The sequence below is a fragment of the Taudactylus pleione genome, unplaced genomic scaffold, assembly GCF_031769625.1.
Source record: "Taudactylus pleione unplaced genomic scaffold, aTauple2 ptg000496l, whole genome shotgun sequence".
NCBI classification, from domain to species: Eukaryota; Metazoa; Chordata; class Amphibia; order Anura; family Myobatrachidae; genus Taudactylus; species Taudactylus pleione.
In genome coordinates this window covers 1,688,588-1,760,676 of record NW_028284898.1, presented here as the reverse complement: position 1 = coordinate 1,760,676, position 72,089 = coordinate 1,688,588, and the positions used below count along the sequence as shown (strand labels likewise).

At 43.3% G+C, this 72,089-nt stretch overlaps 1 protein-coding gene across 1 annotated transcript; it reads right to left on the bottom strand.

The window, feature by feature from the left end:
- Positions 1-34,647: 34,647 nt before the first annotated feature.
- On the bottom strand, positions 34,648-55,664 carry LOC148502470 (uncharacterized). The gene is made up of 4 exons (XM_088449810.1): positions 55,576-55,664; positions 46,048-48,789; positions 45,893-45,967; positions 34,648-38,612 (listed from the first exon to the last, which is right to left on the bottom strand). Exons 1-4 carry the CDS (start codon positions 55,607-55,609, stop codon positions 38,578-38,580), a joined length of 2,886 nt encoding a protein of 961 aa, XP_088305936.1. The 5' UTR covers positions 55,610-55,664; the 3' UTR covers positions 34,648-38,577.
- Positions 55,665-72,089: the final 16,425 nt, after the last annotated feature.

Here is a 72,089-nt window from a genome sequence, read left to right as displayed (position 1 = left end):
ATTCTCATTTATCTAGCACCTTCTAGAAGATAATATCTGGAATCTGATTGGTTGCTATGAGCAACATCACTTCTTAATAGAACTCCCATCTTAGTAAATTTACCCCTAAGAGTGTGGTGTGTGTGTAAAATCATAGAGTGTGACTAAATTTACCCCTTACTGTCTAACTGTACTTTTACTGCATCACCACCCACTCTGCAAGACTCAGTCTCAGCCCCTAATCACACGCAATCTTAAGTCATGTTTAAGACTGAAAACAAAGATGCAGATTGCAAAAATTCATGTATGCGCAATGTGAAAAATCGCTATTTGAGACTGGTGTGAAGGAAGAATTACTCAAGCTGGTTGACACACTGGGTCTCATTCAGACCCGGTCGCAAGCGCCGATGCGCTCGCAACCTGGTGGATGGTCCTCACAGAGCATGCGCACGATGGAGCCAGCTCCGTCGTGTTTATGCGCGAGACCCGGCTAGCGACGGGAGCTCCGTTGCTAGGTGTCTCGTAGCAGACGGGGCGAGCTGTCGATGTTGAGTGACAGCTCGCCCCGTTTGCTGGGCGGGCCGGGGGCGTGCCTGGCCAAACGAAGGCATTCCATTCGGAATGCTTGCCGTTTGGGGTTGGCCCCACTGACATCATTGATGACCATCGCGACCATCACCCTGGTAGGTCGCTAGAGCTGTGGGTGGTAACCCATGGCCTAGCGATCGACCAGAAGGCGGCACTTAAAAAAGTAAGTGGCCGCCCTCATTCAGAGCGATCGCTTGCAGCAAGCGATCGACTCTGAATGAAGCCCACTGTCCCCAGTGGAGTAGAGTGAATGGACTAGACTATTTAGGCCCTCATTCAGAGCCGTACGCTCTGAGCAGAGCGCACGCTCTGAATGAGGGCCGGGCTCCATTTTCATGGAGCGTCCTCCTGGACGCTCGTATAGCTGTGGGTCACCACCCACAGGCTATACGAGCGTGCTTTTTGATGGCCGCGATGGTCGAGACCATCGCGACCATCGAAATTGCGAGCCGGAGCCTGCGGTTGAGGTTTTCAACCGCAAGCTCCGGAGTGATTTTGGCTCTATCAGAGCCAAAATCACTCCCACTGACATCACTAGTGATGTCAGTGGGCCGGCTTCTCCCCCGTCAGGGAGGCACGCCCCCGGCACGCCCACCAAAGGGGGCGTGCTGTCAATCAACATTGACAGCACGCCCCCTTTGATCGGACACAACGAGCGAAGGACTTTCCTTCGCTCATCGCGTCTGGCGCATGCGCACGACGGAGCTCCCTCCGTCGTGCGCATGCTCAGTGCATAACATCGACCCACTTGCGAGCGGACAGCCGCTCGCGAGTGGGTCTGAATCAGGCCCTTAGTTTTAAACAAAAGGTCAGATGGGATTTACTGTATTCAAATTTGTGAAAATTTCAAGGTAATGAAAAATCCAGTATTACAAATGGTGCAATATTGACTGTCAGGGATAGAAGACATCTTTGAGGTTTTTGCAGGAGGAGACAATTTCACAAAGTAGACTTGGCACAGGCATAAGTAGAGGAAGTCCCCAATAAATATCTCACCATAAATACACCTTAGCACTCTTGCCCAGTTCATATTGTACCTCAATGAAATGGAAAACTCCATAAAGTCTAACTGGGACTGTATCGGTGATCTATTTTCATGTGCCACCAATAAGCAAACAAGCACAGGCTAAATGTTAATGAAGAGGTTAAACTGAATGAAGTTATCAATAACAGATTTTTGTATTATGAATATCGGTGATTATCAGATAAAACAACTGAACGTTTTGATTGGATATCTCTGTTGAAAGTGGAGTGCGCTTCTGCAAAGACTCCATGTTCTTCCAGGTAGCCTTCATTCCCTGTTACGAGATAGCCACCGACCTAAATACTGCGCATGACCCTCGCCATCTTGTCACTGTGTTAGAGTGCCGCCCTGGGAAAAAGTAGTCTTCCGTTTAGCTCTGGTGAGACCTTTGATTACCTGTATCCAAAGCGTTTAAAGCTTCCTGCACCACTATCCGCAAGCTGCATACAGGCACCAGATGGTGAGCTAAATGACATCCTTCTCTGCTCCATGACCAGAGTGTGTATGACAGTGAGTACGTCTGTACATTTTGTAACATCAATAAACCTCTCCATTGGTTAAGTAACGGGGCTGTTAGTTGTAAGGCATTCTCTGGTGTGTACAGAATCTGCTATATTCTCAAGCCTGTACGCATATTTCCAACCGGTTATGGGCCATGGCACACAAGCTACAAGTACACAAACCCCAAGCTACTTGAACACCCAGAGCAGCACACAGATGCCCTCTTAGGCACATGCACAGCACACAGAGGGCCTAATTCAGACCCGCTCGTGAGTGCTGAGTGCTCGCAAGCGGGTCGATGTTGGCCAAGTGCGCATGCGCACGACGGAGGTGGCTCTGTCGTGCGCATGCATGAGACCCGAATAATGACGGCCAAGCCGTCGTTATGGGTCTCGCACCAAAGGGGGCATGCTGTCGATGGTGAGTGACAGCACGCCCCCTTTGGTGGGTGTGCCGGAGGCATGGCTGCCCAGACGGAGGCGTTCCCATGGAGGCGTTCCCATGGGAACACCTACCGTCTGTGGTCGGCCCCACTGACATCACAAGTGATGTCAGTGGGAGTGCTTTTGGCTCTGATAGAGCCAAAAGCACTCCAGGGCTTGCGGCAACAAGACCCTACTGCAAGGGTCTCGTCGCAAGCCCGATAATCGTGATGGTCTTGACCATCATTTTGGCCGCTCGATATAGCTGTGGGTGGGCACCCACAGCTATGCGAGCGGCCAAGAGGGATGGCCCTTATTCAGAGCGAGCGCTCTGTCAGAGCATCTGGCTCTGAATCAGGGCCAGAGTGAGTACAGGACAGAGTGTTTCCAGTGCAGCGTAGCAGCATAGAAGCTTATTAGAGTACAGTCGGCTCCGTCGTGCGCATGCGCGAGACCCGGAAAGCGACGGGCACTCCTTCGCTCCGGGTTTCGCAACAAAGGGGGCGAGCTGTCGATGTTGAGTGACAGCTCGCCTCCTTTGGTGGGTGGACCAGGGGGTTGGCTGCCCAAACAGAGGCGTTCAAATGAGAACGCCTGTCGTTTGGGGGCAGCCCCACTGATATCACGAGTGATGTCAGTGGAGAGATTCCGGCTCTGTTAGAGCCAAAATCTCTCTGAGGCTTGTGGCCACGAGACCCTACCACACAGCTATGCGAGCGGAAAGGAGGCCATTCTAAAAAAAAAAAGCCCGGCCCTGATTCAGAGCGAGCGCTCTGTCAGAGCGACTGGGTCTGAATCAGGGCCACAGTTCCAAGAATGCATGCTCTGAGTGTCAAGTGCCGAGAGTTCTGCATTGCATACAAAAAGTGAAAAACTCAGAAAGTTTAAATTCCAGTGCTACGATTGTAACAAGATAGGCCAGTGGTTCCCAAACTTTTTCAAATCACGGCACCCTAGAGAATCAGCATTTGTTCCATGGTACCCCTGAGCCAAAAGTTTCTTATTGAGAAATTCAGCAAAAATTAAATTAGGTCAATTGTGCTTATACTTCACCCTTAGGTTCAGTTTAGTAAATAATATTTACTAAAGTAAGAGTTTTCAGAAGTGGAGATGTTGCATATAGCAACCAATCAGATTCTACGTAACATTTAACTATACATCGCTTGGAGTCCATTCCAGCATCTCAGCATATGAATTGTTATTACCTGATTAGTCACTGCAGGAGAGATTAAATCAGATACCACTTTTTTTCCTGAAATTCATAACCTGATGGGTCCAGCAGACCTCAGTATATTGCAGCTATATCATCAGCCAGCATGTAGTTGCATACCTGCAAATAACACCTATGGCTCCCCAGGGCCGGCTCCAGTTGTAGTAGCACCCTGTGCAAGATTTTTTGGAGTGCCCCTCCAATCATTTAGCACCAGAATATATATATATATATATATATAAATAATTTGTCAGTTTTACTTACCACATGGTTGCTTCTGGTTCCAGCTGCACAACAGGAGGAAGGGGGGGGGGGGAGGGTGCTGTTCTGGCTGCAGGGGGGAAGGGGGCTTGTTGTGACTACAAAGGGGAGGTGGGTTTTGGTCTGCAAGGGGGAAGGGAAGGGGGGCTCTTCTGGCTGCAGGGGGCTTAGAAGGGCTGTGGGGATAGAGGGAGAGAGCAGGTCACGGTGGCTGTGAGGCAGGTGGAGGCGGGCAGGTATTTCAAACCAGCACTGGCCCTGCAGCAAGGTGCTGGTTCCTAAATTACAGGGGAACCCTACTCGTTTTGTTCCCCGTAACTTTATGAACCAGGTCTGGCTGAGCATTCCGGGGCTGGTTATGCTTTTGTGGGGGGGAGGGGGGACCCTAAATCTTTTTTTTTAATATAAATACACTTTAAATTAGGTACACATGCAGAAACATACACAAATCACACTGATCTGTGTATGTTTCTGCAAAACTCGCAGGAGGTGGAGTGTTTGAAACTTCAACTTCTCTGTGAGTTTGCTTCAATCTCACACCAGATTGAAATCTCGATTCTCTGTAAATTCCCGAGTTTTTCATCTTTTACATGAAAAGTACTTCCGAGTTTGCCCGATGGTGAATTGTTTCGAGTTTGCGATCTCACCCGAGTTTTACGAGTGAGAAGAGAGAAATCTCTCCAAAACTCACCAGAGTTTGTCTTTAGTAAATTTGCCTGAATTGTGTTTTTGTGGATGTGGTCACCATTCCACAATCCAAGTCCCCTGCTCTGCGGAGCATTGGAGGAAGCCTGGGAGTCTAGGGGAATGGAATGAAAATTATAGATCTATAGGAATAGGCTGTAGGGGATAGAACCTTAAAGATTGACCTTCTGTATCAAATGTATTTACAGTACAGTGTCTCAAATACATAAGTGGCCAGAAAAAGGTTAGACATCCCATAATAAATATACTTGCATAATCTAACCAGTAAAATACAGAACTGAGAATTCTAAACACACATTCTCCCACCTCATGTTTAGACGCCTGTCTCTTCTTGCTGGCAGCTGCTCTCTGGTCTCTCTGGTTGGGTGTGCTGATTGAGCGCTTAGATCTACACACACAGCAGACTTGGTAGGAGAAGCTGCAGCCATTGTGCATGTGCAGCTGCTCCATTCCATCCCTTATACTGCATGTTGTGGCGGGGGGTTTCCAGGCACCTGGAAGTCACTCCTATGTGTACCTTAGGGTATTGTTTGTTCTTATATGGTGTTGAACATAATGCAATCTGATTATTTCTAGGGTTTAATTTCTTTATCATTATCACGGTAAGTGGCAAAATGAAGCTGGAAAAGTATTAGATTGTTTGGGCAGCACAGTTGGTGCAGTGGTTAGCATCACATGTCACATGTTGAGCGATTATTTTAGTACTACGCATCCGAATCAAACTGCACATGCTCCTAATTTCATAAGCGATGGCAGTCACAGTGAGAACTTGGATGCCCAGTTGATTGGCATTAAGGGAGCATTTGTGGGATTTTCAACTGAAAAGCAGGTGTGTTTCGGGGTGTGTCTGTGCCTGCAAATTCTTATGCAGTGATTTAGCCTCTGGCACCTTACTTTTGAAATTCTGACTGATCCGATGGTTGCTGAGAACATTGATGCTGTGACAGTTGTGCGACTGATGGTGTGACTGTGTACCTAAGTGGCAGGCTTGAGACTTCGATGGTGGGTATCTCAATAGAAAATCCTATTTGCATTTTTTCGCACAACCGCTGTACACGGGATAGCAACCCTGACGGGATTTGCATCCACATTTAATTCAGGCCCATAGGTTGCAAGCTCTGCTGGGAGAGAGACTGATGTGAATGACTGAAATAACCTCTGTAAAGTGCAGTGTAATATGTGTGCACTATATAATCAACTTCATAAATAAAAATAATAATTGTTGAATGTCTATTGCTGATTGCACAAGTGAAGGGTGAAATTGGCACACGCTGTACACTACATAAGAGTCAGGGCTGAACATGATCTTATAAACTTAGGCCAGTGAGGCCCCCTGGTGGGCAATAGGGGTTTTATCTGCAGTATAAATCTGGGATTCTTCCTCGCTGTTAGAGTGGACTGAGTTTCAGAAGAATGTACAATAATAATTAAATGGTTTAACTCAGTGGTTCCCAAACTGTGCGCTGCAGCTTCCTGGGGCAGGGCCTCCATCAGGAGGGGGGCTGCCAGGACCATAGTCGTGGGCCCGGAGACAGAGGGGGGTCCAGGTTGCATGTGGTTGAGTGTCAACTGACCATTGCCTATACTCCTAAGCAAAATGGTGTCAGTGAACGAGCAACATGATCTTCAATAATAGGTTTAATTATCAAAAGATGGAGTTTTGAAGGAGTTTTAACAAAGATATGAATATTTAAAGCAAGAAATCATATTTTTTTGGTAGGAATGATAATGATTTCTTTTTTTTTAAAAAGAGAGTAAGAAATCCATATACTGTAAATTCTTCTACCAGCATCTGTGAGGGGGGTTAGGGTTAGGCTGTGGTTAGGCTATGTAGTTAGGCTGTGGAGCAGGGAAGTTAGGGTTAGTTTGCAAGGGGCAGGTAGGGTTAGGCTGCAGGAAGGGGGCATTATGGTTAGGCTGCGGGGGAAGCTAGGGTTAGGCTGTGAGAGGGGTTGGGGTTAGGCTGCGGGGGGAGGTTATGGTTAGGCTGCAGGAAGGGGGGATTATGATTAGGCTGCGGGGGATCTTGGGTTAGGCTGCAAGGGGGGTTGGGGTTAGGCTGCAAGAAGGTTGGTTAGGCTGCAAGTGGAGTTTAGGGTTGGGCATTAGAGGAAGGGTTTAAAGTTAGGGATAGGGGATAAATACTCATCTGAATGCTGGAGGATCGGAGGTCTGACCTTGAAGTCACAGTCACATGACTGCCAGGACACGGAAGACGTCGCTGCAGCCTCTGCGGGTAAGTCACCACTGGGCTATCGGGAACGATATGTCAACATTATAACCTGTCATCACTATCTACTATCAACGTCAACATACTTATGTCTCCATACATACAAATATACCTATTGTAGGCAATGTGCTACCAGGAGAAAACCTTCATTGCCTCTTCTCACTACACAAATCTCAGTAACCTTCAGATTTTGTTAAGTATTCTAATTTATTTTATGACCATATTATTAATACATTATAATAAGTTTCTTATGGGGACAAAAACAAGCAGAAGCATAAGGTTATTCGCCCCAAAATTCCTCATATTGCCCAATTTAAATGTAACTTCCCTGTGACACCAAAGTACAGGTAATTAGTGACTGAAACATTCCTTTCTCTTTTCATACAGTATATAAATAGAGTTTGGTGCTTTGAAGACGTGATAATCTCATTAAGTCAAACATACTGTAATAGTCTTACAGAATTGTATTTCCTGCACTACTTAATACGCAAGGTTTGCTTCATGTCCAAGTTATCATGAGTGCCAGATAAGTACACCTAAATACAGAGAGGTGAGTAATATATTGTTTGATAAAGAAAGGCTGAACACAATCTGTAATTACATTCAGATATTAACTATGTAAGGGGTGGCTGAGGACACTTCACTCAGTGATTTCAGGACAGTATTAATGGGTGACATCAGTTACTAACCATCTCACTTGTCATGGTCCCATCTTAGGAGATGCCACTTGCTACTTGTTCATACTGCTTTGACTTCACCTGTAACAACTATGGCCCTCATTCAGATCCGGACGCAAGTGGCCGTTCATACGTTCGGCGTACGTAAAAAAATATGTAAATACAAGCACTCGCTCGTATTTTCGAACGCAGCCAAACATCCTCCCCAAACTCATCCGACCCCTCCTCTAACTAACGAGCGTGCCAAATAGCGAGCGTACATCCCCGAAATGGCTTGAAGGGAACGCACGCACAAGTACAACCCGGAAGTGGGACTGTCAGATTTCGATTAACTGCTCGTTTATCCTGCCTACCTCCCTCAATCGTATCATGCCAATCAATATATCAATTAGCTTAATTGTTTTTTTTTTTTTTTTTTAACACAATGCAAAAAACTTTAATCTTGTCCGTGTTTGTGTTTACCCGCAGAATACGTACGGCTTAAACATTCGCTTTTATTTGTCAAAATACATGTTAGCCCCAATTAAACAATTGTTCTATTTGTTTTTCTCCCCGCATAATTACCAGGGTTCATTTCTTTATTTAAATTTGCTTACGCATGTCACTGCATCAAGCCTATCATAACTCTCAAGAGATTTCTGGCCCTGTCGAACACATGACTCATACACTAACCAATAGAATTGGTCCTGTTAATTACCCAAATACATTAGCCAATCAAAATTATTTTTGGCTCTTTATTAAAAATGATTTTTAACAAATACACCATTACCATCATGAGAGCCTCTGCATTCACCAGGCGCAAGCTGCTGGTGCTAACGGAGGTGATGGATAGGCGGATCACCAGCCAGCCTCCACCCATCACCAATCGCGAAAAGCGTTCCGCATATGCGGAGGTACGGGGCCGCCTGCGCTCCTTCGGCTCACGCCGCCAGATCGGGCAGCTGGAGCGCAGGTGGTCGGACCTGCAACGGCGGACGCCCCGCTTGCTGGCATGCTTTCGCATGCAGATCGCTGAGAGTAAGTTTTAGGGACTGTGGTTTTCATGTTTATCTTTGTGGCCCTAACTGCGTGTGCATGTTTTCATGTATGTCATATTTATTCATTGTACTCATATCTGCATGGCCATGTTTTCATGTATGTCATATTTATTCATTGTACTCATATCTGCATGGCCATGTTTTCATGTATGTCATATTTATTCATTGTACTCATTTCTGCATGGCCATGTTTTCATGTATGTCATATTTATTCATTGTACTCATATCTGCATGGCCATGTTTTCATGTATGTCATATTTATTCATTGTACTCATATCTGCATGGCCATGTTTTCATGTATGTCATATTTATTCATTATACTCATATCTGCATGGCCATGTTTTCATGTATGTCATATTTATTCATTGTACTCATATCTGCATGCCCATGTTTTCATGTATGTCATATTTATTCATTGTACTCATATCTGCATGGCCATGTTTTCATGTATGTCAGTTTTATTCATTGTACTCATATCTGCATGGCCATGTTTTTCGTTTTTTGGTGTCATAAAACAGTGTTTTTCTCGGATTTGGGTTGAAACTAACCACAATTTGTTTCACATCTTTTAGGGGCACAGCGAAGACTACGGCGTCATCGTCATCCCAGATGGCGCTCACGCCCACTCTCCCCAACCCCCAGCCAACCCTCCACAACCCCAAATTCCCCTATTTCCCACTCCTCCCCAGCCTGCCAAGACCCTGTGGCGGATATTTCGGGGCTCCTTCCCCTCCGTCCCAATTCCCCCTCTCCTCCAACCACCCCTCTTCGAACTACCCCCTCCCCGGATTCTGAAATTACCCCGCCCAGATCGTTGGGGAATGGAGGCACCTCCGAGGAGGACGAGGGAGTGCCTTCTGGAGCTGCCGTTTTTTCTAACGGTATGTTTTTCATTTTGTTTATTTTTCGCCACAAACTGTTTGTATGTAATCATGTGTCGTTCCCTTTTTTTGTGTTTTTTGGTAGACTTTTGGTGAATTTGCGGGTTGCCTTTACCTGTTACTGCTGAGTTCACCATACACATATCACACCTGTCGGAATTTGTTTATTGGACTTGTATTTTTGGGCTACACCATTTTGGGGGGCTGGGTTTTAATGGTGTAATTATGCTTTGTTTCAAAATATTGTTATTTTTGGTTTGTTTGTTTTGGCTTGTTTTTTAATGTGGTTTCATTATTGTTGTATTAATCCCCACACTTTTCTAACCCACAGATGAACAGAGGCGTAGGACTGAATTAGCCGGTTGTGTGTCCCGTATGCGGGAAAATATAATCGGTCTGCTGGTGGTCCTTGACCATATGTCGGTCCTCCTTAGGGACTAGTTTTTTTTGTTTTTTTGCTAAATGTAAATAAATTAATATTTTCAAATTAACGTTCTGTCTCATTCGTTGTTTCAAAATCAGAGATTGTTTACACTGACATAAGTAGACTCTTCCTGCAAGGATTTGCAATTTTTGTCACTAAGATTGTGTGTTGTATTTTTAAGGAAAACAGGCACAAGAAACACCTAACAGTAACAATCTCATTTCCCTTTTTTGGTGTAGTCAAAATTAGATATTACTACATTTTACAGGTTCCTATTTGGGGTGCAAGCTGCTTAGGCCGATATTACGAAGCCAACTGATTGTACAGGATTCCTTTGGGTGTTGGTTTGGACCCTGAAAACATATTACATTTTAGCTCAACTTGCGTCATTACTGGATTACCCCTTAGGCAAATGTAAAGTGTGTGAACCTGGTTACACTTGCTTGTAACGTTCAAAAAAAGGTACAAAATTACACTCTCAAGACATTTATTCACAACATAACTCCAAAATCAAAGTGGTCACTCACAAACAAAACACACAGTGATAATCATAAATACAACACATACCAAAAAATAAAAAAAAAACACAACAAATCAAGAACTGGTTGACGAAGGACCATGCCAACATGATTCCACAAATATGGCGTTGCAATATGGGTTCCATAATATATCCCCAAAATTTCCACATACAGGTTTTTTAAGGGTAGCAGGAAGTAGTCATCGTTGGAGTGCCAAAGATTATGGAAAAAAACAGAAGATGGAGAAAAAAAAATTAAAAATTAGATGTTCTCAAACAAACCGTACCACATTGGGTATAAACACTGTTGTTTTGACAATGATTACCTAAAATATCTGGCCACCACATCATCGCGTATGGCCCCCCCCACATACTGACCTCCGACCAACCTCGGGGGGGCCATCCTCAGGTAAGGCATCCTCTGGCTGCATTGGGACACCACTCCTTATGGCGATGTTGTGAAATATCCCACACAGGACCACAATTTTCGAAACCATATCCGGCAAATACATGAGCTCGCCACCAGACCGGTGGAGGCATCTGAATCGGCCTTTTAAAAGGCCGATACAGCGCTCCACCACTTGCCTGGTGGCTGTAAGTGCGGCATTAAACTCACTTTGTGGCCCTGGTGTGGGAGCCAAAAAAGGAGTGAGCAGCCAGGGCGTGCAACGGTAGCCACTGTCTCCTGTGAAAAAGAATAGACAACATCAGGATCACTCTGTATGAAGCTTAACATTGTTATGTACTAAAGGTCTCCACTTACCCAGATTCCACGCATCACAAGCTTGTAGGTTGGTTAATTTGTGCCATATCCCTGATTGCCGGATGACGAAGGAGTCATGTGCACTTCCTGGTAATTTTGCATTCAGGGACAGGATCTGGAGGGAGGCATCACATACCACCATTACATTCAGGGAGTGATAGTGTTTCCAGTTTCGAAATATGGCCTCCAGCCATGCTGGAGGCTGAAGTGGTATGTGAGTACCATCCACAACCCCTATGATGTGTGGGAAGCCAGCTATTTGGTAAAAATTCGCCTTGGCCACACTAAGGACACCCATATCCAAAGGCATTTGAATAAAATGATGGAGGTGCTTGAAAAGTGCCTCCATCACTGCCCTCAGGATCCGGGAAAAGGAGGATTGGGAGATGCCCGCCACTATTCCCACCGTTGTTTGAAATGATCCTGAGGCACAGAAATGTAACACCACCATAAATTGCGTAAGTGGTGGTATTGCTGTAAGACTGTCAATTTGCCGCTCAAGATCACTCTCTATTAATGATAGAGTGTCTATGATGATTTTGGGAGGAAGACGGTAGCGTCTTAAAACCTCATCATCGGGCATTCCAAAAAGGGTGACACGTGTTCGAAATATCTGGGGCCTTGCACGCCTACGATGCCTACACCTGGGACGAGATTGAGGTTGGTCGGCTTCCGGGAGCATGGCCAGAACAATCAGACCCAGATCAACCTGAAATGGCAAGATTTGAATGTAAGGCTTTTTAACCCCCCCAAAAAAATAAATATAACTTAGCTTGATGATACCATCCATTGATGCCTACATGCCGGGGTATTGTCATGATACGTGCAAACTGGAAATAATCACAACATAAATATACATCATTTTATGCTGGGCGTTTCTGTTTCAAAATTTTGTGCAAGACAAAACATAAAAGGGGAGAAACACACATTTGCCCGAAGAGCAAAATGACATTGCACACACTACGTCAAATTGGGGCCAAATGTAAGCAACAAATGCTAAAGGGAAAACACAAACAATTTAACGGGATGAATAAGCATTTCAAAATGCGCTAATTAGTTCAAAAATACAAGTCACAATAGAAACTGATAAAAATGCGCTAATTAGTTCGCAAATACAAGTCACAATAGAAACTGAAAAAAATGCGCTAATTAGTTCGCAAATACAAGTCACAATAGAAACTGATAAAAATGCGCTAATTAGTTCGCAAATACAAGTCACAATAGAAACTGATAAAAATGCGCTAATTAGTTCGCAAATACAAGTCACAATAGAAACTGATAAAAATGCGCTAATTAGTTCGCAAATACAAGTTAAAAAATACGCAGCTACAAAAAAAAACATTTTTAAAACATTTCTGAGTAAGAAAAACAAAGGTTACAAGTGTAAGGCCACACAAAGTTGCGTAAAGACAAACATGAACATTTACAAAACAATTAAACAAATTAACTTAGCAAGAGATAATATATAAGATTCCGGATCAAAAGGTCTTTGGGGCAGAGCCAAAAAAAAACCTAAGAGAGATGAAATGACGCCAAAAAAACGTTAGAAAATTCAGAAACAGAAGGAGACACAAATTGAACCAAAGTTAGTCTTCCAAAAACTTACCAAAACAAGAAACGCCAAAAAGAAATCCAACAGAAAAAATGCGAACGGAAAAAAAAAATGCAAATATATAAAAAAAAAACTACTTCCACCAACGCAAACTCCAAAACCCGCCAACAATCAACTCCGACCAACGTAACCTCCAACAATCCAAAAACGCCACCTCGACTCGAGACGCCCCAAGCCATAAATAGTGTTTAGTTTCCCGCACAAATTAAGGAGGGATCATAGGAACGCACAATCAATGATGCGGCCGAAAAATAAGGACGCATGTATAAATACGTCACGAGCCAAACCAAACATTCTGGTGTATTTCTTGTTTTGAGCTCAGACATGGCTACAGACCAGGGAAACAATGGACAACAGTCTGGCGGTAAGTATTTCAGGCATTTTGACTGAATGATTAATTAGAAACATAATATTGTGCAAGTTGTGAAGTTGACAATTCTCCAAATTTACACAAATAGGTGAGGAGGATGACATGGAAGAGGCTGCCGGGCCCAGTATTCCGGGCAAAGCTGGCAAAAAGAAAAGGCAGCCACAATTCACAAGAAAGGTGATGGAGGTTTTGATTCAGAAGTGTGTGGACATCCTGCCACAGGCAGACAGGAATATGAGTGCAAGCCAGAAGTGGAGAATGTGGAGGTAGCCGTTGCTGTCAATAGGGTGGGTGATTATGTCCGTCTAGCCCGGGATGTCAAACGGCGGTAAGTAAACACTTGACCCCCCCTAAAACCAAAACCCATTTTAAACAAAAGGATAATGGTTCCAATTTCACCCACAGATGGGCCGACTTCAAATATCGCCTGAAGCAAAAACTGGCGGACAGGGCTAGGCATGCAAGGGGGACAGGTGGGGGTCCCACCCCTGTGTCATTGGAGTTGAATGATTTAGAAGAGCTGGCACAGGGGTGTGTGCAGCCTGTGGAGGTGTTTGGCGTGTCCAACATGGATACGGACATGCCAGACTTTGCGTCTCCTCATGTTGTCCCAGGTAAATATTGTGATGTCACCAACTCAGAAATGTTATTGTGCCAATATGTAGATTCTAATGTGAGTCTTTTCTCATTTTTCAAACAGAGACACAGGCGGATGAGTCTGCTCCAGAGGGGAGCCTTGGCCGCAGAATTTCTGCTGGCTCTGCAGGGGAGGAACCAGTACATCCGGCTGAGGACCCTGCAGAAGCCAGTCCAGGGCAATCCCCCTCGCAGGCAGTGTCCCTCCTCACAGAACTCAATTTTAAATCGGATTTCCATACGGAGATTCTGCAGAGGATGGACGCCAGTCTGGTACGGGTGGCTGAGGCCCTGGAGCAAAATGCTGCGGCCAACGTGACCATTGGTCAGGCCCTGGCGAAAATACCAGGGCCAACATCCGCATCGCCAATGCCCTGGAGCAGCTCGTTCCCAAGCACATGGTGGAGCCGACCTCCCTTCCTGCCGGAACATCAGGATCCTCCACCTCTGGCACAACATCAGCCAATCCTCCAAATGTGCCTAGCCCTGTGCCTAGTCCAGAGGCCACAACATCTGCCTCTGGATGGGCCAGCCCGATGACATCCCGGACCCGGTCTGGCGCCCTCCCTCCCCCAGCCAAACGGGGGAAAAAACGTTGACAGCATTGGCTACTTTTCCCACACTCCTTCTGTGCTTGCCTCATATTCCTTTCTGGCCAAAACTTCCCTCTCCTTTCTTGTGAATTGTTTTTAATTTTTTGCTTTACGTTTACCAAAAATTGTATGTTTGCACATTTATTAAATATTGTGGAATGAACACTGCAAAAAATGTTTGTGTTAAATATGTGCATGTATTTTTTTTTGGATAGCAATAAATTTACATAAAATGTACGACTTTGTATTCTGACATTATTGTCAAAATGGGTTACATTTAATCCGGGCCCACAAGGCAACAACGTTCAACAAAAACATTTTACATTGAAAAAAAAAAGGGCTCTTTAAGGAACGTTTAAAAAATTACCTAAGGATGAAAATTAACCTGGCAAAAACAAAATGACCAAAAAAACCTAAACATGATGACATTATTGTTCCATTAGTCCAAAAACCAAAACTTGAGCCCAAAATAAACCCCCACAAATGTATGCAAATTGATTGTGTAATCCTGACATTAGCAGCTATGATTTCCACCTGCGTTCAGTTTTGTGCTAACCCAAAAAACTGCTTTCCAAACACATACCAAGCCGGTTTTCAATCCAACACTAATTGATTTTCTGACAAGCCATGATTAATCGATGCTACATCATGGAGTGCCGGGACGGAGGAGAAGGCCATCGCCAATGTGGTCGAGTAATCCAGACCCTAAGCTGTGCGAGCATTTTGAAGGTAAAGAGGATCATCCAGTGACGTATGAGTTGGTACGAACACATTTGACGTTTGCATTTGTTAATGTATGTACGCCCAAAAAACGCCTCGCCACGCCTGCGTTTTTCCATCTCCTCCCCCGTCAACACCCAAAAACGCCCTGTTCTGTCAATCACATTTGACATGTCACTTCCTGTACGCTATTTGACGAACGAGACAAAAAAAACTCGCAATCTGCCATACGCACATGTGCAGTGTAACACCGACGCATGCGCGGTTAGTCAACATCGGAACGCAGCGAGCGTACTGCTGTTAACGTCCGGCTCTGAATCAGGGCCTATGTTTTAATCTGTCAATTTTAAATGTCTATATATTTGTTTTAGTATAGAGAGTGCACTGCTAGTCAGGTTTATATATTCTTCATTTATGGGAATTTGAAGGGGAAAAAAACGATTTTCCATGGTTCACATTTCAGCCACTTTCAGGAATATAATGAAACCCATAAAACATGCCTCTTACCTTATTTTTGTCACTTCTAAAATTCTCTATACCAAGTTATGTTTATTTTATTGGTGGTTTGCTCTGTGTGTTTTTGGCCATTATATGCTAGTCTTTGTGCTATTTCTTGCTGTGACTAGATACAAAATATAGATATGGCAGGCTGGTCAGGGGTGGGGATGGAGAACATAGGCCCTCATTCAGAGCCGCACGTTAACAACAGTACGCTCGTTGCGTTCCGATGTTGACTAACCGCGCATGCGTCGGTGTTACACTGCGCATGTGCGTACGGCAGATTGCGAGCTTTTTTTCTCTCGTTCCTAAAATAGCGTACAGGAAGTGACATGTCAAATGTGATTGACAGAACAGGGCGTTTTTGGGTGTTGACGGGGGTGGAGATGGAAAAACGCAGGCGTGGCGAGGCGTTTTTGGGGCGTACATACATTAGCAGATGCGAACGTCAAATGTGTTCGGACCGTCTCATACGTCACTGAAACATCCGCTTTCCCTTCAAAATGCTCGCACAGCTTAGGGTCAGGATTACTCGACCACATTGGCGATGGCCTTCTCCTCCGTCCCGGGACTCCACGATGGTGCAGCGATTAATCGCGGCTGGTCAGTAAAGTAATTAGTGTTGGATTGAAATCCGGCTTGGTATGTGTTTGGAAAGCAGTTTATTGGGATAGCACAAAAGCGTACGCAGGTGGAAATCAGAGCTGCTAATGTCATGATTACACAATCAATTACCGTACATTTTTGGGGTTTTATTTTGGCCACAATTTGTTGGTTATGGCCTATTGTAACAATAATGTCATCATCTTTTAATTAGCTCCCCTTTTTTTTGGTTTACTGTGGAATTTGCATCGCTATGTGATTTTTGAAACGTTCCTTAAAGAGGCCTTTTTTTTTTTTTAAGAGGGTCAGTTTTTGCCTTTAGGGCCAGGATTAAATGTAACCCATTTGTACAATAATGTCACAATACAATGTCAGTTTTTTGTTTTTAATTTATTGTTTAAACACAAACAAATTGGCCTAATATTTTGTTGCCTTTTTTTGTGGCCAAGATATTAGATCAAAAAAAAAAAAAACCATAACTGCTAACATAAGCGTAAATACAAAATTTAAAAACATTTCACAAGAAAGGAGAGGGAAGTTTTGACCAGAAAGGAATATGAGCCAAGCACAGAAGGAGTGTGGGAAAAGTCGCCATTGCTGTCACCGTTTTCTCGCCCGTTTGGCTGGGTGAGGGTGGGCGCCAGACCGGGTCCGGGATGCCATCGGGCTGGCCTGTCTAGAGGCAGATGTTGTGGCCTCTGGACTAGGCACAGGGCTAGGCACATTTGGAGGATTGCCTGATGTTGTGCCAGAGGTGGAGGATCCGGATGTTCCGGCAGGAAGGGAGGTCGGCTCCACCATGTGCTGGCGAACGAGCTGCTCCAGGGCATCGGCGATGCGGATGTTGGCCCTGGTATTTTCCGCCAGGGCCTGAGCAATGGTCACGTTGGCCGCAGCATTTTGCTCCAGGGCCTCAGCCACCCATATCAGACTGGCGTCCATCCTCTGCAGAATCTCCGTATGGCAATCCGATTTAAAATTGAGTTCTGTGAGGAGGCCCACTGCCTGCGAGGGGGCATGCCCTGGACTGGCTTCTGCAGGGTCCTCAGCCAGATGTACTGGTTCCTCCCCTGCAGAGCCAGCAGAAATTCTGCGGCCAAGGCTCCCCTCTGGAGCAGACTCATCCGCCTCTGTCTCTGTTAGGAAATTGGAGAAAAGACTCACATTAGAATCTACATATTGGCACAATAGCATTTCAGAGTTGGTGACATCACAAGACTTACCTTGGCCAACATGAGGAGCCGCAAAGTCTGGCATGTCCGTATCCATGTTGGACACGCCAAACACCTCCACAGCCTGCACACACCCCTGTGCCATCTCTTCTAAGTCTGTCAACTCCAATGACACAGGGGTGGGACCCCCACCTGTCCCCCTTGCATGCCTAGCCCTGTCGGCAAGTTTTTGTTTGAGACGATATTTGAAGTCTGCCCATCTGTGGAATGAATTTGGAACCATTATCCTTTTTTTTACAATGGGGTTTGTTTATAGGATGGGAAAGTGTTTACTTACCGCCGTTTGACATCCCGGGCTAGACGGACATAATCACCCACCCTATTGACAGCAACGGCGACCTCCTCCCACATTCTCCACTTCTGGCTTTGGCTCATATTCCTGGCTGCCTGGGGCAGGATGTCAACGCACTTCTGGATCAAAACCTCCATCTCCTTGCTTGTGAAATGTGGCTGCCTTTTTTTTTTGGCAGCTTTGGCGGGTTGACTGGGGCCAGCAGTCTCATCCATGTCATCCTCCTCACCTATTTGGGTAAATATTCCGATTTAGCCACTTCACAACTTGACCAATATATTTGTTTGAAAATAATCATGGAGACAAAATGCATGAAGGCCTTACCGCCGGATTTTTGGCCATTGTTTCCCTGGTCTGAAGCCATGTTTCTGCTTCCAGAATGAAAACAACCAGAAATTCAATGTGATTTCGTGACGTATTTATACATGCGTCCTTTGTTTGCGGCCGCATCATTGATTGTGCGTCCCTATGATTCATCCTTAATTTGTGCGGGAAAATAAACACTATTTATGGCTTGGTGTGTGTGGAGTCGAGGTGGGGTTGTTGGAGTGTTGTCGGTTAAGTTGTTTGGATTTGGTTGTTTGCGGTTGGAGGATTTGGCAGAGTTGGTTTTTTGTTTGTTTTTGCTACATTTCTTTTGTTTTTCCGTTCGCATTTTTTTCATTTTTTCCACATCCTTTCCTGATTTGGTAAGTTTTGTGCAGTCAAATTTGTGGCCAATTGGTGTCTTCTTCTGTTTTGTGGTTAGTTAATTTTTTTAACACTCATTTCATCTTTTTTAGTTTTTTTTGGTTTTCGGACCCAAAGAAGTTTTTTTGGGAAATCTTATATATTCGAGTTGGGTAAGTCCATTTTTTGTCTTGCATTTGCGAATTAATTACCGCATTTTTGACTGTTGGTGTAGTGACTTGCATTTGCGAAATAATTTCCGCATTTTTGACTGTTGGTGTAGTGACTTGCATTTGCGAATTAATTACCGCATTTTTGACTGTTGGTGTAGTGACTTGCATTTGCGAATTAATTACCGCATTTTTGACTGTTGGTGTAGTGACTTGCATTTGCGAATTAATTACCGCATTTTTGACTGTTGGTGTAGTGACTTGCATTTGCGAATTAATTACCGCATTTTTGACTGTTGGTGTAGTGACTTGCATTTGCGAATTAATTACCGCATTTTTGACTGTTGGTGTAGTGACTTGCATTTGCGAATTAATTACCGCATTTTTGACTGTTGGTGTAGTGACTTGCATTTGCGAATTAATTACCGCATTTTTGACTGTTGGTGTAGTGACTTGCATTTGCGAAATAATTACCGCATTTTTGACTGTTGGTGTAGTGACTTGCATTTGCGAATTAATTACGCATTTTTGACTGTTGGTGTAGTGACTTGCATTTGCGAAATAATTAACGCATTTTTGGCGGCTTATTCATCATGTAATCCAGTTTTGCTTTTCCCTTTTCCATTTTTTGGGTCCATTTGAACCCTATTTGACGTACGGTGTGCAATGTCGTTTTCATCGATGGCCAAATGTGTGTTTCCGCTATTTTCTGTGTTGGCTTGCAACAATTTGAATAAAAAAAAAACACCCTCTAAATTTTTGAAGTCTCATTGTTGGCTTTTTTACAGTTTATACGTATCATGACAATACCCCGGCATGTAAGCAGCTATGGATGGTATCAGAAAGCTAAGTTGTTTTTTGTTACTTTTGGGGTGGGTCAAAAGCCTTACATTGTAAACTTTGAATTTCAGGTAGATCTGGGGCGAATTGTTCTGGCCCTGCTCCCGGAAGACGACCAACCTCAAACTCGTCCCAGGCGTAGGCATCGTAGGCATGCAAGGCCCCAGATATTTCGAACACGTGTCACCCTTTTTGGAATGCCCGATGATGAGGTTTTAAGACGCTACCGTCTACCTCCCAAAATCATCATAGACACTCTCTCATTAATAGAAAGTGATCTTGAGCGGCAAATTGACAGTCCAACAGCAATACCACCACTGACGCAATTTATGGCGGTGTTACATTTCTGTGCCTCAGGATCGTTTCAAACAACGGTGGGAATAGTGGCGGGCATCTCCCAATCCTCCTTTTCCAGGATCCTGAGGGCAGTGATGGAGGCACTTTTCAAGCACCTCCATCATTTTATTAAAATGCCTTTGGATATGGGTGCCCTTAGTGTGGCCAAGGCCAATTTTTACCAAATAGCTGGCTTCCCACACATCATAGGGGTTGTGGATGGTACTCACATACCACTTCAGCCTCCAGCACGGCTGGAGGCAATATTTAGAAACAGGAAACACTATCACTCCCTGAATGTAATGGTGGTATGTGATGCCTCCCTCCAGATCCTGTCCCTGAATGCTAAATTACCCGGAAGTGCTCATGACTCCTTCATCATCCGGCAATCAGGGATATGGCAGAAATTAACCAACCTACAAGCTGGTGATGCGTGGCTTCTGGGTAAGTGGAGACCTTTAGTACATAACAATGTTAAGCTTGATACACAGTGTTCCTGATGTGGTCTATTTTTGTTCACAGGAGACAGTGGATACCCTTGCATGTCCTGGCTGCTCACTCCTTATTTGGCTCCCACACCAGGGCCACAAAGTGCGTATAATTCCGCACTTACAGCCACCAGGCAAGTGGTGGAGCGCTGTATCGGCCTTTTAAAAGGCCGATTCAGATGCCTCCACCGCTCTGGTGGCGAGCTCATGTATGTGCCGGATATGGTGTCGAAAATTGTGGTCCTGTGTGGGATATTTCACAACATTGCCATAAGGAGTGGTGTCCCAATGCAGCCAGAGGATGCCTTACCTGAGGATGGCCCCCCCGAGGTTGGTCGAAGGTCAGTATGTGGGGGGGCCATACGCGATGATGTGGTGGCCAGATTTTTTAGGTAAGTTTGAACAAAACTCCAGTGTTTATACCTAATGTGTTTGTGTTTTTTGGCGAACATCTAATTTATTTTTATTTTTCTCACCATCTTCTGTTTGTTCACATAATCTTTGGCACTCCAACGCTCCCTACTTCCTGCTACCCTTACCAAACCTGGATCTGGTCCTTTTGGGCATATATTCTGGAACCCATATCGCAACGCCATGTTTGTGTAATCATGTTGGCATGGTCCTTCGTCAACCAGTTCTTGATTTTGTGTTTTTATTTAATTATTTCTTGGTATGTGTTGTATTTGAATTTATCACTGTGTATTTTTTTTTGGAGTGACCACTTTGTTTTCTCTGTTATGTTGTGAATAAATGTTTGAAGAGTGAAATGGTCTTCCTTTTTTGGAACGTTAACAGCAAGTGTAACCAGGTTAACACAAGTTACATTTGACTAAGGGGTAAACCAGTACTGACGCCAGTTGAGCTAAACTGAAATATGTTTTCAGCTTCCCAATCCACACCAAAAGGAAGCCTGGCCCAACCTTGGGATTTGTAAGATTGGCCTAAGCAGCTTGCGCACCAAGTAGGAACCTGGAAAATGTAGAAATATGTAATTGACACTACACCCAAAAAGGGAAATGACATTGTTACTGTTATGTGTTTCTTGTGTCTGTTTGACATACAAAGACAAAACACAATCTAACTTTTAAAAAAGGGAAATCCTTGCAGGAACAGTCTACTTATGTCAGGCTAAACTATCTTGGTTTTGGTTTTTAAAAATGAGCCACAACGTATATTTGTCTTAATAAATTTAATTGGAAAATAGAACAAAAATAAAAAAACTAATGCCGAAGGAGGCCAGACAGCCGGTCGAGGGCCACCAGAATGCCGATGACATGTTGGCGCATCTGCCCCACAACATCCGCCACCTCTTGCCGACGCCTCTGTTCCTCTATGGGTGAGAAAAGTGTGTGGGTTAATACAACAATAGGGAATCCACAGAAAAATTAAAAAAAACAACCAAATCACTCCTAAACCCAAAAACAAAAATAAAAAGGGTGGGCTGGCAAAAATACAAGGCCTAGGTACAAATTCCCACAGGTATGATATGTGTATGTTTAAATCACCAGGAAGAGGTAAAGGCAAACCTTCACAATCAACAAAAGTCAAGCCACAAAAACACGAAGAAAGGCACGACACATGATTACATACAAACAGTTTGTGCTTTAAAAAAAAAAAAAAAAAAACATACCGGGAGACAAAACGGGAGCTCCGGGCAAACCTCCATGATCCTCCTCGGAGGATCCGTCATTCCCCAAAGAATGGGGCGGAGTTATGCTGGACTCCGGGGAGGGGGTAATTGGAAGAGGGGTGGGTGGAGGAGAGGGGGAAGTGGGACGGAGGGGAAGGAGGCCCGACATTTCCGGGAGAGGGTCTGGGAAGGATGGGGAGGAGTGGGGAATAGGGGAAAGATTTGGGGTGGAGTGTTGGCTGGGGGTTGGGGATAGTGGGCGGGAACGCCGTCTGGACGGACGGTGACGGCGGAGTCTTGGCTGTCCCCCTAAAATATGTCAAAGAAATTGCGTTTAGTTTATGGACAAATCCGGGCAACCAAACAAAAAAAAAAAAAAAAAACAAATAGCAGTAGAATTAAAAAATCAGAAATAGAGGGGAAACATGCAGACGCAGATATGAGTACAAATAATAAATAGAACAGACAGGAAAACATGCAGACGCAGATATGAGTACAAATAATAAATAGAACAGACAGGAAAACATGCAGACGCAGATATGAGTACAAATAATAAATAGAACAGACAGGAAAACATGCAGACGCAGATATGAGTACAAATAATAAATAGAACAGACAGGAAAACATGCAGACGCAGATATGAGTACAAATAATAAATAGAACAGACAGGAAAACATGCAGACGCAGATATGAGTACAAATAATAAATAGAACAGACAGGAAAACATGCAGACGCAGATATGAGTACAAATAATAAATAGAACAGACAGGAAAACATGCAGACGCAGATATGAGTACAAATAATAAATAGAACAGACAGGAAAACATGCAGACGCAGATATGAGTACAAATAATAAATAGAACAGACAGGAAAACAAGCAGACGCAGATATGAGTACAAATAATAAATAGAACAGACAGGAAAACATGCAGACGCAGATATGAGTACAAATAATAAATAGAACAGACAGGAAAACATGCAGACGCAGATATGAGTACAAATAATAAATAGAACAGACAGGAAAACATGCAGACGCAGATATGAGTACAAATAATAAATAGAACAGACAGGAAAACATGCAGACGCAGATATGAGTACAAATAATAAATAGAACAGACAGGAAAACATGCAGACGCAGATATGAGTACAAATAATAAATAGAACAGACAGGAAAACATGCAGACGCAGATATGAGTACAAATAATAAATAGAACAGACAGGAAAACATGCAGACGCAGATATGAGTACAAATAATAAATAGAACAGACAGGAAAACATGCAGACGCAGATATGAGTACAAATAATAAATAGAACAGACAGGAAAACATGCACACGCAGTTTGCCCCACAAACACAAACATTAAAACCACAATACATAACACTTACTTGCCAGGATCTGCATGCGAAAGCATGCCAGCAAGCGGGGCGTTCGCCGTTGCAGGTCGGACCACCTGCGCTCCAGCTGCCCGATGTTGCGGCGTGAGCCGAAGGACCGCAGGCGGGACCGTACCTCCGCATACGCGGAGCGCTTCTGCCGGTTGGTCATGGGTTGAGGCTGGCTGGTGATCCGGCGATCCATGACCTCCGTAAGCACCAGCAGCTCGCGCCTGGTGAATGCGGAGGCTCTCATGATGGCAATGGTGTTTTTCTTAAAAATCATTTTTGATAAAGTGTGTAAAAATTTTCTGATTGGCTAATGTATTTTGGAAATTAACAGGAGCAATTTTATTGGTTAGTGTATGAGTCATGTGTTCGACAGGGCCAGAAATCTCTGGAGAGTTAGGATAGGCTTGATGCAGTGACATGCGTAAGCAAATTTAAATAAAGAAATGAACCCAGGGAAATATGCGGGGATCCACAGCAATAGTACAATTGTTTAATTGTGGTTCACATGTTTTTTGAACAATAAAAGCGAATGTTTCATCCGTACGTATTCTGCGGGTAAACACAAACACGGACAAGAGTAAAGTTTCTTGCATTGTGTTGAAAAAAACAAACAATTAAGCTAATTGATACATTGATTGGCATGATACGATTGATGGAGGTAGGCAGAATAAAGGAGCAGGTAATCGACATCTGACAAGGCCACTTCCTGTTTATACTTGTGCGTGCTTCCCTTTCAAGCCATTTCGGGGATGTACGCTCGCTATTTCGTACGCTCGTTAGTTAGAGGAGGGGTCGTCAGAGTTTTGGGAGGAATTTTAGATGCGAACGAAAATACGAGCGAGCCATTGAATTTAAATATTTTTGTACGTACGCCTAACGTACGTGCGCCCGCTTGCGAGTGGGTCTGAATGAGGGCCATAATACATTACAGTGACTGGGGTGGGGAGAGAGGGAACAATAAAAAAAAACCATGGCAGGGGTGTTTGGTGGGGGAGGAATTTGAGATTAGTGTTTTGGTTCTAAATCATCGTTGTGTTTTGGGTTAGTTTTGGATTTCTTTAAAAATTGATAAAAACAGCTAAAATCATTGAACATGTTTTTGTTCCTATTGTTCCTTTTATGTATCTAATGGACGCTACAGGTCGCACTGTCAAAGCGTTACTGGCTGCAGGGTGCCCTGCGGACAGAAGAAGGGGCCGTGGGATTGCGACGGTGCACTGGTCGCACACGACTAGCTATGGTTTTGGCGGCTGAACCAGTGGCGTAACTAGGGTACGTGGAGCCCAGGGCAAGTTGAAGAACGGAGCCCACCCCAAGTATGTGCATGCACCAAAAAAACGAGCGTGGCCACATACCACAAGCGTCGTGGCCAACATGACACCGCCATTTCTTCTCACTCTGGGAACATTCCTTTCCGTTCCATATGCACGTTAATGCCCCCAGTAGTCATGCCCCTTATGCAATGCCCCTAGTAGTAGTGCCCCTCATGCAATGCCCACTGTAGTAGTGCACCTCATGCAATGTTTCCAGTAGCAGTGCCTCTTGTGCATTTCCCCTTGTAGCAGTGCTCCTTATGCAGTGCCCCCAGTAGTAGTTACCCTTATGCAATGCCCCCTTTTGCAGTGCACATTATGCAGTGGCCCCAGTAGTGCCCCTTCCAACGGGGCACGTGCCCCGGCTGAACCCCCTAGTTACGCCATTGGACTGCACCTGAGAGGAAGGGGGAGAGTGATCACACTGAATGCATCCCCCTGGATCTGCCTGTGGCTGAGGGGCACAATAGGACCCCTTAGGAGAGTAGTCATGTGTCCTTACATTATGCCATGACCCCAGGCCAGTACCCAGGTCCAGACAGGCTCTCTATTGAACTGCCGGGCTGGTACTAAAAATTGGCTCTGACATGTAAAACACACAGGCTCATGGGGTCACTTCCCGTGCAGGAGAGTGTATAAAATCATAGTGCTTAAAAAAAAGATATAGGATTGAAACATAATTTATCAATTATTTTAAATCTTTGTGTCAGCATGCTAAATCGGTTTATTACTTGATGGGAAAATTCTTTAAACAAGATTATAGACTACACACACACTGATACAGACACACTGATAGCACATACTATACAGACAAAGTGTTAATATTAGCTTACTGTATGTCGTTATAATTTTTTTGCAGCCCAAACCTTTGAGAGTAAATTATGTCACTATAGTTACAGCTCACCTTTCCTGAGGACAAGACTGAACACTATCTGTGGCAACCACCCAAACTGGAAAGTTAATTAACAGCTCAAGCACACTTCTATCTATCACATATACACTAGGGTTAATTTATGTTGGGACCCAATTAGCCTGACAGTATATTTTTAGATTGTGGGAGGAAACCGGAGCACCTGGAGGAAACCCGAGCACCTGGAGGAAACCCACGCAAGCACAGGGAGAATATACAAACTCCACACAATTAGGGCCGTAGTGGGAATTGAACCTACGACCTCAGTGCTGTGAGGTAGTAATGCTAACCATTACACCTTTGATTGTGAACAATACTTGCTTTTATTTAATACATTTGTGAAGCTGGGAGTATAAATACATTATACTGGTGTTGCTAGAAAAAGTGTAGCACTTTAACAATCTTATTGGTAGGGTCCCCCACAAGTTAGTTGCCCTGGAACCCCACAAACCTCAATCCAGCCCTGCTGCAGGTGATGTCTATTTTTCTTAAAAGCATCAAGGATTTTTGTTGTGCAGCACAGAAAGGTTTTCTCTTCAGATTACAGGTTCCAGCCTGATTACTAGCCAGCAGCTGTGTGATGCTAGTTACAGTGTGGAGTTGTAATGACCCATCTCTCTCACTGCCTGGGGGAAGCACGAAAGGTTGAAATGTCAGGTAGAGCCAGCCCTGTGTGTTGCATCTACAGGGAAGTGGGTGTCTGATTCATTAAGGATCGCTATTGCGATCGCAGCTCTATAATTGCACGCAGGTCTGCTGCAAAAATATGCTAATAATTGTTATTGCAATGCCGTCGTACTGCCAGCATATATTTGTGCCTATAGGAGCTCATTCAGAGCGACTCGCAAGCGCTGTGTGCTCGCAAGCGGCCCGATGGTTTGCAAATGCGCATGCACACACTTCATTCTGCGCATGCGCAAACTACTCTGTGCGATCGCAGCCCACTCGCTCGCCCAGCAAAGACAGCCCAGTGAAATGAATGACAGGAGAGGCCATTTGTGGATGGTAACAGGGGCAGGACACTAATAACGGGGGAGTGGAGGTGTGAACGCAGGCATACCTGAGTGTTTCAACACCGTTTTCAGTGGCAAACGTAGGATTTTGAAATGGGCGTTTCCAATTTCCGAAAACAGAGCCAATAAAAAAAATCCACATATATATATATATATATATATATATATATATATATATACCAACAGCCCGGCACTCCCAAAATCTTACTATTGTCCAACAGTGCCGATTTGATATAAAACCAGATGAAAACAAGCAGCAGCACTCATTGTTTCAAATATATATATATATATATATATATATATATATATTAGGGGTGAGCGGGTTCGGATTTCTGAAATCCTAACCCCCCCGAGCCCCCCCCGATCCGAGGCCGATCCGAGTCAGGCTCGACTTTTCCCACCTGACTCGGATCTGAAATCGAGGCAAAACGTCATTATCCCGCCTTCCGAGTCTCGCGGGTTTTGGATCCTATATAAGGTACCCGCGTCGGCGCCATTTTCTCACTCACCTGTGGACAGTGAAGAGGGAGGGTGGGAGTTAGGGCTGGCTGGGCTGTGTAGTGTAGTGCAGTGCAGTGTATTGTTGTGCTGTGCTGTGCTGCGCTGTGCTGCTGTTGTCCATAGGGGCTGTGTCCACTACTTCAAAGTCCATAGGGGCTGGCTGGACTGTGTTGTGCAGTCAGTTCTCCATAGGGGGTGTGTCCACTCCAAAGTCCTGTGCAGTGTCCCAGTCCTAAAGGGGTGCTGTAGTGTTGTCCAGGGGGTGCTCTGTCCATCAGGGGTGCTTCCCCCAAGTGCTAAAAAAATAATATTTTTTCTGTGTTTGTGAATTGTGTGCACTGTGGCTGCACGTGCATCAACAAAGGAGCAGCGCCAAGCGTGCGCCTGTGTCCCATAAGTAAAAGGCCGGCTGGCTTGTCCGTTAAAGGGTGCTGTAACCCCCAAAGGGCACTCCAAACAAAATAAAAAAATATATTTTTTTGTGTTTGTGAATTGTGTGCGCAGTAGCCGCACGTGCATCAACAAAGTAGTACCAAGCGTGCGCCTGTGTCCCATAAATAAAGGGCCAGCTGGATTGACCACTAAAGGGTGCTGTAACCCCCAAAGGGCACTCCAAACAAAATAAAAAAATATTTTCTGTGTTTGTGAATTGTGCGGGCTGTAGCTGCACGTGCATCAACAAAGGAGCAGCGCCAAGCGTGCGCCTGTGTCCCATAAGTAAAAGGCCAGCTGGCTTGTCCGTTAAAGGGCGCTGTAACCCCCAAAGGGCACTCCAAACAAACTAAAAATATAAATTTTTTTGTGTTTGTGAATTGTGTGCGCAGTAGCCGCACGTGTATCAACAAAGTAGTGCCAAGTTTGCGCCTGTGTCCCATAAATAAAGGGCAAGCTGGATTGACCGCTAAAGGGTGCTGTAACCCCCAAAGGGCACTCCAAACAAAATTAAAACATTTTTTCTGTGTTTGTGAATTGTGCGGGCTGTAGCTGCACGTGCATCAACAAAGGAGCAGCGCCAAGCGTGCGCCTGTGTCCCATAAGTAAAGGGCCGGCTGGCTCATTTCTTAAAGGGTGGTGTAAACCACAAAGTGCACTAGTCTCCAACAAAAATAAAAAATAATTTTCTGTGTTTGTGTGCGCCTTAGCCGCACGTATATATCAATATAACATAAATAGAGGACCAAACTTTCTCCGATAAAAATAAAATAGGGAAAGATCAAGAACCACTTCCTCCTAGTGCTGAAGCTGCTGCCACTAGTCATGACATAGACGATAACATGCCATCAACGTTGTCTGCCAAGGCCGATGCCCAATGTCATAGTAGAGGGCACATACAATCCCAAATTACAAAGTTCAGGAAAATGACCTTGAAAAAAACATTTAAATCATCTGAAGAGACACGTAAACTTGCCAATATGCCATTTACGACACGGAGTGGCAAGGAATGGCTAAGGTCTTTCCCTATGTTCATGACTAGTGGTTCAGCTTCACATGACGATGGAAGCCCTCCTCCCACTAAAAAAATCAAATGAGTTAAGCTGGCAAAAGCACAGTGAAGAACTGTGCGTTCTAAGAAGATATCACAAATCCCCAAGGAGAGTCCAAGTGTGGTGGTGGTTGCGATGCCTGACCTTCCCAGCACTGGACGGGAAGAGGTGGCTCTTTCCACCATTTGCACGCCCCCTGCTAGTGCTGAAAGGAGCACCCACAGTCCACTTGCTGATATGCAAATTGAAGATGTCACTGTTGACTGTTGTACAACAGGAAGAGGATACTGGTGTAGCTGGCGCTGAGGAGGAAGTTGGCGAGGAGGATTCTGATGGGGATGTGGTTTGTTTAAATCAGGCTCTGGGGGAGACAGTTGTTGTCCGTGGGATGAAAAAGCCCATCACGGTCATGCCTGGGCAGAAGACCAAACATTCCACCTCTTTGGTCTGGCAATATTTCTATCCAAATCCGGACAACAACTGTCTTGCCATATGTCCTGTTGTATCCAAGCGCCTGCAAACCACACCGTCAACTCCCTCCTCGTCAATTTCCTCCTTAGTCAGGATCAGAAGTAGTCCTGCAGGCCATATCACTGGCATTACTGACTCTCCTATCCGGGATTCCTCCGGAGGATCTTGCATTGCAACACCTCCTGATGCCGCTGCTGCTGTTGCTGCTGCTGGGAGTCGTTCATCATCCCAGAGAGGAAGTAGGAACACCACTACTTTTACTAAACAATTGACCCTCCAACAGTCCTTAGCGAGGAGGATGAAGTACGACAGCAGTCATCCTGAAGCAAAACGTATAACTGAGGCCTTGACTGCTATGTTGGTGTTAGACGTGCATCCGGTATCCGCCATTAGTGCAGTGGGATTTAGACAATTGATGGAGGTAGTGTGTCCCCGGTTCCAAATCCCATCTAGATTCCACTTCACTAGGCAGGCGATACCGAGACTGTACAGAAACATCAGAAAAAGTGTCCTCAGTGTCCTGAAAAATGCCGTTGTACCCAATGTCCACTTAACCACGGACATGTGGACAAGTGGAACAGGGCAGACTAAGGACTATATGACTGTGACAGCCCACTGGGTAGATGTATCACCTTACGCAGCAACAGCAGCAGCGTCACCAGTAGCAGCATCTCAGAAACGCCAGCTCGTTCCAAGGCAGGCTACGCTGTGTATCACCGGTTTCAGTAAGAGGCACACCGCCGACAACCTCTTAGAGAAACTGAGGGAAATCATCGCCCAGTGGCTTACCCCACTTAGACTCTCCTGGGGATTTGTGATATCTGACAACGCCACCAATACTCTGCGGGCATTACATCTGGGCAAATTCCAGCACGTCCCATGTTTTGCTCACACAATAAACTTGGTGGTACAGAATTTTCTGAAAAGCGACAGGGGCGTGCAGGAGACGCTTTGGGTGGCCAGAAAAATTTCTGGCCACTTTCGCCATTCAGCGACTGTGTGCCGAAGACTGGAGCACCAGCAAACACTCTTGAACCTGCCCCGTCATCACCTGAAGCAAGAGGTTGTGATGCGGTGGAACTCAGCCCTCTATATGCTTCAGAGGATGGAGAAGCAGCAAAAGGCCATTCAAGCCTATACATCCACCTATGACATAGGCAAAGGAGGGGGTATGCACCTGACTCAAGCGCAGTGGAGAATGATTTCCGTGTTGTGCAAGGTTCTCCAACCCTTCGAACTTGCCACACGTGGTCAGTTCAGACACTGCCAGCTTGAGTCAGGTCATTCCCCTCATCAGGCTTTTGCAGAAGCAGCTGGAGAAAGTGAAGGAGGAGCTAAGATGGAGAGATTCCGCTTGGAATGTGGGACTTGTGGATGAAGCCCTTCATTCGCTTTGCCAGGATTCCAGGGTGGTCAATCTGTTGAAATCAGAGCACTAAATTTTGGCCACCGTGCTCGATCCTAGGTTTAAAGCCTATGTGGTGTCTCTCTTTCCGGCTGACACAAGCCTGCAGAGGGGCAAAGATCTGCTGGTGAAAACACTGTCAGCTGAAGCGGAACGTGACACGTCAACAGCTCCTTCTTCATTTTCTCCCGCAACTGGGGCTGCCAGGAAAAAACTTAGGTATCCTAAGCAACCCGCTGGCGGTGATGCAGGGCAGGCAGGACCAAGTTTGGATATCTGCTCCGGACTGAAGGACCTGGCAACAATTTCTGACATGTCTACTGTCACTGCATATGATACTGTCACCATTGACAGAATGGTGGAGGATTACATCGGTGACAGCATCCAAGTAGGCATGTCAGACAGTCCGTACCTGTACTGGCAGGAAAAAGAGGCAATTTGAAGGCCCCTGTACAAACTGGCTTTAGTTTACCTGAGTTGCCCCCCCTCCAGTGTGTACTCTGAAAGAGTGTTTAGTGCAGCCGGGAACCTTGTCAGTGAAAGGCGTAGGAGGTTGCTTCCACAAAATGTGGAGAAGATGATGTTCAGAAAAATGAATTATCAACTCTTCCAGGGAGACCAGCCTCCAGAACATACAGAGAGACCTGTGGTGGTGGATTCCAGCGGGGACGAGTTAATACTCTGTGAGGATGAGGATGTACACAACACTGAAGAGGGTGAGGAATCGGTGGATGAGGAGGATGAGGACGACATCTTGCCTCCGTAGAGCCAGTTTGTGCAGGGACAGATTAATTGCCAGCTTGTTTTGTGGGGGCCCAAACGAACCAATCATTTCAGCCACAGTCGTGTGGCAGACCCTGGCGCTGAAATGATTGGTTTGTTAAAGTGTGCATGTCCTGTTTATACAACATAAGGGTGGGTGGGAGGGCCCAAGGACAATTCCATCTTGCACCTCTTTTTTTGTTTTTGCATTTGCATTATGTACAGTTTGGGGCCTAGTTTTTCAAACTGCCATCCTGTCTGCCACTGCAGTGCCACTCCTAGATGGGCCACGTGTTTGTGCCGCCCACTCGTGTCGCTTAGCATAGTCATCCAGCTACCTCGGTGCAACCTTTTGGACATAAAAACCCTATTGTGAGGTGTGAGGTGTTCAGAATAGACTGGAAATGAGTGGAAATTAAGGTTATTGAGGTTAATAATAGCATAGGAGCAGAAAAACCCACAAATTCTGTGATTTAAGCTGTTTTTATGCTTTTTTTAAACAAAATACAGATTCAAAACACAAAACCCTGAACCCAAAACATGGAAGGGTGGTTTTGGCAAAACCAATCCAGATCCAAAACACAAAGAAAGATCCAGATCCAAAACCAAAATACAAAACACGAAAAGTGGCCGGTGCACACCCCTAAAATATATATATATGGATCCACAGCTGGTGCTAAATATTTGATGGACTGTTCAGCATTACACACACACTGACAGACACACTCACAACAACTACACACACCAACACACTGATAGGGCTCTCATAAAGACTACACACACACACTGACAGACACACAAACACTACACACACACACTGATACAGACTACACACACACTGATACAGACACACTTATAGGGCACTCACAAAGACTACACACACTGACATAGACTACACACACACATACAGACACACACTGATAGACACTCACAAAGACTACACACACACACTGACACAGACACACAACACACACTCCTTTCACTTACAAACATGAAAGCAGGCAAACAACTACTGCATCATTTAATATAGAACCTCCCCCCGCTGGCAACTCCCACCCCCTGGCACCCACTCCCCCCTTCACCTGCGGCTCCAGGAGAGAGCGCCGGGAATACTCATCACCCGGCGGCAGCTCAACTTCTCAACCGCCTCTCACAGTGCCCCATCAGAACTGCCTGGGAGGAGCTGCGCGCTGCTGCTGCAGGTCCCCCTACGTTCAGCCAGCAGCCAAGCCCCAGCCAGTTGTAAGCTGAACTCCAGGCCCGGCTGCTCCTTCTCTTTAGAAAAAAAAATAATTCAGCCAGGCAGCGATGGAGTGGTAGCCGGGGGGGTTTCTAGGTACTCGGAAACCCCCCCTGCACGCGCGTATGGTTTTTAAGGCGTGCATAATTAACAGACATCGTCATAGTACTCGTCACATGTCTGTTTTAATCACTGAAGTCCTCGCAATGCTTGCAGCAGGGTAAGGCAACCACAAGCGCTGCGTTCACTGCCGATGGTCCACGATGTACCAATGTTTTAAAACACTTCCTGGAGATGACGTGCACTAGTGGGCGTCTTTACATACACTAATGGGTGTCTGCATACACAGAGTGATCGCCCGCACAGCCAAAGTGGGTCTGTTTAGGCTTTGGAGAGCAAGCGCTTCCCATGCAGTCACTTTGACAAATTTGCATACGCTGGATGCGAGCGATCACCTCTAGCGAGTGGCTCTGAATGAGCTCCACAGTGTGCACCTGCTCCTCCCCTGATCATAGGCCCCTAAATATCGCTGGTCATCAAAAAGTGTCTTTGAAAATGCTTTGTTTGATTAGGTGAAACATGTCAGAGCTGTGGTGTTGATATTCCAGTCCATTATATAAACCCTATGGATCTGTGTCAATTATCACTGTGACCCCTTGTTTGATTGCTGTCACTTTCCACATACTGAGCGTGGCTTTTTATGAGTGAACAAGGGTAAGCACACTGCATCACTAGTACAGATTTAATCAGGTGGCCAACTGTCCACTGCTGGAACCATGTGGGACTCCCTCCGTTACAAAAGCCAGACACACACTCTGGCCAGTTTGTGGAGATTCCTAAGTCCAATGCATCTGCTATGTACATTCACCTCACATTGGGACTGTTATTTTATCATAATATTGTTCTGGATTACCGGTGTTACTCTCACTTGGGACATTGATTCACATTACCATTAGGGTTGATTCCCCCATGGCAACCATGGTTATCCAGCAGTACTAAGGCTGTATATGTTATGTTTGTCATTTTTACTTATACTAACTTGTAGTTTCATTGTGTTATAGATCTACATATTATTGTCATGTTATATGATACCCTGTGTGGTTCAGTTTTATTACATTACCTATTTATCTATAAAGGGTGTATCATTGATTCATAAGAGTTCTTTGCCATTATTGCAAATTTACTAGCACAGTGTCACAGTGTTCTATATTAGTTTGTTATCTTGGTTAGTAAGTGATACCCACACTCCTATTGAAAACTGCTGCTTTCATTTTTTTTATATTTTTATAATTATTTCACTTTTATTATTTGTTTATGTTAGTTTATTTACTGTTTATTAGCGCCTGGTTCTTTTTTTTCTTTGACTTTTAGTTATTAGAAAATTAGTAACAATTTATCCAAAATGTCCAATCAACATACAAATGAGTGACCTTTTCTTCTAAATATAGCAGTAAAATTTATCTCAGCTATGAAGATATATATATATTTAATGCCATATGACACTAATTCACAAATTACACATTTTACCTTATTAGTTTTCTTGTCTCAGAGACCCAAAGTGACTTCATTAATTTCATATCATGTCTCAACTATGACTGAAGCTGGGTACACATAAAATACAATTTTCGGGCCATTCTTTTGATATCGAGAGAATGGACGTTGGATTGTGCAGGTGTGTACACTGTCCCGATACAGGAGTGTTAGCCGATAAACGGCTTATAACACTCCTGCAATGGCTGAGATCGGGTGGTCGAATCTCATGTGCTGTATAATATTTATCGGGCTGACCTCCCAATCTCATAGGGGCCAGTACACACTGTGCTATGTCTGCACAGTGTGTACGCAGCTCACAGGCAGCTGCCTGGAGGTTCACGCTGGGGACACACTGCATGGCTGATCGGGAGATTTCTACCTGATCAGCCACTGATTGTAATAGTGTGTACCCAGCTTTATTCTGTATCTCTAACCCCACAAAATAAATATTCACACACTGAATCCAGTCTATAGATCAATAACCTTTATTATCACATATATAAAATTACATTAATTAAATTATTGTTATAGATTTTTTTAAATAAATATGACATTATTTTACATTAAATTGATATCCTCAATTTTTTCCTCCTCATTCCCTCCAGATAAAACCTTTTAGGGGTCTATTTACTAAGCAGTGTTAGGAGTCAGAGTGAAAAGTGATAAGGTGCCAGCCAATCAGATCCCAACTGTCATTTTCAAACACAGCCTGTGAGTTGACAGTTGGGAGCTGATTGGCTGACACCTTATCACTTTTCACTCTGACTCCTAACACTGCTTAGTAAATAGACCCCTTAATTTCCTAACTCTCTGAAATGTTTTAGTTTTTTTTAATGCACTTTACCTTATCATTCCCTACACTTTTCTGTTATCTCTTCTTCTTATTCCAACCATACAACACCCCACATAAGCAACGTCATAAAAGTAAATTAATTAGTTTTGATTGCACTAGATCAGAGGTTCCCAAACTCTGCCATTACAGTCCAGGTTTTAAGGATATCCATGCTGGAGCACAGGTGACTTAATTAGTACCTCAGTCATTTTTATTTAACCGTCTGGATTTAAGCATGGATATCCTTAAGACATGGACTGTAATGGGGGAGTTTGGTAAACTCTGCATTAGATGCCTGAATGTGTATGATGAATGCATGTCTATGGTCTTGGCTGGCAGGAAGAACTGATCCCTTGGTGGTTCCGTAGTTCAATCAGCCCAGGAAATGACAAATCAATCAGCAGAAATTAGGGATGGCCATCAGTGGGGTGTCCTTATATGGTTACCATCAATGGGCCCATCAGTGATTACCATCGTTGGCACAAAAATCTTCTATGGTGAACCATCGATGGTTTGCACCCCCTCGTCTGTCACTTCTGCTGTCATCGGCATGGCAGGCCAACAAAAAATGGGGGCAATGCTTAGTTGCCGCTGGGGCGTCATCCATTTATGGTGGAGAACCATTGGTCCTCTGCCATCAATGGCAAAGCTAGTTAACATTGGCCAGCAACCATCAATGTTTTGAAAACATTGATGGTCGATGGCCATCTCTAGCAGAAATCAGAAATATCTACTATTTAACCTGACACTTTCCGACTGTCTCTGTTTTGATCTAAATCAAGCTGTGTGACATCATTGATTTACTACAAATAATCTCTAGACAGACCATCAGGTGTTTTATATAAATGTGTAAATATGTTAACCCAAGGGATCAGTGATCCAGGGATATGCTTATGATGGATCAAATTGAAGCAGTTGAAAAATAGCAATTTGTTGTATGAACGCTAGTGTACTTCCACTTACTGAGCCCGAAGGACACTATAGAAAATGCAAATAATGACAATGCACAAATATCTGATTTCATTTTTAAAGCTCAATACAATTATTATATGCATATGCAAATTAATACAGTTCATTGTTAGAAAAAAATAGTTTATGCCAGAAGATTGATGTTTAAATGAAATGTGCAGGAAACAACTTGCATAACAAAAAATAATAATAATAAAAAACATTCAGTCATGCATGGATTTACCAGCAGGTGTCACTGTTACACATAAAAGGAAATGTGCACAGTCATAAAGATATCAGCTCCCATCTATTAATAATGCACACTTCATGTGGCTCAATGCTTCTCTTTCCTCATATCACTTTGACCATACATTTGCTAGGGGGGAACTACAAGAACTAGCTTGCAGTGTGAGTCATCTTTAAATTTAAAGATGTTGTTAAACCTAAAGTGCGCACTGTGGGCCTGATTCAGAGCCGCTCGTAAGCGGCCGCTCGTTCGTTCCGACCGATGTTCGCACAACTGCGCATGCGTACAGATTTTAATACGCATGCGCGAACCAGTCAGTGCGGCCGAAAATCGGGTGCTCGCTAAATAGCGAGTGCCTGCTATTTTGAGTGACAGGAGGAGGCGTTTGTGGGTGGTAACGGGAAGGTGCTTGAAAACGGGGAGTGGAGATCAGAACGCAGGCGTGCCAAACGGTCAAAACGGGCGTTTTAAGGGTGTGCATAATTACTAAAGCACCGTCATCGACCACGTCACTTGGTTGTTTTATAGTCAGAACTGCTCGCATGATTGTGGTAGGAAAAACCAACCACAAGAATAGCGAGCAGTTCATACGCCGTCCGATGTACTCGATTAATCTAATAAATAGTGGACATGACGTATGATGCGAGCGGCCAGGGGGCGTTTTTTTTCAAAATTACGTTCGCATGTTTTGTTCGCTCATTCAGACATAGAGGCGTGAACAGACCGCAAAGAGCGAACGGTTAATTTAAATAGCCAGCCCCTTTTTCTGGACGAGCGAGCGCAAATAGCGTCCGGCTCTGAATCAGGCCCTGTATGTACCCAGGGGCAAAACACTACATTTGCCCACCCAAGGCTAATAGGAACATTATCTGGGGATGGTAAAGATGTCCTTCCTCTCACTGCCACCACATTGTACTTCTGAGTTTAAACAGGGCAAGCAGGCCCAGAAGCACAGAGTGGAGTGGTGAGTGGGATAATGGACACAGGGTCCTTGTTTCCTGTTTTGGCTTCACCATGTTTTTTGTCAGATGTAGGCAGCGCTGGAACAACCACCATTACGTGGAATGCTGCAGCCACAGGCTTTGTTTGACCACAAGGCCCAACTTGCTGAGCACACTAAGGGTGGCCATTGACCACCGATGATTTTCCACTGATGGTCGATTGTTTAGCCATCGATGGCTGAGGTCCAATGGTTCTTCACCATTGATGGCACAGATGCAGCAATTTTTTTTTCTCGCCGTGGCTCACACAACTTAGCCCTGCCGCCTTCCCTGATTGGGCCACCACATTCCCATGACCCACAGTAGCTTTGCCCATTACTGGTTGAAACCATTGACGGCTTTCCTTCATTGGTTTCATGCTATTGTGGTAAAACACTGATGGCACCATTAATGGAGACCATCCATGGTGACCCATCCAATGGCATCCCTACTTCACCCCCAGCACCCCCATTTACTTGCTTATACTGTTAGCAGTCCGGGACTTGTAGTTAAACAACAAGTTAAGACACAATAAGCTCCGTGCTTATAGTGGAACACTTTATGCCAGTGTATTTGCACATGCACAGGTCCCCGGGAACATGGCGCCCACGCTATTTTCCAGGAAGTATCTCTAGTGCGCATGCGCAAATCATGGGGAAAATTAATGGCCGCCTCAACATTTTCCCAGTGATTTCAGTCTACAACACCTGCCAACATGGAACTCATGAGAGGTAAGTATAATAATTATATGGGTGCAGGGTGTGCGGTGTGGGGCTCCCAGGGGCCCATGTGAAATGCACACCCTGCACCCATTACAGATACGCCAATGGTCCTATACCGTCAAGTTACATTTGCTTATTGTTCCTAGGATAAGTTTAATTTTTTTTCACAGATGTTCCTAGATTGCTTCACCTATGCTGGTGTCAGTACTTTCTCCCAGTACATGTCAAGTGAATCGAGCAGAGACGATGAATGTTCTGATTTTACAACTGTGAACATCATGATCCATGAGGCTGATGTTTCGAGAATAACCTCCAGTATACCCTGCATGACACCGTCACGCCGAGCCTGATGCAGAGGTGAATGCTAGGGAAACAGTTCTATATCTGTGCATGATCCCGATGGTTAAGGGACGCATAGCGCAATTGCATAGAGATCCATACAATTTAAATGGGTGGTGACTAGGGGTTGGCTGACAGTGGCTGGTACATCGCGGGCGCGTTGTGTCAGAGCCTGCTACTAAAGATGCAGTTCCACTGACACTGGCGCCTATAGACCCACATAGGCAGGTGCAATCGATGGATCCTCCGATATTGCGTATTTATGCGCACATCATCAGACTCACACTGCGGTCAGTGGGATAATCAATAGGACACCCATCGGCCGTGGCATTGCCATACTTTTGCTACAATACTGAATCTACCTCTGAGTCAGGAATTTAATGTCAGTACAATGGTACACCCATTACTGGTTATCCCAGCTGTAGCTTATAAAAGAAAAAGATAAAACAAAACACAAAATCATTGTACAGTACACAATGAGCACTTTCTTCCAAAGCAAAAGACATCGAAAAACAGGTAAGTTGATTGCAATGGATGTGGCTGGCATCTTTCATTGTATAATATGTCTTGCCCATTCGAAATGTTTTAAGATGCCCAAATCTTCTTAAGCCATAATAACTCTAAAAAAAAATGAAAATTAGTTTTAGAGGAAACCACTAACTTAATACAAATAGTTAATGTTTATAGTTGAATAAAACAATTGAAATCAATGTCCTTTGTCAGTCCTAGGGGTATATTTACTAAAGTGCAGTATTTTAGAAGTGGAGATGTTGCCTATAGCAACCAATCAGGTTCTACTTAACATTTATGTAGCACCTTCTAGAAGATAATAGCTAGAATCTGAATGGTTGCTATTAGCAACATCTCCACTTCTAAAAACTGGAGATGCGCGGTTCCGGATTTCTGAAGTCCGAACACACCCGAATTTAGGGGTTCCGAGTAGAACCAGGTTAAGCTTGGGGTTCTCTTTTGTGACCTGGTTCGAGTCCTGGTTTGGATCTGTTGCCAGTTCAGAACTCAGATTTAAAAACCGAAATTGGGTTTTGGATTCGGACATTTTAGCTGTTTTTACCGATTTTTATTGAATTTTATCAATTGTTATTGGTATTATTGCGGCCAAACATATCAGATAAATTGCAAGTGTATGTTTTTAACACAATAAATATACAGACTTAACGAATCAATAATCTCAATTGAAAAATTAGCAATCCCCTGTGTGTAGTCATAGAAACATAATTTAATCAACAAATCCATTATATACAGTACATAATAATACACCCAAAAAGTGATTAAAATCACCACTAATAGTATAGCGGACATAAGTCAGTACAACTAATACATAACATCCAGGATTACTAAGCAACCTATTATGGATATGTTTGTGTAACTAATAATGTTATGTGTTAATTATACTTAAAAAAACCTAACTATACATCTCTTTTCTCACCATAATGCTCCAGGCTTCATTTTACCAGTTACACCTCCTAAAATTATACTGTATATTATTTTGTCCTTTAATTCTTGGAAAAAAAAGCTTGTGATAGTTAAATGCTGATAATGAGAGAATGTTTATGTGAATTTCTTAAACACTTAACTGGCCTGGCTAATAATTATTTCCAAAAATGACCCCAAAATGTTTGATTTTTTCTTATTAAATTATTTAAATAATGGCTGTTTAAACCTTATTCAATATATGCATATTTGGTAATAAAATTATACAAAAATAAGGTTATAAAGCAAGTATTTACACAATTTGATAATTTAAAACAAATTTGAATTGTGCTGCAGACATGTTTACATTTAGAGATACAAGCAAGGATTTAATATTGCCTACATTTACTAAACAAATTACTCTATTGACATTTGTGATGAGGAACTTGAGAGTATTTTTTAATAAATTAGAGATTGTTATGTTAAAGGAATATAAGTTGTGGTGGGAAATTGTGGCCCCAGAGTGGTATCATGTAGATCAAATTATACCCAAAGCTCTTAAAATAAATAAACCACCATCCTTCACCTAATCAGAAGTAAGTTTCAAAAAAGAATGGGACTCTTGATTGGACTAATTATTAAGGAGAGAAGGGATATCTTGTGTAAATTGAATGAGGAGATTAATGTACTGCAATCTATGGTACACCCATTCAAAGAATTGGAAGATTTTAGGGTGGCTGAAAAATAACTTTTAAGAAAGATGAATAAATACTAAAATTAAGAGAAAAAAACATATAAGATATTGATTTGCAAACATTGGTAGATGCCAACCTATCATGATTCAATCTCAACCATCTATAAAGGAAACTAAAATGGAAAAGTATAATGAAGGTACTAGGACCCCTTTTTTGGAGGTAAAAAGTTGTAGCTTTAATCGTGTTACTAGAAGGGACAAAAGTAGGGATATTAATAAGAATCAGTTTCATCTGGACAAAAATAGAAAGAATACTCAGAAGACTCAGTGGAAGAGGTTTGTGAAGAACAGTTAAGAGAAGTCTTTGAATGATTTTTGAAGAAGGGATATAAATTAAGTACATTGGAAAAGACAAGAGAGAGAATTGAGTGGAAATAAAATATTTGTTGAAAGTGAAGGAGAATAATCAATCTACTGATAAGTTCCAATGGGCTTTCATCAGTCAATACAGTACCTGTTTTATTGATATTGAAATCATTCTTAGAAATAATTGGAATTTTTTATTTCAAGATCCTGTTCTAAGTGAAATATACCTCCAGAGCCAGTTTTTATTTATAGGAAAGCCCCATCCTATAAGAATTAGCTTGTGCGTAGTAGTCTGGAGGAAGAAACCAGACAAAGTAGTTGCACTAAAGGCTTTCATAGGTGTGGGGCATATTTTATGTGTAAATCTGTGAAAAGTCCTACTAGTAGGATTAAAGAATTAACTGTTAATGAGAAAAATGACCCTATTAAAGAGTTTATCACATGCCACTCGAAGATCGCAATTTACGCTATTGAGTGTGCATGTGGTTTACTATATAGGAAAAACAAAAACTGTAGGTGTCTAAAGGTTCGTTTAGCAGAACATGTTTATAATAAACGTAAATGTTTTGAGACACACACAGTCTCTGCACACTTCAAAAGGATCCATAACTCCAAAGAATGTTTTAATAAACAACTATGGGGTATTCAACAGATTATACAAAAGCAGAGAACTAGAGAATTAGACAGGAGGCTGTCTAGATACAGAGGCGTCACTTACCTCCATGGCACCTGGTGCAGCAGGTGTAGCTGCATCGCGGGCCTTAGGCGTGCGTCCCCAAAAGGGGGCATGGCTTCACGGAAAGGGGGCATGGCCTTGCCTCGAGAAGGCATGCCCCCTTGTGTGTGCCGATCTTGGGAGCATTACCGCCTCCCATTCTCGGCACACAGTGGGCTTCCCCAGCGCTCCTGCAGCTGCTGGGGCAGCCCACATCTCTCCCTGCCTCTCTCCATGTCGTGGTGACACCATCCGACGGGGTGACACCAAAATAGCAGAGCAGCTCTGCTATTTTGGTGTCACCCCCTCGGATGGTGTCACCCAGTGCGGCCTGCACCCCCCGCACCCTCCTAGTGACACCAGTGTCTAGATATAAGATTAGTGGATCTATGAATTAAATACCTTAGCATCTGGAGGGTTAAATAGTGAATTCGAGTTAAAATGTTTTCTGATTTGGTTTTTTATGCTCCTATTGACTTTCTTGCTGCTACTGATTTTTTTTCTGTATATTTATTTGTATTATCCTTTCTTTTTGTTTCCATATACCCCCAACATGAGTTTTAAGGATATTTGGATTTTAATTATGAGGACCATGGAAGCTTTATGTGGTATGTTTATCCCAATTGATTTATGATGTATCCTATATGGGACCTCTTTGAACGCACACTAAAGTATATAAAAAGGAGGTGGTGTTTGGATTTTATGAGGACAGTGGAAGTAATACTGTATGTCAGATTCATATCTTTGTTATTCTATATGTTCCTCTTGGAATGCATATTGGAGAAGGAAGCATCTATCTACTGTGCCCTGTATTGTTGAGCCGCCTCCTCCTATTTTGGAGGCACAGGTGGGACACATAGTGGTGGCAATATTGGTTCCAGTGCTTTGTTTTGTCACTTCCGCTCCCGCGTGTAGTGCTATGATGGTGGGACCCAGAAATGAAGTACAGCTGGATATTACTGGGGGTAGAAAGGGAGATGGGGGGAGAGTCAGCCATGCATCTGATGAAGGACCTTCTATGGTTTGAAATTAGTTAAGCTTGGCTTTAGGTTTACTCCATTGGTGATTGCTGAACATTGATGGACATTCCCTGAGGTGGGCACAGGTACCGAAACTTAAGTCCTTCCTTTTCCTTATGGATGATTTGTATTGGGATTGTGATTGATGACCTGTATGTTCCTGCTTTGCCATTAAGGAGTTGTTTCATGTTTTTAAGGTCTCTGCACTACTGTTTGTTTGTTTTTCTTGTATTCCCTCTACTTATGGAGAGTCTATACATGAGAGCAGAGTACATATTTTGTTCCAGGAGGATATACAGAAGAAAATTACTACCTCAACTATATTGTGGAACATTGTGGAACGATTTGCCAATTAAAAGAAATCTCCAGAGTGGATTCCATTATTTTGTTGACATTTTAAACGGTAATTACACTCTTGACTTATTTGGTGTTAGGATATGCACTTATTGGATATCATTATACAGATTGTTGAATTTGTAAAGTGAATGTGTTAAAAAAGGGTGCGCTAGAGCTTTGCATCATTTTTCTTCTTTTCTAATTTAAAACAAATCAATCATTCTGTGGACATGGGGCATATTCAATTTGGTGCAAGAATAGCAAAAATACTGTTCCTGGAGGGTTTTTCCCGCAGCTGCAGGATCTTTGCTATTCAATTAAGTGTGTGATTTTTCATTTTCTGAGTGGCAGGAGGTTTTTTTTTTTACTCGCAGCCCCAGAGCATGATCAATTTTTCCTAAAATCCTTGTTTTAGGAAAAATGGTTGGGAATTGCTCTGGGACCCCTAATGACTTATTAAGCAATTGGAAGTTTCCAATTATCTTACTTAGTCAGTAATTACTTACCTTCTGAAGGGGTGTCTTGTTCCACCAGCATCGGGATCCGGCCTTCTGCAGCAGCGGTATGTATAAGTATGTTGTGTGAGTGTGTGTAAGTATGTGTGTGTGAGAGTGTCTGTGTAACCCCCCATGTGTGTGAGCCCCCCAGAGGCAGCAGCAGTGAGAACTACATCTCCCAGCAGCAACTTCTCTCCGGCAGCCTCCTGGCCTCCCAGCAGCCCAAAACAACTTTTAGAAGAACCTTCGGCGCTACTAGAGTTCCCAGATCACTAATTAGATGGTCTTAAAGTCATTCAATAGACGGAATATCACAAAGTTACTGGTCTTTAGATGAATTCCTCTATTTGCTGTGAGATGTCCTCTTAATCCAAATGGGTGGAGCTCAAATGGTGTTTCATAAAGAGGAAAGAAAATACTCATATAGTGTAGTATTTCTTAAAATTTCTATAAATGTATTCACAAGAAAAAACAAACATACATCCAAATAATAAATGTTTGAAGATTTTGGTAATATGAGGAACCGTACCATGTGTGGATGGAAGGGAGATGACTGGGAGCTCACTGGACTGATAAGAATGTTTTTTTTTCTCGCACTGCATGGTTTTCTAAGCAGAAAACTCTGCGTGCATTTCACCTGAGGTGGTAATGCCACAGCAGGAAGAAACACAGCGTGAGGTCTTCCTGCCAAAGCATTAAACCAGCCCCAAACTGGTAAGTCAAGAGCTGGAAATCTTCAGAAAGTGGGGTCCCCAAAAAATGGTGTTCCCCCTCCTTGCATTAATCATCCCAGAGCTCTTCCCTGCACCCCTAGTTGCAGTGGATGCAAGGGTAATAGTAATAAAGGGTTAATATTGTTTTTCACAGTGAACTACAGGTACCAGCGTGCCTGTCCTGCAACACTTGTAGATTTAGTTTTATATTTGTTTACTAACACTGTTGTGAAAAGAGTGTCTGTGCCCTTTGTTCTCTAACACTGGTTGTGAAAAGAGTGTCTGTGCCCTATGTTCTCTAACACTATAATAATTGGATCTACAGGGTAAGCAGCTAATTCAATGTTTAATATCATACAGTAAACAATATTTAGATACACTGATATATATCGATTAAAACGGATGATACAGTATACCATATTAAAGCACATTCATGAGCCATTGACAGGTATCGCTTGCGGCTACCATCAGGGGAAGTATTTGCATTTTAACAGTGTAATGTCTAGCAAATTAGATTTGCAGATCCATCCTTATGCACAATGATTGACATGTCTGAAACCAATTAAAGAGACTGACAAGGACCAATCATGATGAGAGGCGGGGGATCACCATACATGATATACCCTGCCCACTCTACATGAATCACTTTTACTCCCAGAGGAAGACCACAAAGTGGTCGAAACGCGTTTGAGGACAGTATATCCACTAATTCCATGTTCAGATATATCCAGTACAAGATTCTACACTGAGATCTGAGATCGAGATCGAGCACATCACGTGACCGGCGAGTCACACGTGACGCAATAAGCGCACAACCCGGAAGCAGCAGGGAGCTGAGGACACCGCACACAAATCAGGAAGAGGAGACGGAGCATGGGAGGAGGAGGGATCCAGCCACACGCAGCATCAGGACAGGTGAGTCTCCGTACAGAGGGGGACGCGGACAGTGATCGGGCACGGTTGACTCCAGCCTTTCCCCTCCAGTGACAGGGTACTGCCAGGCTCCACATCCTGAGTGCGGGATAGTTCTTTGGATTAGACCTATCACCCGCTCGGGAGCTAGCCGACTGTACCCAGTCCGGAGTCCCTGCACTGACCTATTGTGTGGTTTTTTCTCCTACCCGGGCAGAAGACCAAGCACATCTGCAACAGGCATTACCAACATCCTATTAGACTTGGTGCTTAGTCCATTTATTAACAATAGTGTCACATTATCAGCGGGACGCCGCTATCCAACTGGACACAATACACCTTCATCATCGATCAATAGGGTCTTATCACCATTAGCATTGTGCTGACAAACGATCTGAGCACAAAACATTTGTGGTTGCTAGCAGCAACACTATATATCATCACTTGAGTTTGTCCTACGAATTTAGTAGGCAACACTTCATGCGATACTTATTGTTATATGTTATTACACTGTATATCCTATAGTAAAGTTGTTTTATCTAATCTACCATTTACTATGATTGATATTTACGTGTGCACATCATCCTGATCTATTTTTATTGAATCCCACAGTACTCTTTCACACCTTCATTGGTTGAGCGCCGATTGTATCCCCCCCTTTTGTGACTTAGTTTTATATTTAATGTTATAGTCGATTTTGACTTTAGTAAATCTCTGAATTGCAAAATGTAATGAAAATCACTAACAAATACACTAAAATCAACATTTAGTAATGATACCAATAGGTGTATGAGGACATATCTGTACATGCTATTTATATCGTGTTCATATTTGTTATGCCTTTTTTTATTGTTTTCCTGCGTTTTGTTCTCAAAATCAAATGACAAATAACAGCTCAGAATACACAAAAATAAGTTTGCTTTTCTGATGAAAATCCTATTTCTATATTTCTACATTTTCTTTTGTTCTTTTCCATTTAACTCTTAAGACAAAGTGCAGAAAATAAATACAATAATGAAGAATGGCTTGAAAAACAGTAAAACTGAATAAATAGTCTGTATACTGTAAATGTATTTCTGATGCAAATACACAAACACTTACCTATACCTTCATTTAGATTTTGGAGAGGCAGATTTCAATATATAGCAGATGGGTAACCCTAACTGTAAGCACATTTTTAGACTATGCAAAACAAGTGCATGGACATAGAGACTCACCTTGAAGACTAAGTCCGAGTGCCAGAGAAGTAACTATGACCGACCAGGTTGGGTGGGCAGTAGTCGATGAAGATGCTGTGAGGCAAAGAAAAGTGGTTTAAAATATTATCTTCATTCTCTGTTTGTCTTATTTGCACATTTAGAATTATACTCACATGTTGTTAATTTTTTAATAGTTGACTGATGAGTGTCTCCAATACTGGAGGAGGAGGATCTTGTGGTGGTTGATGTTTCTTGACCAGTGGTGACAGTACTGGAAGAGCTGGTGCTACTGGTGGTTGCAGAAGATGATGTTGTGCTACTAGTGGATGTTGAATGGATAGTTGTTTGAGTAGCAGCAGCTTGTGCTGTGTTGGTTGATGATTCTTGAACACCATTATTAACTGTGGAAAATGTATTTTTGCTGGTGGATGTTGAGTGACTGTTTGTTCTGGCAGGGGTAAAAGTTGATGCAATAGTTGATGGTTGTTTACTGCTAGCAGTCGAAGGTGATGGGATGCTAGTGGTGGTTGTAGATTGAGTATTTATTCCAGTATTAGGAAAAACTGTTGTGTTGGTTGATAGTTGCTGACTGCCAACAGTACTAGATGATGTAATGCGAGTGGTGGTTGTAGATTGAGTATTTATTCCAGTATTAGGAAAAACTGTTGTGTTGGTTGATAGTTGCTGACTGCCAAATGTACTAGATGATGTAATGCGAGTGGTGGTTGTAGATTGAGTGTTAATTCCAGTAATAGGAAAAACTATTGTGCTGTTTGATGGTTGCTGACTGCCAACTGTACTAGATGATGTAATGCGAGTGGTGATTGTAGATTGATTGTTTATTCCAGTAATAGGAAAAACTATTGTGCTGTTTGATGGTTGCTGACTGCCAACAGTAGTAGATGTACTGCCTGTAGTGGTTGTTGATTGAGTATTTATTCCAGTATTAGGAAAAACTGTTGTGTTGGTTGATAGTTGCTGACTGCCAACAGTACTAGATGATGTAATGCGAGTGGTGGTTGTAGATTGAGTGTTAATTCCAGTGCTAGGAAAAACTATTGTGCTGTTTGATGGTTGCTGACTGCCAACTGTACTAGATGATGTAATTCGAGTGGTGGTTGTAGATTGATTGTTTATTCCAGTAATAGGAAAAACTATTGTGCTGTTTGATGGTTGCTGACTGCCAACAGTAGTAGATGTACTGCCTGTAGTGGTTGTTGATTGAGTATTTATTCCAGTATTAGGAAAAACTGTTGTGTTGGTTGATAGTTGCTGACTGCCAACAGTACTAGATGATGTAATGTGAGTGGTGGTTGTAGAATGAGTGTTTATTCCAGTAATAGGAAAAGCTATTGTGCTGTTTGATGGTTGCTGACTGCCAACTGTACTAGATGATGTAATTCGAGTGGTGGTTGTAGATTGATTGTTTATTCCAGTAATAGGAAAAACTATTGTGCTGTTTGATGGTTGCTGACTGCCAACAGTAGTAGATGTACTGCCTGTGGTGGTTGTTGATTGAGTATTTATTCCAGTATTAGGAAAAACTGTTGTGTTGGTTGATAGTTGCTGACTGCCAACTGTACTAGATGATGTAATGCGAGTGGTGGTTGTAGATTGATTGTTTATTCCAGTAATAGGAATAACTATTGTGCTGTTTGATGGTTGCTGACTGCCAACAGTAGTAGATGTACTGCCTGTAGTGGTTGTTGATTGAGTATTTATTCCAGTATCAGGAAAAACTATTGTGTTGGTTGATGGTTGCTGACTGTTGATACCAAGAGTGATAGATGAATTTAGGCTCCTGGATGAAGTTGATTGGAGATTTTCCCCAGTGCTAGGAAAAACTGCTGTATTAGGTCGCTGACTGCTGATGTCAATGATGGGGGATGAGGTCATGGTAGATGTTGATTCACTAACTAACCCTGTATTGGGAAAAGCTGCTGTATTTGTTGATAGTTGCTGATGGCTGGTACCAATAGTGGAAGGTAAAATCATGGTGGATGTTGACTGGCTTTCTGCTACAGTACTAGAAAAAGCTGCAGTTTTAGTTGATGGTCGTTGACTGCTGATATCAACATTGGAGGAGGACTTTATGCTACTTGTTGAAGTCGATGGAATATTCGGTTTACTGCTAGGAAATGCTGCTGTATTGTTCAGTGGTGCTTGACTAGTGATGCCAACAGTTGAAGCTGATGTCATACTATTGGAGAATGTTAGATGGCTTTTTGTTTCAGTATTAGGATAAGTTTCTGTATTAGTTGATGGTTGCAGGCTGATGACACCAACAGTAGAAGGTGACCCCATGGTGGATGGTGATTGGCTGTTTGGTCCAGTATTAGAAAAGCCTTCTGTGTCAGTTGATGGTAGTGTACCACTGATACCAACAGTGGGAGATGAAGTTATGCTACTAGGGAAAGTTTGACTAGATTGGACATTTGATCCTTTACTGGGAAAGGCTGCAGTACTGGTTGATGGCAGCAAGTTGTTGGATGTAGGGATGATACTTAACCCAGTGATAGTAGACTTTGTTAGATTTATGGTGAAGGCTGATTCACTATTGGTACCAGTATTGGGTATTGAGACTGCAGTGGTTGATATAGACTGAGTACTGGAACTCGTGATAGAAGAAGTGACTTTGGTATTGGTGGAGGTAAATGCTTTTGTGGTCCCAGTGCTGGAAAAGGGCATCACATGGGTTGTAGTTTTTGACTGGCTTGTTAAAGTGCTTGCTGAGACTGGTTTGCTATGAATAGAAGTAGAAAATGTTGTTGGTGTAGTAATGGTTGGTGCTGATGTGGGTAACAAACTGCTTACCCATTGTTTTATTAATGATTTCAACTTCTGAAGTAGATTTTGGACAAGATGAGTTAGTGATGATAATGATGAGCTGGATCTCTCTGCATAAACTGTAGTGGCTATGGGAGAGAAGAAACAAATTTCATTATTTCTGTATAGTAAATGATCATTATTAAGCCAGTAACTGTTTGGATCACTATGCAATTGTGTTTATCTAGATTATTACAAGTTTTCATTGCAACAGTTTTCACTGTCTAGACCACTGGTCGGGGAATAGGGGTAAATGACCCCAAATGGGGTAAAACTGAAATTCCTGGGGGTAATGGACGGACAGCCGGGCATGCCTATTAATCATTGCATGCCCGGCTGTCCGTCCATTACCCCCAGGAATGGAGGTCACTGGTGCCGGGTGCGGTGCCAGTGACCTCCAGCCCAGCGCCGCAGGGAGGCTCTAAGCCGGACTCCCGCTGAGATGTTATTACCAGCGGGCGCCCGGCTCCTTCCCTGCAGCACCGCGTTAGCCGGAGGCTGGAGTTCTCTTCTGAACTCCAGCTTCCGGCTCTGCCCATGCGCACTATGGGAGAGACGTCATGACGTCTCTCCCATAGTTCCGAGGAGCAGCACTACAGGGGCACTATATGGGGGCACTACTACAGGGACACTATATGGGGGCACTACTACAGGGGTATTATTTGGGGGCAGTACTACAGGGGCACTATATGGGGACACTACTACAGGGGCATTATATGGGGGCACAACTACAGGGCATTATTTGGGGGCAGTACTGCAGGGGCACTATATGGGGGCACTACTACAGGGGCATTATATGGGGCACTACTACAGGTGCACTATATGGGTGTGCACTACTACAGGGGCACTATATGGGGGCACTACTACAAGGGCACTACTACAGGGGCACTATATGGGGGCACTACTACAGGGGCACTATATGGGGGCACTTCTACAGGGGCACTATATGGGGCACTGCTACAGGGGCACTATATGAGGGCAATACTACAGGGGCACTATATGGGGGCACTACTACAGGGGCACTATATGGGGGCACTGCTACAGTGGCACTATATGGGGCACTGCTACAGGGGCATTGTATGGGGGCTCTACTACAGGGGCACTATATGGGGGCACTACTACAGGGGCATTATATGCGTCACTGCTACAGGGGCATAACTATGGGTGCACTACTACAGGGGCATTATATGGGGGCACTACTATATGATTTCCTTCCCTTCAAATCAAGGGAGTAACGTCGGCGTATCTAAATATATTTTGGGGTAAAATTGAAAAAAATTCCCTGACCCCTGGTCTAGATCTTCCAAATAAACCCCTGCAGAGAACCAGCTGCTTGATGATTTAACATCATGAGCATATTAAATTATCTGTATCAGGATTAATAACTATTTTTACACAAGACCTACATTTATGCAAACATAATAATTTTTGCAAGTAGACAGCAGTTATATTGCTATTAAAACATTACAAGGGAATAGTTCCTGAATAATAGGGATATACATTCTCTTTACAAGATATAAATGCACTAGCATTATTTGATGGTCAGATTGTATCAACCACTAGGGATTAACCTTGTTGTACCCAAGGCTTTTGAATCAATAGTTTTGATTATATGACCCTGAAAAGGCTTTGAAGCTAGGTCTCTTAAATAGTTATTGAATACACATCATTAATGTTAATTATATGCTGGAGACCACTGAAACGGTTTGCAATATTTTCACTCTATCAGCAAATATATATTTTAAAAAACAATTTTGAATGTCTATAATTGAATGTGGTCACAATTCCATAATGACCACATATGTGTTCATCTAATATTTTAATGGTTTATAATAAAACTTTAATATTATCTGTGAGAAACGAATCATATGTAATATAAAGTGTGCCCCATAAAGAGTTCACTTTTTTTGCGTCCTCGCTTCCTCACTTTTTGAGTACATAGGAATAATACTTTATGGGTATTCTAATAATTGTATAGATAGATGGGATGTAGTAAAATTGCTGGCGGACGGGATGCCGGCTGCTGAAATACTGCTGCAGGAATCCCTCTGCCCGGAATAATGCTGACGCCGATATCCCAAAGGACATCAGGATACTGGTGTCTGCATCCTGAACACCGGAATCCTGAATGACCAGAAGCCAGTAAGTATTAGCTTTAGCCGTTTTAGGTTTAGCCACCCCTGGGGGGACTTAGGGTTAGCCCCCCCCCCTCCTGAGGAGGGTTAGGGTTAGGCTATGGGGAGGTAAGGGTTAGGCACCCCCTAGGGAGGTTAGGGTTAGGCACCACTCAGTGAGGGTTAGGGTTGGGAGGGAGAGGGGAGAGTTAGGATACTTACCGGCCTTAGTCGGGATTTTCTGTGATCGGGCTTCCAGCATAGGTATTTCAACCAGTGGTTATTCAGTCGAGAGGACCTCTCCGGATCACCGATCACTGGGCAGGTAAGTGTAAGCTGTGGGGGAGTTGCGGGTGGGGGGGGGTGTTGGGGGAGGGTGGGCAATCACATGGATGAATGTTGGTGAGCCAGCAGCGCATACATGGACACTTTCTCACTGTATTTTTTGCACAAATACAGTGAAAAGTGTGTGAAGTGGATTCGCAGGGACAGAGCTTTATCACTAGCTCTGTACATGCATGTGATTTTGATACATCTTTGTGATGTATTCAAATATGGCATTGCGATATTGGGTAAATTTATCACAGCCAATCCGCTCTGACATGAGATTGTGATAAGTATGCCCCTTAGAGTGTCCCTCTTCTTACGTGTAGCATTAAGGCACAAAATGCATCTCACTGAGAGCTGTCATCATAAGAGCTGACAATCCTTAGTAACAAGAATTGATTGTCAGTTGATTTGAGCAGCCTATATACAAAGCAAGGGTTCCTGGTTCCTGCGGACTGATCACGCTACAGGCGAGGTTTCTTGTTTCTCAGATGAAGTGAAAGTTGAGTATAACGTAATATATTGAACTGAACGACAACAGGTTTCTCTTAGTCTGAGAGAAAAGTAATTTTAGTGGTCAAAGGGCTAAAACAAAAGCCATAATAGCCGTTTAAACAGACTGAGGCACAAAGGTTACATATGTTTCTAAGGGCTCTGTTTATGAAAATAATATTGTGCGTAGTGTAAAGCTACACAATGCTTTGTATGATATCGTTGGGAATGTGCAAACAGTTACGTTGCTATTCAGAAAGACTAACACCTCCTGCAGGTGCACCCGAAAACCGAGCTCCCAGCATCTATCTATCTATGGGTCTATTCACTGAGGTAAAATGGAGAAAGATAAGTCCCAGCCAATCAGCTCCTAACTGTCATTTTTCAAACACAGCCTGTAAACTGACAGGAGCTGATTGGCTGGGACTTATCTTTCTCCATTTTATCTCTCTCCAAGGCTTAGTGAATAGAACTCTATCTATCTATCTATCTATCTATCTATCTATCTATCTATCTATCTATCTATTTATCTAGTGCATCGGCACATGTGTACACCCGAAATGTCTATGAACGACATATAAGGTCAGCCCTACAGCACAGCACCTGCCAACCACCCGTAGACTTCTGCAGGGACCGTTAACACTGAATTCTCAACTGGGTGGACAAATTTAAATGCCCACCCAGTTGTGATGTCAGGCCAGACATATTGAGCTGCCGATCGGTAAGTGTGTATACTGTAGCTTACCAATCAGCCGCTGGGATGGCAGATTGTCTGTCTATCTATCTATCTATCTATCTATCTATCTATCTATCTATCTCATATCTGTCACTGCAAAGATCAGTCATTGTAGTGTGTACCCAGCACATAAAAAAAATGGGGGCACAAAAAGGATCTAATAAAAATCACACATACAGGATATCATTATTATCTTGTACATATGAATTTGACTTAGCACAGAAAGTGTAACATATTTCAGTGCTTCATAATTTTCAGCCCTCATTTTTTTTGTTTATCTATGATCCACAAGCCACCATGCATTAAGGAACGATACTCACATCAAGGTACACAGGGGCGGGGCCAAAAACCTCGGGCGGGGAGGGGAGCAGGAAGCTCCTACTACTTCTGGCAGCTTACTCTCTTCACTTCACTTTTCTTCAAGTGGCAGCGCCATCCAGATGTGGTGAAATTGTTTATCTTTCATATGCGGTAAATGGTGCTTTCTGCACTGCATGTCCTCAGTAACCCTACGGTCACACAGAATGACTCCCCTGAACTGAGATGCCATAGCCATGTTTTGTGCATACAGGATTGCAGATGCATGCAGCAACGTGCCCCAAAATTGGCCGCAACATACCTGTGTTCTGGCTGCACACCCCATAACCTTCTCCAAATAGCCGTTAACTGTCAATCACTCAATGAGTAAAGAGTTGCTGCTTGCGACTAGGGTAATGGACTTTGACGCACACTGTACGCGGTGACTCAGGCGCATGCGCAGATAGTCGATAATCGCTCAACTGCTAAAACATCTGCATAACGTACAAGTCTGTGGCCTCATTGACTAGAAAGCCTGATAGACTTCTTCACTGTCGACATTCATTGTTGACTTGATGATTGCATCCCCTGAGCACTCCTTAAATGGTGCTTTGATATAAGAGTTAAATGAAGCTGGAGGATCTGGACCCTGTTGATCATTATGAATTAGCATGCAGACCCTTAGGGGCACACGCTGAGTTAGGCGCCTATTTGGTAAACATAAGATATGCAAATTTGTACTGTGCACTCACATAAACATTACACCTATGTCCAGGGCCGTAACTAGGGTAGTGCGGCCAGTGCCATCGCACAGGGCACCACAGGTCATGGGGCGCTGTTTGGGCCTGTAAAATGTCTGTTTATTATCATTCTCACTTGTAGCTTCCTCTTATTTCATCCCCAGCATCTCCTGGCCTCTCCTATCTCTTCCCTGGCCCTTCCCCATGAAGCCATGGCCCTTTTTTGGGTGCATTATGTCCCTTTGAATAATGAGGGGGGCGCCAATGGTCTTTCTGGCACAGGGCACCAAAAAAGTCTAGTTACGGCTCTGCCTATGTCTGTATGCACACCTGACATTTGTGTCTCCTTGCGCTTGGAGAGATGTAACTAGGGAGAGAAGGGGCGTGCGCCTGAGTGTAATAAGATCCCCATAGAAACACAGACCTGTCAATATTCCCATCCCACAGAATAACCTGAGAGGCAGTGCAAATACACACCTAGTATGACGATGGTCGCCAGCACTAGACAACCTATTCTGATTGGCTGATTTCAGATTGACTCAAGACCACCAGCAAAACAACAGTTTAGAAAGACAGCATATATCCCAAAGGCAGCCTTTTGGATATATGATGTTTTTTTAAACTGTTGTTTTGCTGGTGGTCTTGAGAAAGGTCATGTTTGACCAAAACGTCGACATATTATCTGAGCTATACATGAAAGCATTAAACTTACCTTTTGTCTGCTGGAATGCTCTAGTGAGTGCCCCTTTACCTACATTTTGACTGTACTATTCTGGATCATTGATTTGCTTCAGGGGGAGCTCCCCAAGTGACGTCTGTGATGGAGATGTGAGTGCGGACGCTTTCCTGGATATATATATATATATATATATATATATATATATATATATATATATATTGTAAAATTCTTGTACCATGACCTGGATGGATGCTAGTACACTTGCACAAATGCACTGGTGCACCTTGAAATGTCCCTGACTCTTCATATTGGGGCAAATACTCTATTTTTGTATAATTTTGATTTAAGCTCCTTGCACCCAACTCACCATGAGCCCTCTATCTATCTATCTATCTATCTATCTATCTATCTATCTATCTATCTATCTATCTATCTATCTGTGAGTACAAAAATACAAAGGAAAACATAACTCCTCACCACAGAAGCAGGGAACACAAGAACTTACAGCTATCAGAAAGGTGCATATCTATTTATGTAGATACAGTGATAGAAAATAGATTTTGCAGAGAATATTCACATCAGTCCCTAGTATAATGGAACTTACAGTTTATATTCCTTACTACACTAACACTCACTAGAAATAATTTAATCAGAATCCAATTAACCTGCCAGTGTGGGAGGTAACCTGGGCACCTGGAAGAATCCCATGCAGATGTGAGGAGAACATGCAAACTCCACACCAATGTGGACCAGGTCAGAATCAATGTCAAGTACTGTAATGTTAACCACTTTACCACAACAGACAGACCAACAAGATAGACAGACAGACAGACAGACAGATAGTGAGTTTAACAACATAGAAGCTAAATGTACTAACAGAAATAACTTACCAATTTAGAGTAGATAAAACCACATTCCCTTATACAATATATGGTCAAACATAAATGTAAATCATACTGTATATAACATCCATGAATTACTCTACCTTAACCTTAAGTTTGCAAACATACAAAGTTCAAGCAAATTCTGAGCTGCATAGAATAAGATGAGTGGTGAGCCACAACTGGGTAACATGGAAGAGCTGGGGCACTACCACTGGCAGGAGACCAAATCTTTGAATATTATGTGGCCTGTTACTGGAAGTATGGCACTACTGGCATCTGTGCAAGGTCAAAGGTGCATAGATATTACATGTAGAGTGCTATATGTGTCTATCTATCTATCTATCTATTTAATATCTATCTATCTCATATCTGTCTATCTATCTATCTATCTATCTATCTATCTATCTATCTATCTATCTATCTATCTATCTATCTATCTATCTATCATCTCATAAACCCTTGTATTCAAATGACATATCACGGTTTTACAATGCAGTACAATACTTCAGAACTTAAACAAGGCAAAGCAAAATCACCTCCACACCTCCAATTAACATCAGTCAAAGGTTTTTAATGTTTTATGTACTGTGTTATATTTATGCTTACCTGTTGCCAGCAGTAGTAGTACTAAGATACGCATGGTGCCAAATCCTAATAGGTTAATTCGGCTGGGAGTATTCCAATAGCCCCTTATCTTATGGGTCCCAGGGAGAAAAGAATATGATCTATCTTCCAACTGTACAAATATATGTATGAAGCAAGGAGTGCAGGTGCCATGTGACACACAGCCGTGACATCACGCCTGCTACTCACAACTAATGGATTTCTTTTTATACAGGTGAAATATGCAGGTATGGAGTGAGGGTGTGGCTGTTAAATATAGACTCTTAATGCTTACAAGAAACAAAAATGAAATGGATACTTGCCTACTCTATGGGGCATATATTTAATTGGTCACAAGTTTTGGGCTGCAAAAAATCATGCAGACCTCGCACACAATTTTGGATTACCGCAGGTATGCGTGCTCTCGATACCTGCCGTATCCAATAAAAAAAATTGCATGCATGGTTTTCACTGTTGAAAGCACCTAGGTGCAAGAAAAAAAGAAAGAATAGTAAATTCCCCTGCTCCAGAAGTGCGCTGTCATCTGTGCCCAGCTGCTGCATTCTTTGGCTGGACAGGCTACTACCCTCCCCTCTAGAAGAAGGAAGCCAGCCAGAGATGGTAAGTGTAGTGAAGTGTGTATGGAGATGGGGTAGCGGGTGTAGTGCAGTGTGTGCAGGAGGGGGAGCAGGGTAGTATAGTGTACAGGTAGGGTGGTACAGGGGTAGTACGTACCTGTCCTATGATCCCTGGAAGCTGTCTGCTATGCTGGTAAAAAAAAACTGGAGGAGGAGGCATGTGAGCAATGAAGGACTAATTAAGCTAATCAGAAATGTCAAATTGCTTAATTATTCATTGATTTTGCAGGAGTCCAAGAGCAATTCCCGATCATTTTTCCTAAAGATATGGATTTTAGGAAAAAATGGTCGTGCCCCGGGGCTGTGAAAACAAAAATCCCCCGCCGCTCAGAAAATCAAAAACCCCACACCTAATTGAATATGCCCCTATGTGTTTATTTCTACACTTGTCATTTATGGTGGGATTTATATGTATTTGCACACATCCCTGTGTGGAGCAATGGTGCTACTTAACCATTTTTGGGGTTCCACTTGTAGAGTGTCGTTGTTGTGCGGCGCCAAGTGGCTAAAGTATGAGCCGTTTTGTTGGTAAAGATGGGTGTCTTGACAAGAAAAATTACTTTGTTTGGTTCCTTCCAAGCACAAATTTCCAAAGGAGGAGAAAAAATGTCCTATAGTGGTGCACATCAGATACAATATATGTTTATACACCATAAATTATAACTTTTATTATGATGATAAAAGTTCTATTTTATGGTGTATAAATATATATTGTATCTGATGTGCACCACTATAGGACATCTTTTCTCCTTCTTTGGAAATTTGTACTTGAATCTGTTTAATGTACTTGGCAGCACCACCACCCATTATTAAAATTTATATTATGAAAATGTAGGATTGGAGTTAATTAACTCAAACTAACTAGTGCAGTGGTCTCCCCTTCCCCCTTTTCCCTTGATTCTGCATTCTTAGTTTTTTTCCAGTCTGCTAAGCAGTTGACCATGAGTGATAGTCCCATTATTATATTGCTAGCAATGACCTCACTGGAGGTGATTATCCTTATCACACACTGGCGACTGACTTCTCAATGTTGGGAAGTCTATTGATCCAGTATTGTTGTGGTATTTTTAGTGCTGTGATACTTGAGGGGAGATATATCCAAGTTTGGAGAGAGATAACTAGGGAGAAATTTATCAAAGCTTGGAGAGAAATAAAGTGGATGGAAATAAAGTACCAACCAATCAGCTCCTAACTGTCACTTTAGAGTTAGAAAAAGTTGCCCATAAGGATGAAAAAAGTATGTATGTATACAGACCATTACAGTTTCTCTAGTGAAGGATAAGCTCTAAAATATGGACACATGAATTACAGTGTTGCTAATGTGTGAATGACAACTAGGTAACTAATATAGCTAATGTGTATCTGAAACTACTTTTGCAACACAGTAACAGAAAGAGAAAATAAACCCAGCTATTAGGGAAAAAAGATTCGAGACACTTTTCAAAAAAATCCCTAATTGAAAACAGTATAAACTTTCAAAACATGTAATGTACAGATAAAAAATACTGTTTGACATTTATTTGGTCAGCAGAACCTATTGACAGATTTATATTTTGGTTGTTGCCTATCATGATAGGTCTTTTATATTTTTTTGTTTTAATAAAACTTTAATTGACAGTACAGATCTAATATCAAATCATATTATTACAGGAATAAGTAATAATAATTATCAATAATAATAATAATAATAATAATAATAATAATAATAATAAAATTATGGCAGTGGTTAACAGAATCTTCAGGGAGTTACTAACTGTGGTAAGGGCAAGTGGCAGATAAGGATCACAAAACAAGCAGAGATCAGGTATGGTAGCAGACAAGGAATAGAAAGTACAAGCGGGGGTTTATTAATAATAATAATAATAATAATAATAATAATAATAATACACTTGTACTGCTATACATTGCCTTTTTCATGGCTTCACTGCTGTTACATAAAAAAAATACTAGGATGGAAAACATAAAGAAGGGGATGAAAATGTGGAAAGGAGAAGGAAGGCACATGCCACTAGATTGCATGGCTCCTTAACTACTGTAGGTTAGATATAATATGCCATAAAATCCTGCTCGCCATTAAGTGACATCTGCATAAGCGAATGATAATACAGTATACGTTCAGAATGTCAACATGAGAATGTCAACATGGTCTGAATGTTGATATTCAAAACATCCATATTGACAGTATATGGACATTGGGCCTGATTCAGCAAGGATTGCAACTGCGATTATGCACGCAATCAGCCGATGGTTACGTTCTGCGCATGCTTAGCAGTGCGCGTGCGCGTACACTCCACTGTGAACGGGACTGCGATAGCAGTCACTGAGCAGACCCATAGCGGAGTGATTGACAAGATGTACCATTTGGGGGTGTGGTCGGCGAAACGCAGGCATGCCAGGTAGTATTAACGCCATTGCATGGGCGTGCATAAATCATTTACTGTGATGCTATACGCAGCTTGTGTACTCACTACGTGCGACGAGGTTAGCAATTCCTTAGCAAGGTCAGAGCTTGTGCAAGTGTGCGTGACGCTGTGGTGGTACTCGATGTTACCAATGGTTTTGCAGTCTTGCTAAGTATTATGGATGTGTGTAAGGTAATCCTTATGTTGTGCTACAATGGCATAGCGATTACAATGGATTAGCATATCATCACAGTGAGACTTCGTGCGTAATCGCAGCTGCGATTGCAGTTGTGATCCGTACTGAATCAGGCCCATTGTCAGAATGTAGACAATTACAATGTCACCAGCCAAATTTAGGGTTAGGGTCTGGCAGGGTTGGCTGGTTTAAACCAAATGTTTTTTTTTTTTTTAAATACTCTTATTATGCTGAGAGTACAGGCACAGCACTGTGGATGCTTAATAAAGCTTATTTTAAGGGAATACCCCTGGTATTATTCCACATTCTTGTTGCTTGTGGTCTTATTTTGAGTGAGCTGAACCAATACAGTAAATTCACACACAACAGAGAAATAGGGAGGGTGCACCAGATTAGGGAGGTACTAAATCTGCCTAGCATCAGATAAGACTTCACAAACTCCTACCCTAACAATCATATAGGACAGGAGAACCCTGTAGCTGACATTCTCAGTCTTAAATAGTTAACAACTCCAACACATTAAAGAAGCAATACACAGAGAAACACCTCATGGTTTAATCTGCTTCAAGTTTATTTCAATTCAAAACCTTTAGTCCTACTGAGATGAGTGGAAGGAAGAAATACTTAGGGGTTTAAACCAAATAAACAGTCTTGTTAGGTTTTGTTTTTTTTTAAATCTGTTTTTTTTTCCAACCCTGGTGCCTGGCAATGACAACATTTTGTCAGTATTGACACTGTGAATGTCTACTTTTTATACCAGGCCAGCAATATTAGCGTTGTGTAGTAGTCAGTGTGTTAATGTATTAGTGGGGACAGGGCGAATGCAAGTATGTTCGGTGCTCCCCTGCAAGCTATAAATTTGCGACCTCCTACAAATATACTCTCTGGACATGTCTCTTTACAATGTTTCATATTTACCCCTTTTTCACATTACGCCTCACAGTAGAGCCCTTATTCATGTTACGCCACACAGTAGAGCCCCTTAAATAAATTATGCCACACAGTGGTGTCCCTTATTAAAATTTTTGCCACACAGTAGTACCCCTTATACATCACACAGTGTAGCCCCTTATTCACATTATGCCACACAGTAGTACCTCCTGCACACATTATGCCACATAGAGTCCATTATTCACATTATGGCACACAGTAGTACCCCAGGGCCGGCTCCAGGGGTAGCCGCGCCCTGTGCAGGATGGGTAATAGTCACCACCAAGTCGCGTGCCAAAAATGGGGGCATGGCCTAATTACTATAGGCCACACCCCTAAATGATGGTATTTGGGGGCGTGCCCACATTGCACGCCTCCCGTGTAACGTCAGGCTGGGGGCGAGCCCAGCCCTCCGTCACTAGCTGGGCTTCCCCCAGCCCTCTCCCTGCACTGAATGGAAGCTGTGCGCATGTGCAAAGCAACCATTCAGCTACTCCAGGGTCTGGCACAGCTGCGGCAGTAGGATTGCCCAACCTCCCGTCCACCCACGGGACACTTCGGCCAACGGGTGGAACAGTGGTACAGTGAACAAAAAGTGGAACTGTCACACTGAAATTGAGATATTGGGAGGGATGCGCTCTCTATGGGGTGGCGCCCCTGTTTGACTGCACTGGTCGAACATGCCTTGAGTTGGCCCTGTAGTACCCCCTTATACACCACACAGAATAGCCCCTTATTCACATGATGCCACAGTAGTGCCCCTATATACATTATGCCACACATTATGTCCCCCCTTACCTATCTGTTACTACACAGTGGACTGGGCCTAACCCAGCCACTCACCAGAGGCTCAGGCTATTTCCTGCCTACCTTATGGGACATAAAGTGACCTGAACCTAATACCCAGAATCATTTTTACTTGTGGCATGGGCCTCCTGCCCACCTAATAGGCCCCATAGGCCAGAGACCTAATTGCTCCAATCGGCCTAATGCTTGACACCTGGTTGTCTAGGGTGGGCGGGGTTAAATTACTGGTGACCAAGGCTGCTCACTGGTAAGCAGGGAGAGGCTGCAGTGAGGATCTTCATTTAGCTTTTTGCTTTTCACCAACTGCAGCATTCTCCAGTCTTCATCTTCTTTCAGTGGTGTCATCTTCTGGCCTCTACTGTGGCCACCAGAGCTCTTTACACAACATTCTCTTCTATTGACTGCCGCTGTACTTAAGGCTCTGCTTGGCGGCATCTGATGTCAGACACCGTGAGTGGGCGGAGACATAACATGGTGAACCATGATTGGCTCACTACAGCTGCTTCTTTTGCTGCTGGTACTTGAGTCGTGATTGGCTCGTTCCTGGCACCAAGTTCAAGTAGCCCTGCTGCCCATTGGCCACCGGTCCTTGGCACCAAATTTAAACCAGTGCCACACCCGCTTGCCTGGTTCTTCTTAAAATAGAGATTGTGGCGACGGGTGGTTTTAGGTTGACATGGCACCTCTCCAATCTGGCACCCTCCTGCAATGCAGACCCTGCTTACCGCATCATGCCGGCCTTGAGTGGGGAAAACTAATAGAATAATTAGGGGGAGATGTATCAAGCCTTGGATAGCGATAATCCCAGATTAGTTGCCCAAAGTAGCCAATAAGTTATTAACTGTCATTTCATACTGTGGTAGATAAATGACAATTAGAAGTTGATTGGTTGCTTTCGATAAATTCTCCACTTTATCCCTCACCAAGGCTTAATACATCTCACCCTTAGTCTACTGTAGTAGCAAAGCCAGAACACTCAGTATATAGACTAGCATAGAGGACAGTGACAGAATCAGCTGAGTGCAAGCAGGGAGCTACAGCAAGGGGCAGAACTATAGGAGACAATGGAGGCACCTGCCATTGGGCACCAGCACTGAAGGGACATCTCCTCCATTGCCCACAATATATTCATCCAATTTAGGACTGTAAATGTGTACTCAGAGTGTACCGTCATAGGCCACCCAATACATGGCACCTCTTCCCGGCACCTGAGAAGCTACCATATACTATGAGATAGATAGATAGATAGATATGAGATAGATAGATAGATAGATAGATAGATAGATAGATAGATAGATAGATAGATAGATAATGACATAGATAGATAGATAGATAGATAGATATGAGATAAATAGATAGATAGATAATGACATAGATAGATGGATAGATAGATAGATAGATAGATAGATAGATAGATAGATAGATAGATAGATATGCACCATATTTATTTTCCCTTCTTTTTAGGGGGAGCACCAAATTATAACTTGCCTCCAGGTGTCTGGGATGAACTTACGCCACTGACTACAGGTCATTAATTATAAAGCTGATAAAAGTGAGAGATCTTCTAGATGTGTTGTACTGTTGCAGTCAAAATCCAAACAATAGTGTTCACAAAGGATAGTAGTATTCTGTCATTACAGCTGAGCAGAGACTCCAAATTGATGTCACTGAGTAAAAGACATAATACTAACTACTAATAAAAACTACAGATTTCATAAAGTTGTAGAGACACTAAACTTTTATTAGACAAGTCTGAGAAGTAATGGGTCTGCGAATAAACACTTGGGATACAATTAGGATGAGAAATGCTTGAAAAATCATTGACCCTGACATGAATAAATCTCGCCTATAGAGAGCAACTGCTGATTTGTCAAATCAATACAGTAACAAAAATCAGGAAAATACACTGATTTTCAAAACATAAAATTACTTATATCTCTATTAATTCGGAGGATAGTATCATTTAAACCAATATACATATGTAGGGACAGCAGTTTCTACATAGCCTTAGGGACAAAATAGTAATTATTTAATCTATTTGCAGCAATAAGAGATGACACTTTGGGGCAATTCTGATAAGATGCTGTTTGGGCCTGGGGCACCAAGATCATGCCCCTCTCCCCATGATGCTGCAACCACTTCCTCCCCCCGGTTTACACCAGGACAGTGACGCCTTAGCCGAATGTCTCAGCCAGGACTATATTTCTGGGTTCAGACCTGGCTGCATCACTGCATGTATGGGCATCAGGCAATGGAAGAAGGATCGATAGATCTCACCCTGTGGCTGGTCTCTAGCTATAGGGAAAACTAGCTAACACCATTTTCAGAGCTTAGTACTGTAAATATCCCTTATTCACTCTCCCTCACATGAAATATATTTATCTCAGGTGTTATAACTTTAATAAATAGATCATTACTTCATTTTGCCATGATCCTGTGAAAAAGTGTCAGCTTTGCAGAATTTGTGACTTTAAAATGTTTCATATATTGACCCCTAAGTATGATATATTTGCAAAGGATAATGGTAGATGACTGACTAACTTTGATTTTAAGTCTGTATTAATTAATTCACATATGTCTCAAAAAGAGTTTTTAAGATTGCTGAAATAGCATTGAGGAAAAAAGGGAAATGGAATCTGTGTAATAAGGAAATGTATGGGAACAGTGGCATCTCTAGGAGGGTGCGGAGTGCACCGGCAACACCAAAATACCGGCTCCTCAGTGACCGGGAGCTGAAAGCTGCACTGTGAGGTTATTGTGCAGTGCCCGTGTTCTGGTCACTGAGGAGGAGCCGGCAGTGCCATGAAAGTCTCTGACGGCAGCCTGGCATCTCCGGGAGTGCTGGGCACACCTTCAGTGTGATTAAACGCACAAGTGCCCCTATACCGTGTACATGGGCTCTACTGGGCGCACCGGGTGTCACTGACCCATGACATTACTCTATGGGAAGTGTATAATGCTCTGCTGTTGTATTGATGTTGACAACGTTCAGCCACCATTATAGATCTGTCCTGGCCGGGTAACACAATACACAGCACCTACAGTACAGTACACACAAATACAGTATATCCAATGGCCTACAGTATTTGCACAGTGACTGGTATCTTAGATCAGGTGAGGGGGCGAGTGTCACTGTGAGGCGTTAGCTCCTTTGCGTAAGATCACAATACAATCACCTGGCTTCCACCTGTGATTATTATTTCTTGAATAGGTGAAAATGGCTTATAATGGTTAAACCGCTTTATCATGAAACACATCATAACAAATTGATATAGAAATCTATTCAACTGGAAAACATTCAACATGGAGAGTGATATATTTGCTATATACGGTATCAATGGCTTACACTTATCACTTGCAAATATTTGTTTTACAGTTGCTATATTCTAGAAGCAGATATTTCATGAGTCAAATTTAACGTATTTATTAGAACAAAAAGAGAGAGAGAGCATTTTTACCAGGTGTCCTATTGATTTAATTACAAAGACAAAATAAATAGTTAAAAGGAGGAAGGATATGGAGAAAATATACACTAGCAGAGCATATCTCCCAACATTGGAAAATCGTGAAGACGGACAATATGCAGCAGCAAAGTCGCAGCCTGCTGGTGGGTGTGTGGCTTGTACTGCCCAGTGGGCTGTCTACTGTTGTGTGAACAAAGCTATCAAAAACTTTGTTCCTGTCTGGTTAAACTATCAACTTTGTGTTGATTCAAAGGATTAGGCTACACACAAAAATATTTATTAATTAAGCCATAAGAACCCCCTCATATACTGCTCCTTTATATAGCATTAGAGTCCTCTAATGTGCCATAAGAGACCTCTTGTGCCCTTTTATATGCCAGTAATGTGTACAGTGGCGTAACTATAAATTTTGCTCCCCCATGCCAAAAAAGTTTCAGGCGCCCTCCCCGCCCAAAGATCAAACACACCCAAAGACGACGTTTAAGGTGTGTGGTTACATGATACAGTAACGTGCCTTACACATTATGACATACTAAGTAATGCCACTTATAACACAGTGTGCCACACCGGAATGCCCCTTACAACACATTATGCCACACCGAATGCCCCTTACAACACATTATGCCACACAGCAATGCCCCTTACACATGCCACACAATAATGCCACATATAACACATAATGACATACAGTAATGCCCTTATAACAAATTTATACCATGCTGTAATGCCCCTATTTCACATTATGCCACACTGTAATGCCACATACAACACATTATGCCATACAGTAATGCCAAATACAACACATTATGCCACACAGTAATGCCCCTTACAAATTATGCCACACAGTAATGCCCCTAATAGCACATTGTGCACACAGTAATGCCAAATACACATTATGCCAAACAGTAATGCCCATTACATCCCACCCTGACAGATCTACTTCACCAACCCTCCTCTCTGCTCCTGCCAGTCTGTCACCTCAGCTCAAGACAGGTTGCATAGTTTTTATGTCCGTGTAAAAGCAGATTATTGGGAACATAGTTTATAACCTGTAAACTGCATGTAAACTGTGTGTAGCCCCCTGTAGTAGTGCCCATTATGAAGGGCCCCCTGTGGTTGTACCCATTAAAGTAGTGCCCCTTGTAGTTGTGCCCCATATGCAATGCCCCCTATACTAGTGCCCCTTACACAATGCCCCCTGTAATAGTGCCCCTTATGCAATGCCCCCTGTAGTAGTGCCCATTATGCAGGGCCCCCTGTAATTGTGCCCATCAAAGTAGTGCCCCCTGTAGTTGTGCCCATATGCAGTGTCCCCTGTAGTTGTGCCCCTTCTAGTAGTTCCCCCTGTAGTTGTGCCCTTTTTAGTAGTCCCCCCTGTAGATGTGCCCATTTTAGTAGTGCCCCCTGTAGTTGTGCCCCCGTAGTTGTTCCCCATTTAGTAGTGTCCCTGTAGTTGTGCCCCTTTTAGTAGTGCCCCCTGTAGTTGTACCCCTTTTAGTAGTGCCTCCTGTAGTTGTGCCCCTTTTAGTAGTGCCCCCTGTAGTTGTGCCCCTTTTAGTAGTGCCTCCTGTAGTTGTGCCCCTTCTAGTAGTGCCCTCTGTAGTTGTGCCCCTTTTAGTAGTGCCCCTTTAGTTGTGCCCCTTTTAGTAGTGCCCGCTGTAGTTGTGCCCCTCAAGTGGTTCCCCCTGTAGTTGTGGCTTCTCCAAACCTCTCCCCCCCTACTTACCTGACTCCGCGTGCTGCCATCTAAAGAGATCCAGCAGACATGGCCACGCAGGTTCCCCAGGTTGCGGATGACGTCATGACGTCAACCGCGCACTGCATTACTGGGAACGCTGGCCTCTGAAGTGATTGGAGGCTTCCTTAGCCTCCAATTTACTTCAGAGGCCAGCGCTCACAGTTGCAATGGTGTAACCACTGCCCCTGCCGCCCCCAAGCTACCCAGCGCCTCCAAGCCACTGCGGGGGCTGCGGAGGCAGTAGTTACGCCACTGAATGTGTAAGAGCTCTCTCATATGCCAATAATTTGTCAGAGCCCTCTCATATGCACTACTGTGCAAGAGCTCCCTCGTGTCCCTTTATCTGTCACTAATGTGCCAGAATAAGCTCATGTCAGAGCCCTCTCATGTTATTTTTATACTGTATGCCATAGGATCAGTGCCACGACCCCTTGCCTTGGCTTACCTTCCTTCCATCACAAAAGCAGCAAAGTGTGTGTAGCTAAAGTGTATACTGGGATGCCATTGCCAGAGAGTGACTGCCAGTGCTAGTATGTATGTTAGTGTGTATATATGTGTATGTAAGTATGTTAGTGTATGTGTATATGTGTTATCATGTGAACACTGTATATGTGTTAGTGTGTATAAATGTGTATATATGTGTATGTATGTGTATATAGGTTGGGTATGAAATCCCAGCTGCTGTGATGTCGAATACCAACAGCAGCATCCCGACAGCCAGAATCCCAACACCCATAGAGAAGAGCGGTAAGTATTTATCCAGCCCCTACCCTAACCCCTACCCTAACCCTCCCTCCCCAGTGCCTAACCTTAACCTCCCCCCTAGTGCCTAAACCTAACCTCCCCTCCCCACAGCTTAAACCTAACACCTCCTTCCCGATGCCTAAACCTAACCTCCCCCTCCCCGTACCCTAATCCTAACACTACCTTCCTTGTGCCTAACCCTAACCCTCCCTCTAATGCCTAACCCTGCTACCTAACCGTAACCTCCCCCTAACACCCCGAGTTTTACCTTCGGGATGCCGGCGGTCGGGATACTGGTGCCGGGATCCAGCACCAGTCTTCTGACTGTCGGCATCCCGCATGCTGGGATGTCAACTACATCCCGTGTATATACAGTATGTATGTGATATATATATATATATATATATATATATTAGGGGTGAGCGGGTTTGGATTTCTGAAATCCGAACCCCCCCGAGCCCCCCCGATCCAAGGCCGATACGAGTCAGGCTCGACTTTTCCCGCCTGACTCGGATCTGAAATCAAGGCAAAACGTCATCATCCCGCCTTCCGGGTCTCGCGGGTTTTGGATCCTATATAAGGTACCCCATTTTCTCACTCGGCTGTGGACAGTGAAGAGGGAGGGTGGGAGTTAGGGCTGGCTGGGCTGTGTAGTGTAGTGTAGTGTAGTGCAGTGTAGTGTTGTGCTGTGCTGCGCTGTGCTGCTGTTGTCCATAGGGGCTGTGTCCACTACTTCAAAGTCCATAGGGGCTGGCTGGACTGTGTTGTGCAGTCAGTTGTCCATAGGGGCTGTGTCCACTCCAAAGTCCTGTGCAGTGTCCCAGTCCTAAAGGGGTGCTGTAGTGTTGTCCAGGGGGTGCTCTGTCCATCAGGGGTGCTCCCCCCAAGTGCAAAAAAAAATAATATTTTTTCTGTGTTTGTGAATTGTGTGCGCAGTAGCCGCACGTGCATCAACAAAGTAGTGCCAAACGTGCGCCTGTGTCCCATAAATAAAGGGCCAGCTGGATTAACCGCTAAAGGGTGCTGTAACCCCCAAAGGGCACTCCAAACAAAATAATTTTTTTTTTCTGTGTTTGTGATTTGTGTGCACTGTGGCTGCACGTGCATCAACAAAGGAGCAGCGCCAAGCGTGCGCCTGTGTCCCATAAGTAAAAGGCCGGCTGGCTTGTCCATTAAAGGGTGCTGTAACCCCCAAAGGGCACTCCAAACAAAATAAAAAAATATATTTTTTTGTGTTTGTGAATTGTGTGCGCAGTAGCTGCACGTGCATCAACAAAGTAGTGCCAAGCGTGTGCCTGTGTCCCATAAATAAAGGGCCGGCTGGATTGACCGCTAAAGGGTGCTGTAACCCCCAAAGGGCACTCCAAACAAAATAAAAAAATATTTTCTGTGTTTGTGAATTGTGTGGGCTGTAGCTGCACGTGCATCAACAAAGGAGCAGCGCCAAGCGTGCGCCTGTGTCCCATAAGTAAAGGGCCGGCTGGCTCATTTCTTAAAGGGTGGTGTAACCCACAAAGTGCACTAGTCTCCAACAAAAATAAAAAATTATTTTCTGTGTTTGTGTGCGCCTTAGCCGCACGTATATATCAATATAACATAAATGGAGGACCAAACTTTCTCCTAGTGCTGAAGCTGCTGCCACTAGTCATGACAAGTGTGGTGGCGGTTGCGATGCCTGACCTTCCCAGCACTAGACGGGAAGAGGTGGCTCTTTCCACCATTTGCACGCCCCCTGCAAGTGCTGAAAGGAGCACCCACAGTCCACTTGCTGATATGCAAATTGAAGATGTCACTGTTGAAGTACAACAGGATGAGGATACTGGTGTAGCTGGCACTGAGGAGGAAGTTGGCGAGGAGGATTCTGATGGAGATGTGGTTTGTTTAAATCAGGCTCTAGGGGAGACAGTTGTCCGTGGGATGAAAAAGCCCATCACAGTCATGCCTGGGCAGAAGACCAAACATTCCACCTCTTTGGTCTGGCAATATTTCTATCCAAATCCGGACAACAACTGTCTTGCCATATGTACCATATGTAAAGGTGAAATAAGTAGGGGTAGGGACGTTATCCACCTAGGAACATCCTCCCTTATACGGCACCTGCAGCGCGTACATAAAAAGTTACTGTCAAGTTTAGAAACTTTGGCTAAGACCGTAAGCAGTCCAGGGACACCTAAATCCTTTTTCCTGTTTTATCCAAGGAATCGGTGGATGAGGAGGATGAGGACGACATCTTGCCTCCGTAGAGCCAGTTTGTGCAGGGACACATTAATTGCCAGCTTGTTTTGTGGGGGCCCAAACGAACCAATCATTTCAGCCACAGTCATGTGGCAGACCCTGGCGCTGAATTGATTGGTTTGTTAAAGTGTGCATGTCCTATTTATACAACAAAAGGGTGGGTGGGAGGGCCCAAGGACAATTCCATCTTGCACCTCTTTTTTTTCTTTGCAGTATGTACTGTTTGGGGCCTAGTTTTTCAAACTGCCATCCTGTCTGCCACTGCAGTGTCACTCCTAGATGGGCCACGTGTTTGTGCCGCCCACTCGTGTCGCTTAGCATAGTCATCCAGCTACCTCGGTGCAATCTTTTGGCCATAAAAACAATATTGTGAGGTGTTCAGAATAGACTGGAAATGAGTGGAAATGAAGGTTATTGAGGTTAATAATTGCATAGGAGCAGAAAAACCCACAAATTCTGTGATTTAAGCTGTTTTTATGCTTTTTTAAAAAAAAATACAGATTCAAAACACAAAACCCAGAACCCAAAACATGGAAGGGTGGTTTTGGCAAAACCAATCCAGATCCAAAACACGAAGAAAGATCCAGATCCAAAACCAAAACACAAAACACGAAAAGTGGCCGGCGCACACCCCTAATATATATATATATATATATATATATGGATCCACATCTGGTGCCTATTTAATGTGCACTGACATCAGAATAAAAAAGAAATCACACTTACCAGCTTTATAAAGATATCACCCATGGTGCACAAACGCTTGCAAACACGGGACTGCACCCCCAGCCAGCCGCGCTATACTCTGACGCCATCATCGCAGGACAAGCCTGCCACATCAGAAAACAAAGTCATGTGACCCCACACCAGGCTAAAAACAAATACAAGCTAGGGATGCCAGTGTCAATATACTAATATAAACAACATGAAATGGACAACCGGAGAGATATTAAACTCATGCAATGGATAATCCAAGAAACAATTAGCATAATCACCTCTGGATTAGTATGACTAATATGGACAAAATTGAATAAACAAGAATAGCTAATTAATAATATAAAATTAACATGACCCAACCAAATATACAAGATAATTGGATCTAATAATATTATCAATAATACTGTCATGAACAAATGACATCTGCTGCATAATTATACTCCTAAATTGGTAGATAACTAACTAAATTATTTAAATCGCCTACAGGTTAATTGGCTCAACAGAAATGTGACCAAAATACATTTCTGTGGAATCAAAATAATTAGGAATTATAGTATAACACCTACTCGACAGATGGATTGTACTACATCAATAAAGAAAATTCAGGTCGTCAGAGAACTGACTGGCCTGAACTAACCATTACCGAGTTATAAAAACATATAAGACCAAGTTGGTCATTCAATCCCTTAGGGGCGATAGTGTCCAGCCTAACTATCCACCTAGATTCACGCTGGAGAAGAACTCTAGATCTATCACCACTGTGTTTTGGGGATGGGATATGGTCAATCATTCTAAAATTGACAGTGGCCCGGCTATGCGCTGCTTTGCAAAAGTGCCTGGTCACCGGTTGATCGCTGTATCCTAATTGGAGGGCATTACGGATGGCTAACCAATGTGCAGCCATCCTTTCTTTAAAGGTACATTTGGTCTTACCTATATAACTAAGCTCGCATGGACATATGATGGCAACATTTCTGATGGCAGCCCTGCCTATCGGACCCCTGATGATGAATAAATATGTGGAAAGTAGCGTTTCAGCATGGCTGTCGGGCCATTTATCGTTTGATGAATAGGCCCCTGAGTCTCTTTCAGTCTAACTGGCGCTCCCTGTCTGCAGATATGTGGCAGTCAGGAATACTAGTCAGAGGAGGGCAGATGTGGAACAGCAGGGAGGAGCGGAGGGCCAGCCTCTGGACCTTAATTTTTCGCCTCTTTTTACACAGTCTGTGACTTCTCCGGGATAACGCAGCCTTTCTACGCAGGTCTGACTGCCGTGTGCTCAACAGATCAATTGTAAATCAAGTAATGCAGCACACGTAGGTGGTCTGTGCTGATGGAGTACATACAGACAGACCGAAGTATAAATGCTGATCCTGTCTCTCGTCTTTCTTAAGCAAAGGGATGTGTGTCCAGCTTATCAGATGGTTCTTCCCCAGGTCCATTCACATTTTGTTCCTTCTGAACAATCCTTTTGATCCCCACACATGATGATTTCAGTCCAGTTTTGCTAAATTTACCAGACCGTCACCACTTTCACTACCAGATAAGTAGTGTTGATCTTTTCTCTAATACTGCACGTGTTACCATACCACTAATTAATTTGATACAGTTAGGCACTTATGTTACACTCCACGTTATCTATATATATATATATATATATATATACAGTATATACTGCATATATTGCTGGACAATAGCAATCTCCATTGATCTCAATGAATACTCTCTGTGGTGTTGCTGGAGTATAATAAGGTAGAAATCTAGGCGGAACATAGACAAGACTGTATAGCCAGAACTGCATCAATGTAATTATATAAATACAAAGCATTATATGATGAAGGAAGGCAATATTTGCATTCATTGCTTTTGACAACTAAGAAACATTTTAACTTCCAAATTCTATTTTGTGCTATAAATATATGAAATTAAATAATAAAAGAGCCCAAAAAATGTTTGATTCATCCTCAGAGACCAGTCCCTTTCGGAGGCCCCCAGAAGGCTGATAACCAGCTCAGTTGCAACACACAGTACTAGAGTGCTATACTCAAGTGAAGGGTTCTTAAACCTGACTGCTGATCCAACAGCAATTACAAGGTTATTAGAGGGATTTATACACTATAGTTACCTCTGTTCATGTGATTCAGATTTCTGGCACATAACTACTGTGCTGTATAGTTTTAGGCTTGTTAAATAAATGGTACACATTGCTCATGTCCAGAGGAAACAGAAACTTAGTACTATTAAAATTATAGATGTTAAAAAATGAACAGGGATATACTGTACCTTAGAGGTAATTTCCAAAGTACTAATTGTCAGATACCGCCGCCCGGAATGCCACCCATCGGAATCATGACACTGGATGCTCGACCAGGGACTAAAGATAGGCGTCTAAATCCTGATGCCTATCTTTAGCCCCATGCCGAAATCCCGAAGCCCGACATCACGAATGAAGGTAAGCCATGGCTTTCTAGCTGTTAGCCGTGGGGGGAGGGGAGAGTTAGGTTTATAGGCACCCCCGTTGGGACTCACGGTTAGGCTAGGGGAAGGGGGGTTAGGGTTAGGCACCACTGGGGTGATGTTAGGGTTAGGTTTAGGGTGCGGGAAGGGGGGTCAGGGTTAGGCACCACTGGGAGAGGTTAGGTACCC

Bases quoted from the DNA above. Each gene is read 5' to 3' on its own strand.
- LOC148502470 (XM_088449810.1), bottom strand. From the start codon at position 55,609: ATGCGTATCTTAGTACTACTACTGCTGGCAACAG. The intron at 45,968-46,047 runs GTGAGTATAATT...TTTGCCTCACAG, and splicing joins TATTAAAAAATTAACAACAT to CATCTTCATCGACTACTGCC. The intron at 38,613-45,892 runs GTGAGTCTCTAT...ATTTTTTTTTAG, and splicing joins ACTCGGACTTAGTCTTCAAG to AGTTATTATGGCTTAAGAAG.